This window comes from Lottia gigantea (genome assembly GCF_000327385.1).
Source record: "Lottia gigantea unplaced genomic scaffold LOTGIsca_100, whole genome shotgun sequence".
Lineage (NCBI taxonomy): Eukaryota > Metazoa > Mollusca > Gastropoda > Lottiidae > Lottia > Lottia gigantea.
The window spans coordinates 275030-326136 of NW_008706748.1; the positions used below are offsets into that span (position 1 = coordinate 275030).

At 33.7% G+C, this 51107-nt stretch overlaps 2 protein-coding genes across 2 annotated transcripts in view; one reads left to right on the forward strand and one right to left on the reverse strand.

Moving 5' to 3' along the window:
- Positions 1-10318, reverse strand: part of LOTGIDRAFT_135690 (hypothetical protein) — a gene marked incomplete at both ends in the record, with an annotated part of 17796 nt that extends 7478 nt beyond the window's left edge. The window contains 3 exons of the mRNA XM_009046338.1: positions 9035-9140; positions 9507-9676; positions 10159-10318. Coding sequence (XP_009044586.1) covers positions 9035-9140; positions 9507-9676; positions 10159-10318 — 436 coding nt within the window. The remainder of the gene's footprint in view (positions 1-9034; positions 9141-9506; positions 9677-10158) is intronic.
- Positions 10319-33328: 23010 nt separating this feature from the next.
- LOTGIDRAFT_198460 (hypothetical protein) lies at positions 33329-33680 on the forward strand (the record flags this gene model as incomplete). The annotated part of the gene is made up of 1 exon (XM_009046339.1): positions 33329-33680. A coding segment is annotated over exon 1 (291 nt), but the record flags the coding sequence as incomplete, so codon positions are not given.
- Between the last annotated feature and the right edge of the window lie 17427 nt (positions 33681-51107).

A 51107-nucleotide genomic window follows, 5' to 3' on the forward strand; every position in this document is an offset into this window, starting at 1 on the left:
ATGACATCATCAAACACTTAGTTTTTGTGGAATTGCAGGAGCCACAGACGTCTAATTGAAAATTGGAATGATGCAAATTGATGCTAACAGTGTTCTGATACACATAGAAAATTTATAAAATCTCGCTACAATCCCTTTAAGAAATGAAAAACATGTCCATTTGAACGAAAAACCTTCACGTGGAATCTAACTGAAATATAATTTGTAATGCTAGTTTTATATTAATTATTATCAAACAGTAATTCATGTCATTTTTAATGAAAGTTGTGAGGAATAATAAAATAAAGATATTATCAGGGACGTCTGGTATTTGTTAAATAACAATATGTGTGGAGGTATTCATCGATATCAATCATTGAAATGTAGCAGATGATTTTCAAAACAGAAATCGTAGACTCATCTTCACAATGTCAAGCTATATAGATCTTCATCTTCACAATGTCAAGCTATTACTAACTTCATCTTCACAATGTCAAGCTATTACAAACTTCATCTTCACAATGTCAAGCTATTACCAACTTCATCTTCACAATGTCAGGCTATTACAAACTTCATCTTCACAATGTCAAAGCTATTACAAACTACATCTTCATAATGTCAAGCTATTACAAACTACATATTCATAATGTCAAGCTATTACAAACTTCATCTTCACAATGTCAAGCTATTACAAACTAGATCTTCACAATGTCAAGCTATTACAACTTTCATCTTCACAATGTCAAGCTATTACTAACTACATCTTCACAATGTCAAGCTATTACCAACTTCATCTTCACAATGTCAAGCTATTACAAACTTCATCTTCACAATGTCAAGCTATTACCAACTTCATCTTTATAATGTCAAACATAGAATTGTAGCAGATGATTTTCAAAACAGAATCGTAGACTCATCCTCACAATGTCAAGCTATATAGATCTTCATCTTCACAATGTCAAGCTATTACAAACTACATCTTCACAATGTCAAGCTATTATTAACTTCGTCTTATACCTTGACACATCTTCATAATGTCAAGCTATTACAAACTATATCTTCATAATGTCAAGCTATTACAAACTTCATCTTCACAATGTCAAGCTATTACAAACTTTATTTTCACAATGTCAAGCTATTACTAACTTCATCTTTACAATGTCAAGTTATTACAAACTTCATCGTCACAATGTCAAGCTATTACAAACTTTATTTTCATAATGTCAAGCTATTACTAACTTCATCTAATACCTTGACTGCAATAGCCACCTTTCATGTATTACATTTTGCAAATGCAGTGATTTTGACAAGATCTTGATTGACTGAATTGTCTTGCGTGTATATATATTTTGAAAATTAGTTTATTCTATGTAAAATTTAAAACTTATAATTAGTAGACCAGTAATATAAATATAATAATTTAAAACATAGAACTATAATTGATACAATGTTACACATGAATAATATCAAGGTATTTATTCATTGTCAATGCAACCATTTTTTTTAAGAGTTTACTTTGAAATTTGCTGCAGAATTTACAAACTCTTGCACATATAACAACTTTTAGGGGATCTCTTAACCTACACAGCTTGTGACAAACAGGGCCCTCGGTTTATTGTCACACGAAGACTGGACACTTTCCATGTCAGTCCCTTCAAAGTGTACTACAGACGTGAGAAAACCATGTTTAAAAAAGGCATTATCTTGACCTACGCCAGCAAGCAACCTCGCTGAGCTAATCACTCTCCCCAAGGATTTAGACCAGTGATGTAAAAGGCTGTAAGGGCTCTATGTTATAAACAATAATAAATTTAATAACTCAAGTTTATGTTCTATCTAGGTAATAAAATCTATTCTATCTCCTTTCATATCAGTCAGAAACAAAAGGTCTCATTGATAATTTATAGCCAGTCCAGTCTAGCTTGTTAGAACTATATAATATACTGCTTGTTTTATCTGTATTTTATGGTTTTTATTGTGCTTATTCTTCCACATAGACTGACCAACAACAAAGTCACTGTTAGATAGATTGATTGAACAATGTCAAAAAATATTGTTGATAAGTTGATAAACCCAGTTGTAGAGTGACAAAAGGTGTTCTTGAGGAGTAAGCATGCCCTACCCACACTTTTTGAATACAATTTCTGTTAGGTATTCTTGTATTAAATTATAAATATATTCAAATTTATCTTCAAAGGTTCACAGATTTTACTTTAGATTTATTTTTTATTAAAAATTTTTATGATAAATTGCTCTACTTTATCCTTTAGGGACAGATGTGGCATTTCTGAGGGAAGATTTTAATCTGGAATATATGTAGATATCTTCAGAAATACTAAAACTGTCAGAAAATCGCATAATTCCTTGAAATTTAACTTTTTATTTATTTCGTTCATTTATTTCGTTATCTTCTCTCTGACATTTGGGGTATTCGAAAATTGAACGTCTTGTTGATATAGTCTCTGACATCAAGACATCTTCCGTCGCAGCTGTCTTAGACAAACTGGGACTGGATGATTGAGTCTACTGTATACACATGACATGATCAACAGATATTCAAAATAAAAGGACGACTCGTTCAAAGAACTTTCAAACATAGATTGTTAAGAATACACATGGATTTGAAGGCTCAAATTTCGAAGGTAAGCTGTGAACACTATTACTGATTACTTAAGTGGAACAATTCACGTTACTGAGACCAAGGTATGATTTATTCCTAGAATTGTCGCATTTGTCCCTTTAAAACTATTTTGTCAGCCATTTAAAGCCTTCTAGTCATTTATAATAATTACTCTAAAGTGACAATGTATCACACTGTCAATAGAGTTATAGTTTCTTTATTTACTCCAATATAATCATAGTTTAAAATGTGCTAACTGTAAATATAACTCGACACCTTCAGGGCATTGTGTATTTCATAAATTATTGCTTTTTATTGTCAGGTTTAAACAAATAAATCTGTCTTAGTTAAATAAAATGAAATGAATGGAGTTTAACATCCTTCTTTTCTGCACCTTATATAGAGCTAATGAAGATGGGCAACGCCATGCAGTGTACAAAATGACATCAAGATTTCCAACTGTCAAGCGATGTTTATCTTTGACATCCTGTAGCACACAGTGTCTGGGTTTAATTGGATAGACTGAATAATGACAATCTTACATGAAAATTAAATTTTGTTTTAACTTTTTTGCACTATGTGGGCCAGCGAATGTGGGCAACGCCATGCAGTGGACAATGAGGGAAATTTTGTCAGGACAGCAGTACTCTTTTTTTGATTTCCAACTGTCGAGGGATCTTTAACAACCTGTAGCACACAGGGCCTCAGTTTATTGTCCTATCCGAACAACTAGACGCTTTTTCCATGTCAGCCCCTCGTACCTACATCACTAACAGGGGGAGACAATTATATTATTGACTATGTGTCCTCTCTTCAAAGAGATAACGAGTCTTCTACAGTTTTTATACTTGTGTCCTTGGTGTGACTCTTCAAAATAGTTTTGCTGCATAGTTGGAAAAAAATGTATTTCATACATTTTGTGTTGTAAACAATATTTTCCTGTGATATTTCCAATGATTCCAATGATTTTCAGTCTTCAAGTTGATTTTTCAACAGAATACATTTAGGACTGTCACATTTTAAAATATTTAGCCCATTTCTGCCACAGAAATTACAATAGTAATAGTTGTTTGATATTTCACATGGTTTTAAGCATTTTAAGTTGAAATTTTGGATCAGGGTCGTTTAAAACATTTTACCTAATTCTGCCACTTGGTAAACAAACATAACAGTACTGGTTTGACTTGAGAAATCTAAATGTAGCTACAATTTAACAAGTTATAAACAATAGTTTAAACAATATATTAATCTTGATAGGTTACAACTGTTTCTAATAGACACCATATTGTTCACAACACCCTGTTCTAATTTCATAGTAAATATTTTACTACACTGGCTTTCTTAGGGACACAGTTATACATAAGGGTGAAGGGTGAGGCAGGGAAGGGGGAGGCAGGGAAGGTGAAGGCAGGGAAGGGATAGACAGGAAAGGGCAGACAGGGAAGGAGGAGCCAGGGAAGGGGCATGGGGAGAGTGCATTAATAATAATAGGTCACAAACAGATACACCATATTACCAACGACACACCATGTTTCAGGGACAAGGGGTATCTGTCAGACGATACAAAAAAGGGGGCCAAGGCCTTGAATTATCTATTAATATTGCAGATAGGTAAACGAATTTACCATAGGACATTAATTCTTTGTCCTAAAGATGGCATTTCTCATTGATGAACAAATTTTCATAGTACAGGTAGAGTCGCTAATAAAAAGAGCGGTCATAAGTTTTGAACTCAGCTGTGAATTGAATGTTCGGAACTCATGACCACTTTCATTATTCACCATCTTAATATTTTGGGGGAGAGAAACAGGGCGAGGTGACATTATTAGAGAGACAGGGAGACAGAAGGAGTGGTCAAAATAAATTAATTTTGACATGTCACAACTGTTTCTGATATACATCCAAATTGACAACATGACACTTTTACACAATTTCAGAGTCTAATTTGTACTACAATAACCTTTTTAGGTGCAGGATAAACTAAGATGCAGAGGAGGTGAGGTATATTCAACACTTAAAGGGACAGTCCACATGTTGATTGTAGGTCGAAAATTTTTTTGCTTGAATTTGTAGGAACTAAAAACACCAAAATCTAGAGAAATGTGCCTTTTCATGTATGTGAAAGTTTTAACTAAAAAGATCCAGCCATTAATTTTTAAACACCAAACTAATTAAAAGCATTATGTATGGTTTTTAAGTTTGTTACGATTTTGGAAGGTTTAAGAAACCTATACTGTACGGATTTGAGTAAAATAAACACCTAATTGTGGACAAATATGTCTCCAACGTATTCTAAAGGTTTCAACTCAATATTATAAAGCCAAACACCAAAACTAGGTCAAAATGCTTAATTAACAATTAGTACTATCAGTTTTTAATTTAACCTATCAAAAAAATTCAGTTTGATCAAGTAGATACATAAATAGCCTACCCATACTTCAGAAATATTTTCAGGTATAATTATGACATTTTTGATCACAAAAATTTTCTACAAAAAAAGCAGAAAACTCCTTTAAATAATTTTAATTCTGTAAGTTTAATGTCTAGTAATATTAGAGGTGTAGAGAAAATGCATCAAATCAGAACTATTTGGATTCATAGTGAAATTTGAACTGCAATAACCTTTTTGGGTGCGGAATAAATGAAAATAAAGAGGAGGGGTATATATTCTACACTTTTGTAAGATGGTAAGTCTAATAACATTAGAGGTGCAGAGAAAATGTGTCAAATCTGAACTATTTGAGTGTCATGGTGAAATTTGTGCTACACCATGTTTCTTAGGTGCCGAAGGAATGAAAATGCAGAGGAGCCTAAATAAATTAATGTTGATGAGATACATGGGTTTCTAATACAGCCATATTTTCAACACTACGCCCTGTTATAATTTCATAGTATATTTGTACTAAATATTATAATATTGGTCATTATAGCCTGGGTTACACTAGAACTCAACGAAGTATTCATGTCTCCCTTCAGGACGTGATAGAAGCATTCCCAGAACTGTTCCAAAACAATGGTGTAAAAGATCTGCTGTTCTCAATATATATCTGTTCAAAAGGAAGGACTGTATATTTAGTTTTTATCCGTTCAGTTGTTGGAACTGTTTTGAGAACATCATCAGAACATAATGTTTATAATGTAAACAGGGCTTAGCCATTATTCCTGATTTTATTAAGATTACAGTTGCTTCCCCTTTCAGAAACAATAGTTACAAATTCAGATTCCATGAAACAGTTATGGAGCCATCTTTCTTGTAAATACATTAATTATTTTTAAGCAGTCTTAATAGCAGACACTCTCCTTTTCAGAAACGATAGTTAAATTCTCTCAAACTGAACAAGTATAAATCATCTCTTCATTGTAAATAAACAAAATTTTTCAAACAATTTACAAATCAGACACTACCTTGAAAGATACATAGGAATAAATCCAGATTCCAACAAGCTGATCAAGTGTAAGCCATCTTTAATTTAAATACAGGTTTCTTTTCAACAATTTAACAACCCCAGATACAATACTTTCTAAACAATAGTTACAAAACCAGATTCAAACAAACAGAACAGGTATAGAACCATCTAGATCTATACTGTAAATAAATACAATTACTTCTCAAACAAATTCAAACCAGATAAAATGCTTTCTAAACAATCTGCAAGCAGAAACAGAAATGTGGGCAATTATTTCATTCGTTCTTCAAAGTTGACTAAAATTATAGTCAACACTCAGAGAAATGTTTCCATATTGTATTTGATTGATTTTGATTTATTACAATCTGTAAGATGGCTGGCAGGTCTGCTGCTACCAATGGCGGCACCAGCCTCCTGAGACTTGAGGTACAATTATGACAGAGTATCACGTCCTACTTTTCTTTGATTGGTCTTCATTTATAAAGACTATAGCTATAAATTACGTACGGCCAATTATTCAAGATATTGAATTTGGTTTTTGATGAAATGATGTGGGGTTTTCAGTACTCTTCTGCTCTAGTTAAAGCACATTAACTGCTTGATATTTAGGAATAGAAAGACATTATTGGGAAGGAGTGGTAAAATATAATATGATATTGACAGGTCACTATGATTCTAAAATACACCATATTGTTCACAACACCCTGTTCTGATTTCATAGCAAAACTTTTACTACACCGTCTTTCTTACGGACACAGTGATACAAAAAGGTGAAGGTGAAGGGGGAGGCAGGGAAGGGAAGGGGTAGACAGCGAAAGAGACAGGCAGGGGAAGACAGGGAAGGGGTAGACACAGTTATACAAAAAGGTGACGGGGGAGGCAGAGAAAGGGTAAACAGGGAATGGGTAGACAAGGAAAGAGACAGTCAGGAAACTGGTAGGCAGGAAAGGGTAGACAGGGAACGCGTAGAAAAGGAAAGAGACAGACAGGAAACGGCTAGGCAGGAAAGGGGTAGACAGGGAACGGGTAGAATAGGAAAGAGACAGACAGAAAACTGGTAGGCAGGAAAGGGTAGACAGGGAACGGGTAGAAAAGGAAAGAGACAGACAGGAAACGGCTAGGCAGGAAAGGGGTAGACAGGGAACGGGTAGAAAAGGAAAGAGACAGATAGGAAACGGCTAAGCAGGAAAGGGGTAGACAGGGAACAGGTAGAAAAGGAAAGAGACAGACAGGAAAGGGGTAGACAGGGAACGGGTAGACACAGTTATACAAAAAGGTGAAGGGGAGGCTAAATGCCTATTAAGGAGCTATTAAATTGAAATATGAGTTTCAACTAATATTATTTCCAGAATATCGACCATTTTATTAAAAATGTCAACTATTTATTTCATTTTGCTGATTAAGCATCTAATATTTAACGAAGTAGATAATGACAGGTGTTTGACCTAGTTTAATATACCGCAGGTAAATATATAATATATATATAATATCCCAGGTATAATATAAATATATTGATAGAAAATCAATCAAAAAGTTCAAACAGGTACGTTACGTTAAAACAACCCATCATAAACATGGCTTATTATAAAATTATCTTGATTTGTTGTTGAGGTCATAATTGCTGTCCACTGAACCAAATTTTGGTTTTTAATTTTGCTTGGACCAGCAGTAGCTCAACTACCAAAGCGACTGGTTGAACCAAGTCCATGGACCCCCACACACTGAAATATGCAGGAAAGCATAATTTAAAGGGACAGGTGTGCCATTTTAGGGGGTTAATTTGAACACTAGTACTGATTTGCTGAGCTAAAAAATTCACCTTTCTGAGACTAAAGTATGATTGGTCAAATAGAATAGAATCCTGTCCCTTTCAAAAAATATTTCCAGGGGGAGGGGTCCACTTATCTAGTTGAGCCACTAGCAACTAGAGTCAAATAATTGACTAAAAGGACCTCACATATCTATGGTTTCTTTCTACGGAAAATTAAACATGGTTATTTTACAAGGGAACGAGTGCACAGTATCAAATATCTCAAAAAGATAAAGACTTTGTAAAGAAAATATATAAATAATATCAAAATATCATCTTTATTCACAGAGACATGTTATTTTTTATCTAATTCTACAGTTGAGTTGTTTTACATTAATCTATCTTATAATTATAATATATATTATCACTACTAACTACCTTAAATTAACTATCTCAGCTAGATCTGATGTCAGTTATTATTCTCCGAGAGTATATAGAATATTAGGTAGTAGTATGTAAGAATTAGATCATATCAAGTCAATTTTAAGGTTAAGAAGTGGGCGGAGGGAGCAAAGCAACTTTAACTAAATATGATCTAAATTACTTAGATCCTAACACTAGCTGTCAGTCAAACTGTCATGTGGTTGAGAAATTCTTAACAATAAAGTGTGCCATTTAATAGATAATTTATCCAATGCTGATTGGATGAAAAGTGGGTTGGGTTCTATTCAAATATTAAGCATAAAATGGTCATGAATATGCAAAACAATGTATAAAGTACCACAATATTGTAGGTCAGCATCATACTTTTGTTTTCCTCCTTAAAATTTTCATATGAAACATTGAATCAGAAAAATGAATCATGATATGGCTTAACTGTTCTACAAAACTTACAAACACACTGCCTGCATACTATCTGTCCAGTTATATGTTAAATCATACACCTTCTCAATACCAAAAGAGTAAGTACGCTCTATCTACATTCAAACATCAACAATACCATTCAACATTCAAATCATTTTTAACTCTCTTTCAACTAACTTTGTGATGTATATCACTTGACAATGACATCGTAAAAAGTATACATGCTCTATCGTAACTTTCAGCATTCAGTTTCAGCATACACACAAATAAAACCTTTCAAACACAATCTAGTCTAGTCTTAAGCCTTTCTCTCCAATATGCATCCTAAATATGCATTCACACAACACGTCCAATCAAAAGTCATTCTCACTAATTGCAATGACACCAAGAAAGAGTAAGCATGCCCAGTCTTACCTGTATCCAAGCAGCCCCTAATATCCAGTACATCAATAATCTGTTCCATTCTAGCTAGTTTCTGTTTTACATCTATAGCATTCGGTAGACGCAACATGGCAGCAAACTGAAAAAAGAAATATAAAATGGGATAATGCTACATGGACAGTTTGAAAAATCTTTCTAGCAGATTATCAGCACCATTTTAATGATGACAGATGACTTATTCGAAGGGATTTTAAAGAGGTTTTCTGGCGTTTGTAAGTGTATGTGTATTTGAGACACTTCTAGCTTCTATTTGAACCATTATAATTTGAAGTCAATCGCTTAGGGTTTTGATTATTTCAGAAATTCTTGAAAAGAAATCAACATTACATGTGAGAGCTATGCAAGGTCCGATATAAACCAAACATACTTCAAGGAAAAAACTGTAGCTCAGGGATCTTAAAATTCTTGCCCCTCTTAAAGTTTAAACCCTGGACCTTCAACTTACCCTGAGTGTTTCTCTGAGGGTGACGTTTGGATAAAAAACTTCCTCCTTTAAAACATACGATAATTTACGCTTAATCTGTTTATTAAATGGTTGTCCATTGAGAGTTATTTCCCCTGTTTGATACAGGTTACGACCCATTAAGGCATTTAGTAACGTGGTCTTACCAGAACCTGAAAAACAAAAGAATTTGTATCTTTCTTGCAATTTAACTTGATTTTCGGCTCCTGAAGATAAAAAGCTGTGCTGTGCTAAATAACCTGTAAGGACCTTGGCTAGGGTTGATCTTTGGATTGGACAAATCCCCAAAAGACTATTAATAATAAATTAATAAATTTTGTATTTTTGGGTCAGTTTTGCAATATATTTCATTGGCATATGCATTTGAAATTGGAAGTTGATGCCAGTTAAATCTTCTTTTACACTCAGTTTGTCATGTTGATGAATTCATAATTATATTTCATCATCATGGTTGTGTAAATTTTAGAAAAAAAAACCACCAAGTTTATTATAGGTTATGACTCCTGAACAATAATACTGCCCGATATACCTGCAGTTATCAGTAAACAGCTTATTTTCCATAAACATTAATCATCAAATTTCTATAGTCCAAACTCTTAGAACCAACTCCTCAGGAAATAAAAAAGATCCTTACCCATGGGTCCCAGTACAGCGAGTAAATGTCCAGGTCGGGCCACCCCACTGACATTTTTTAACACTAACTTATTGTCTTTTTTAACGTTTACATTTCTCCATACTACCTCCATCCCGGAGCTGACTGGACTGTCCTTCGCTGGTTTATAAATAGCCGTCATCATTGAACACACAATCAGTTAACACACATCTGAAATTATAGAAAGTTTCCAGTTATTGAGTTAAAAATCTATGTCTCTGAAATTACTTGCCAGTGAACCATTTTCTTCTTAGTTCGGGGTCTGAGAAGATAGTCAGGTTTGTGTTGGTCACAGACAACTCTCTAATAACCAAGTTAGTATACATGGATGTACATACATCTTTGGGTACCCTATAAGCTTCAAAAATATTATGTTGCTTAGAAAAAATATTGACTCTTTTCACGATATTTATGGTGGAAGATTGGAAGAGGGGGTAGGCCTACTAGCTGCTTCAAAATGTGGCAAAAGATACAAAAAGTCAAGGCTCTGATAGTTCTAAAACTCATTTTCAAAAATTAACAATTGTAAAAACAGCAAAACTTGTTGAAAAAAACTTCCAAAAACTTGCAAAGTAATGTAAAAGTACAAAATATTCCCATAACATTGGACTATTCAGCTGAATTCAAGTCAAAAAGGGATCATTACTGACCTCTACCCCCTTTTCCTAAATAGATATATTAAATACAGTCTAAACCTCTATAGGTCTATAATAACCACTAGTTTGAATTAAATAATAGGGGTTTAAAGAGACAGAGCTACATATTCATCAGTATTGAAGACAGCCAGCTAGCTAGTCATAGAGAAGTTATTCCTACAAACATGGAGGCTATGAATTATCTAATGGGCTTGAGGTGTGAAGACTAAAGAGAAAAGAGGTATATTTTATCTCTCCTAATGCAATTCAAATTTAATCCTCAATTCCAAACTATGAAGTTAATTGGAGTAAACATGTATAAATTAGAGTTCATATAACTTGGATTTATATAACTTGAATTCATAAAGAGTTCATATAAATAAGAGTTCATATAACTTAGAGTTCATATAACTTGGAGTTCATATCACTTGGAGTTCACATAACTTGGAGTCCATATAACTTGGAGTTCATATAACTTGGAGTTCATATAACTTAGAGTCCATATAACTTGGAGTTCATATAACTTGGAGTTCATATAACTTGGAGTTCATATAACTTGGAGTTCACATAACTTGGAGTCCATATAACTTGGAGTTCATATAACTTGCAGTTCATATAACTTGGAGTTCATATAAATTAGAGTCCATATAACTTGGATTCATATAAATTAGAGTTCATATCAATTAGAGTTCATATAACTTGGAGTTCATATAACTTGGAGTTCATATAACTTGGAGTCCATATAACTTGGAGTTCATATAACTTGGAGTTCATATAACTTGGAGTTCACATAACTTGGAGTCCATATAAATTGGAGTTCATATAACTTGGAGTTCATATAAATTAGAGTCCATATAACTTGGATTCATATAAATTAGAGTTCATATCAATTAGAGTTCATATAACTTGGAGTTCATATAACTTGGAGTTCACATAACTTGGAGTTCACATAACTTGGAGTTCACATAACTTGGAGTTCATATAACTTTGAGTTCATATAACTTGGAGTTCAAGGTATATAACAGTATATGTTCAGATACTCAGGGTAATGAATTAATTTTGAGGGAGGGTGTGTCTCTTTAAAGTAAAAGACTAGCTACAAGTTAAGATACTTGTATATAAATATACATAATTTTACAACTGACCTATTTCTACCTGGTGTAACAATATAACTTGAGCTCATTCAATATTTAATATAGATTCAAGACTGAAATCAACCCCCTGAAAATGGTGAATCTGTCCCTTTAACAATATGACTTGAACTTATTCACAGTTTAATGTATATTCAAGACTGAAATCATCCCCCAAAAATTGGCCAATCTGTCCCTTTAACAATATGGTTTGAACCCATTGAAGAATTTAATGATTAACACACCATTCTAACCAAATATAATAATTTTTATGGGAAAATGTCCAGTGTATTTATTTACTTGTCATATGTTAGTAAAGATCAAATAATTTCTGTTATATTAAAATCATTAGCAATAAAAATTTATTATTCTTGACTTCAGGTAATAAAAAGAATCCAAATTTAATTTAGAAATTTAAGAAAATGCTGACAGTTGCAAAATCTGATTTAAAGGGAACCTAACAAATAATTGTATAGTTTTACAACAGGAAGACCATGAGTGAATAACTTTAGAAAGATAGCAACGTTATTTGGCCTTCTTTTGAATATTTCCACATACATGTGTACATTTCAGGTAAAACAAATCTTGACAAGACCTGTCATGAAAACTCTGGAGATTTTACAGCAGAGTCGCTTTTTCAAAACCACTGACAGGGAAACCAGATTGAGAAATCTTCCCAGAATATTAAAAGTCCTAAGTCACCAAAAATTCAGATAGGTAAAGGACCAAACACTGTTTGCAAGGTTTGCATGAGTCTAGAAGAGGTTTACTGGTACTGGAATCACTGGAATTAGAAGTATTCATTCATCAAATCTAGAAACACTAAGACTATATTCCGAATAAAAAAAGATAAGAAGTCGCACGTGAAGCAAATCATGATTACTCTTTTCAAAACAACCGATGGTACTTCTCTTTGGATTCAACTGCAATACAACTTTTACTCTCAATTTTGCCAATCTTTGGACGAGGTTTTGATCGATAGATTGTCTTGCTTGCTTTATATTTGTTAAAACTAAGCTAGTATATTAAATATTATAAAATATATTAAAATATAATGTAATACAATGTAATAAATAAATCATAAGTACCACCACCTGTTACTAGAAACTAGAAATTTATCAATAGTATGTTTTATCATATACTATATCCAATTACTCACTTCACTACCTCCTATAGTCATGGTGTTGAATCAGAGACAAAAATATTTCAAAACTTTACACATTGAAATATTATACTGAGCTATGTCCACATACATTACATTTATCTAAATAATATATACTTTATCCTATTAAAAAATTAAAGTAAAATATGCTTTATCACATAAGACCCTTCGCATTTAGTGACGTCATCAAACACTTAGTTTAGTGGAATCGAAGGAACCACAGACGTCTGATTTAAAATTGGTGCATATTGATACTTCCAATACAATAAAAAATTTAGAAAATCCCTTTACAAATCCCAAATTTAGTGCCTGCATGTTCATATTAATAAAGGTTGTAAGCTAACAGCAAGCCAACCTGCAGGAAGCGGCACCTAATTGCCTAGAAAATGATAATCCAATACTCTAGTGCAATTCTTTAAGGGTTTATATCTCTTATAACAGCATGTTGGCTGAGTATGATTCATTTTAAAATTTGATATATTCTACTAAAAAAATAATAGACTTTAACTGAAATAAAAATGTCCCCTAAGGCCACCACACACATTACATTTCATCTTGTTAATATAATATTTAAACTACCAAATACATATCAAACTTTATAGGATATATCTAGTGGTGTAGCCAGGATTGGGGAGGATTGGGGGTGGGGAGTTCGAGCAGAGTGGCTGCCTGTTTTTGATTTTAGAGGGTACTAGTCGTCACAGTAGTGACTGGAAAATTTCTTATCTAAGAAGGCAGAGAATGTCTCTAATGCTATTTTGGCAGTGAAAGTATAATAAATTTTTCATTTTATTCTGGCCCGAAGCAGGGGGCCATGGAACCATGCCCCTAAATACACCACTGTATATATCTGAATTCTTATAAGCAATGGACTCTTACCTTGCAAAATTTATGATGGCGTTACCTTGAGATTATTTTGATGGCGCTAATAATTTCCACAATATCAAACTATTTTATCCTCCCAAATTAACGTTAAGTTTTTATTCTTAACATTTGGCCCTGGCCGTCACCATGAGCCCATGAGGAGAAACAAACACCTGGCTAACATACAATCCTAGTTATAAAATAAATATTCTGAATAATATATTGATTCATGCTATTTTTAGAATATTCAGAATTCGCGAAGGTGAAACGACAACGTAGAATTAATATGAACAATGCAATTAATATACCAGAATACATCTGACTGTTTCAGTGTAGTCTAGATTAATTGGGGTGTCTGGTTTCAAACAAACATATGGCTGGATAACCTTAATCAAATTTTAGATCAACTAGACATATTAAACAAGACCTCAAATATATTGTTATTGCTTTGCAATCTTCAGACAACTGATCTATCTAGTTCTCAATACAACAATTGCAGAGTAATATAGAAATACCACTGTTAAAATAGTGCTCAATACATCCATTGTAGAGAGATATAGAAATACTACTGTTAAAATAGTGCTCAATACATCAATTGTAGAGTGATATAGAAATACTACTGTTAAAATAGTGCTCAATACATCAACTGTAGAGCCATGTAGAAATACCAGTGTTAAAATAGTGCTCAATACATCAACTGTAGAGCCATGTAGAAATACCAGTGTTAAAATAGTCCTCAATACATCAATTGTAGAGAGATATAGAAATACTACTGTTAAAATAGTGCTCAATACATCAATTGTAGAGAGATATAGAAATACCAGTGTTAAAATAGTCCTCAATACATCAATTGTAGAGAGATATAGAAATACTACTGTTAAAATAGTGCTCAATACATCAATTTTAGAGAGAAATAGAAATACCAGTGTTAAAATAGTCCTCAATACATCAATTGTAGAGAGATATAGAAATACCACTGTTAACATAGTGCTCAATACATCAATTGTAGAGAGATATAGAAATACCACTGTTAAAATAGTACTCAACACATCAATTGTAGAGAGAAATAGAAATACCAGTGTTAAAATAGTCCTCAATACATCAATTGTAGAGAGATATAGAAATACCAGTGTTAAAATAGTCCTCAATACATCAATTGTAGAGAGATATAGAAATACTACTGTTAAAATAGTGCTCAATACATCAATTTTAGAGAGAAATAGAAATACCAGGGTTAAAATAGTCCTCAATACATCAATTGTAGAGAGATATAGAAATACCACTGTTAAAATAGTGCTCAATACATCAATTGTAGAGAGAAATAGAAATACCAGTGTTAAAATAGTCCTCAATACAACAATTGTAGAGAGATATAGAAATACCACTGTTAAAATAGTACTCAATACATCAATTGTAGAGTGATATAGAAATACCACTTTTAAAATAGTGCTCAATACATCAATTGTAGAGAGAAATAGAAATACTACTGTTAAAATAGTGCTCAATACATCAATTTTAGAGAGAAATAGAAATACCAGTGTTAAAATAGTCCTCAATACATCAATTGTAGAGAGATATAGAAATACCACTGTTAAAATAGTGCTCAATACATCAATTGTAGAGTGATATAGAAATACCACTGTTAACATAGTTCTCAATACAACAATTGCAGAGTGATATAGAAATACCATTGTTAAAATAGTACTCAATACATCAATTGTAGAGAGAAATAGAAATACCAGTGTTAAAATAGTACTCAATACATCAATTGTAGAGAGAAATAGAAATACCAGTGTTAAAATAGTCCTCAATACATCAATTGTAGAGTGATATAGAAATACCAGTGTTAAAATAGTCCTCAATACATCAATTGTAGAGCGATATAGAAATACCACTGTTAAAATAGTGCTCAATACATCAACTGTAGAGCGATATAGAAATACCACTGTTAAAATAGTACTCAATACATCAATTGTAGAGCGATATAGAAATACCACTGTTAAAATAGTGCTCAATACATCAATTGTAGAGTGATATAGAAATACCACTGTTAAAATAGTGTTCAATACATCAATTGTAGAGAGGTATAGAAATACCACTGTTAAAATAGTCCTCAATACATCAATTATAGAGTAATATAGAAATACCACTGTTAAAATAGTGCTCAATACATCAATTGTAGAGAGATATAGAAATACCACTGTTAAAATAGTCCTCAATACATCAATTGTAGAGTGATATAGAAATACCACTGTTAAAATAGTACTCAATACATCAATTGTAGAGAGATATAGAAATACCATTGTTCTTCAAACAACTTGACTTTTTTGACAACTTGACTTTTTTGACTCACATTTGACCTCTGTAACTATAAATGACACATGGAAGAGAATCCGATGTCAATCCAAATCCACCTTCCTCATGAGAAATCTTTATCACCATTTTGTCAAAAAGCAATAGGCTATCATCCCCAGCCTCATCCCTTCTATTCTTGAGGGCCTACATATTTCCTGATTTAATATTTGTCTGAATTGCCATTTGTTGATAAAATTCCCTGAGGACTAACATCTAAACAATAACCATTATACGCCCCATAAAATTCTTTTCCATCCATATTAATAACACTTAGCTAGCTTTTATCTCTACTATTTCAATTTACCTGTTTTATCTTCTCCTTTTTCAGTGGTTTTAATAATTTCTGATGGCATTGTTAATGAATATTGAATCAATGTAAGTAATATACAGGTGCTGCTTACGTGTATAGATCATAATAATAAATGATCGATAGTCTACAGACTGTAAATTTAAAATAAAACCAATTTGGAAAAATCACAGCCATGCAGTCACACGAATCAACATAAAGTTCCTACGTGTAAATAACACACACGAACTTCATTTGCGGCCATTTTGAATTTTTTCGACTTAAAATGTCAAATTTCTTAAAAAGGCCTTACATTTCAGCACAGTATTCAAACCATATTTCAAGCCAATTCAAAATTCGACTTATTTAGTGTCTTGTGGGTTATTTCCATGTAAGAATGATACATAGTTTCGTAGACATGCAGTGTACAATGAGAGAATTCCGCCAGAAAAGTGGCAGGAGACTGTAGAACATGAAACCTCAGTTTATTGTCACATCTAGATTCTTTTCTCCGCCAACTAGTCGCTTTTTCCATAACAGTAACACCAATCTGAACTGAAATGGAGGTACGAATCATGTTGTAGTGCGAGGATTGAACCGTTAACCTTCAGAGAGCGAGCAAGTGTTTATCTCATTTAGCTACATAATTGAAAAATAGAAGGCTGTTGCCACTAGTTCCACTGGCCCTCTGCAACAAACCAAGGTGTGAAATGGTGGCCATTTTTGCCTGTATGTCTAAACTATGACATGTTCATATAATTTTGATAGTTCAAACAGCATAGGCTGTGTTTGTGTTTGTAACAAAATGGAATTAAATCTCAAACTTGGTAAGTTATGGATTCAAAATGATAATAAAATTTAAGCAATTAAATCATTAGTGATTGTCAGAGCTCGAATAAACATCATGAAAGCAATATCTCAAAAACTTTTATATTTTTATATTGGAATTAGTTCTCTAATGTAGGAAATCATTTTAAATATAGTCAAAGAGATGGAATCCTGTAAGTCAAAGAGATGAATGGAATCAAACCCGCAAGTCAAAGAGGTGGCACAGAATCAAGCCAGCAAGTCAAAGAGATGGAATGAAGCCAGCAAGTTAAAGAGATGGAATTAAGCCTGCAAGTCAAAGAGATGGCAAAGATTCATGCCGGCACGTCAAAGAGATGGAATCAAGCCTGAAAGTCACAGAGTTTAAATGTAGTCAATACTGCAAGTCACAGAGTTTAAATGGAATCAAGCCTGAAAGTCACAGAGTTTAAATGGAATCATGCCTGCAAGTCAAAGAGTTTAAATGGAATCATGCCTGCAAGTCAAAGAGTTTGAATGTAATCAAGCCTGAAAGTCAAAGATTGATAATGAAAGCAGACTAGCACTCTTTGTAATTAGAAATATGTTATATCACAGTGAATATGATGTTCTATTTATCTCTATACTGCTATATCATATGAATCATAATATATTGACAACAGAAATAATGTATTGTGCTTCAGATCCTATTATTCTATATGGTATTCAACTAATGAAATGAAACTGAGTTTTAGTTTAATACCAGACTGCTCTGCCATTTAATAAATCATTGAGTTCATGAAATGAAATTTAATAAATGAATGAAATTGGGTTCATGAAATGAAATTTAATAAATGAAATGAAATTGAGTAAAAGAAATGAAATTTAATAAATGAAATGAAATTTAATAAATGAAATGGAATTTAATAAATGAAATGAAATTTAATAAATGAAATGGAATTTAATAAATGAAATGAAATTTAATAAATGAAAGGAAATTGAGTACAAGAAATGAAATTTAATAAATGAAATGAAATTTAATAAATGAAATGATATTAAATAAATGAAATGAAATTGAGTTCATAAAATGAAATTTAATAAATGAAATGAAATTGAGTACAAGAAATGAAATTTAATAAATGAAATGAAATTGAGTTTATGAAATGAAATTCAATAAATGAAATGAAATTTAATAAATGAAATGAAATTTAATAAATGAAATGAAATTTAATAAATGAAATGAAATTTAATAAATGAAATGGAATTTAATAAATGAAATGAAATACAATAAATGAAATGAAATTTAATAAATGAAATGAAATTGAGTACAAGAAATGAAATTTAATAAATGAAATGAAATTGAGTTTATGAAATGAAATATAATAAATGAAATGAAATTTAATAAATGAAATGAAATTTAATAAATGAAATGAAATTTAATAAATGAAATGTAATTGAGTTCGAGTTTTATGTCATACTTCTCTGCAATTTTATAAATGAAATGAAATGAAATTGAGTGTTATAACGAACCGAATAAAATGGTCGAAAGGCACTTAAGTGTCTATAGATTTTCAATATTGCACTCCGGGCTTGGAGTAGAGATACCACGAGTGTGCGTAGCACATGAAGGCAAACTACGTGAAAGAAATTATGACTTGTTAACAGGTACACGGGAGAAAATATAACTTTTACATTTAATTGATTATGTATTTTGATGATCGATAATCGAGATTATAAATTCCTAGTGACGATTATCGATTATTATAAATATTTTACTCAGCCCTAGTCTATATATAGCTATATTTGATCATTTGGTTGTAATGTTTGAGAAGTCCACATACCCACTACTAATATTTATTTGATTACATCTAGTATTGTACTTTTCTCTTTATTGATTCAAACTAATTTCCATCTGCTCATAATTAAACCTACCAGACGCCAAAACTTCCTGTTTCTGTCAATTTTATGCTGAATTGATTGTGTTTTTACTACAGAAAACAGACATGACATGACCTGATATGGAGTTTGAAATGTCGTAGTATCAGGCAATTTCTGAGTTTATATGCTTTACAATCCAAAAATAACTAATTTTACTTTTTACCTTTTACAGCTGGTTTCCATTCACGGAGATAAATATTTATTCTAGTACTACGTAAATACCAAATACACATTTTCAAATGGAACCAGTTCTAAATCTGTTTTCAGAAAGTGGAAAATTCAGGAAGAATTTGTACTATACCTTGACTTCCATAGCCATCTTTCTTGTATCACGGAATGCAGTGATTTAATTGGATTGTATACTTGCAAATACAACCAATTATAGCCCTGGACAGAAAAACCATAAACAATAAGTCATAATGTTAACAGTCTATCTGTTGAGGGCTGTGGTTGGCTGTTTCCACTTGAATACAATCCAATCAAATGGCTGGAATCCATGATACAAGAAAGGTGGCTATAAGAGGAAGTTCTTTATAGCTTGACATTGTTAAGATGTAAAACTTCGGGAACTCAAGAACAATTGATTTTAATTGATGTGAGTTTTATAGCATAAATATTTGATAACTTACCAAGATGTTAAATAGCTCGCCATTATTTGTCAATAAAAACTCAATACACGACAAGAAACACTAAAAAAAAGTTTGTTCTCTTAAGAAAGTTGGACATGGCCCAAAATAATTGTAAATTGTGGTCCACTTTGTATCAAATACCAGTGTTCAGAGATAACAATAGCCACATACCTGACAAGTAGACCAGGTCGTGAAATTCTAGACCCAGGTTGAAATTTGACTGTCCACCATGTTTCCAAGTGTAAGTAAACAGTCCTACCCATGTTTTTATATAGAGAGTTTATACAGCTTTAGAATGAAAGTTTACATTTCGACTAATTCATTAACTTCTTGTTAAACATAGGATTTACTCACATGGTGGTCACTTTTCTTACTGATAAATGACTTGGCTTGGACAACTGGACACAATAATATGGATAACAATTACTTTTATAAATAACTTGCAACTTTTCATCGAGTTTAACCACAAAACATTCTAAAAGATGAACAATGAACCAAATGAAGATATTAAGATATTGATCCTTGTTGGTTCCACAAATGAAAGATGCTGCCAGCTGATCTCAATCCACAGAAACTCAATTCAAAAATAAAATGCAACGTCCTATTATTCTGCACCTCATTTGAGTATGAAGACGGGCAATGCCATGCAGTATGCAATGAGGGAAATTTTGCCAGGACAGCAGCATTAGTCTGCTCTTCTTTTTTATTTTCATCTTTTAAGATGGATCTCCTTATTTTTTAGTGTCAAATGAAGCAAACTTTTTGATTAATTGGTGTTTCTAATGAATTATCATGTATTCTTAATCATATCATTATGTTCTTATTGCATATAATTAACCAATCATAAATGTACATGTATGTACAGTCTGGATAAACAAAAAAGACTTTTTGATCTTTCTTGATCGATCACTCATTGAAATTCTGCTGGTAATTCTCTTCTAAGGTAGCTAATTATGAATATGTTAGACAAACTGGTATTTTTCCAAGCCATTAGAACACTTCTACATTCTATTCATATAAGTATTAGCATTTTCATTTTCATAAATGAAAATATGGCAACCCATCTTCAAAGAGTTCAGTCTGTAGCACAAAGGATCTCAGTTCATCAACCCATCCCTAGAATCAATGGCAAGTGAAGCCAGTACTTTCAGGTTTCGCTCTAAATTCAATTTAAGATACCATACCTCGAAACTCCAAACCACAAGCTTGAAACTGCCGTCTGTCCGTTGTTGTAACTACAAGTAAAATACTAGTGTATGTGCTGAAACACGATGTCATATGCCATCTGTTGTTTTAAACATTCCAATCAACCTCGCTAATTATACTATTTTACATACCAGAAACATGACACGGCATAGTTGATACATATCGCATGTCACTGGTAGCTCGGAGCAGACATATTGTAGAGCCACAGGTCGCCTTGTTATTGAGTTTTTGATAAAACTTGAGAGTCCATTCTAGCCAAAATGACATGACATATAGCTGATATATATCACTGGTAGCTCGGAGCAGACATATTGTAGAGCCACAGGTGCCTTGTTATAGAGTTTTTGGTAAAACTTGAGTGTCCATTCTTGTCATAATGACATGACATATAGCTTGCAGGAAGCAGACATATTGTATTGTAAAGCCAAAGGTAGCCAGAGTTTTTGATAAAACTGTGACAGTCCATTCTAGCCATAATGACATGATATAGTTGATATATATCACTGGTATCTCCGAGCAGACAAATTGTAAAGCCTAGACTATAGATCACATGTAGAAATGACATGATATAAGTTTTACTCTACACTGTTCTCAATTTAATTGGGCTAATGACAAAGGCAACAAGATGCAGTGTTCAATGACATGACTGGTAAATAAAGTTGAATCAACAGTCTAGAGCTCTAGTCAGACATGACTGGTAAATACAGTCAAATCAACAGTCTAGATCTCTAGTCAGACGTGGCTGGTAAAAACAGTCAAATCAACAATCTAGAACTCTAGTCAGACATGATACAGTCAAATCAACAGTTTGAGCTCCAGTCAGACATGACTGGTAAATATAGTCGTATCAACAGTCTAGAGTTCTAGTCAGACATGACGTCAAATCAACAATCTAGAACTCTAGTCAGACATGATACAGTCAAATCAACAGTTTGAGCTCTAGTCAGACATGACTGGTAAATATAGTCGTATCAACAGTCTAGAGTTCTAGTCAGACATGTCTTGTAAATACAGTCAAATTGATAGTCTAGAGCTCTAGTCAGACATGACTGGTAAATACAGTCAAATTGATAGTCTAGAGCTCTAGTCAGACATGACTGGTAAATACAGTCAAATCAACAGTTTGAGTTCTAGTCAGACATGACTGGTAAATACAATCAAATCAACAGTTTGAGCTCTAGTCAGACATGACTGGTAAATACAACTGAATCAACAGTCACAGCTCCAGTCAGACATGACTGGTAAATACAACTGAATCAACAGTCTAGAGCTCTAGTCAGACATGACTGGTAAATACAATCAAATCAACAGCATAGAGCTCTAGTTAGACATGACTGGTAAATACAACTGAATCAACAGTCACAGCTCCAGTCAGACATGACTGGTAAATACAACTGAATCAACAGTCTAGAGCTCTAGTCAGACATGACTGGTAAATACAGCCAAATCAACAGTCACAGCTCCAGTCAGACAATACTGGTAAATACAACTGAATCAACAGTCTAGAGCTCTAGTCAGACATGACTGGTAAATACAGCCAAATCAACAGTCACAGCTCCAGTCAGACATGACTGGTAAATACAGCCAAATCAACCGTCACAGCTCCAGTCAGACATGACTGGTAAATACAGCCAAATCAACAGTCACAGCTCCAGTCAGACATGACTGGTAAATACAGCCAAATCAACAGTCACAGCTCCAGTCAGACATGACTGGCAAATACAGCCAAATCAACAGACACAGCTCCAGTCAGACAATACTGGTAAATACAACTGAATCAACAGTCTAGAGCTCTAGTCAGACATGACTGGTATAAACAGATAAATCAACGGTCACAGCTCCAGTTAGACACGAGTGGCATAAAAAGCCAAATTTAATATCCATTGCAATGACCTGTATAGCCAAGGTACATCAATAGACCAAAACAAATAAGATGAAGGCAGTGGACCAAGATCATAAGGGCTGAAATCAACCAAGCATAAATTATAGAAGTCATTAAATACAGCTTATCTTAGATTATGACAATTGCTTCTTATTATTTATTTATCAATAAATATCTTTAACCTTACTTATTATTAACTGAAAATCCACATCACTTTTTCGGATTGGTGGTCTCATTCTTTCTGTTACCTTCTGCAAACCTCAGAAGTTTCCATAAAGCTGTTGAGATCATGTAACCATGGGACAATCTAGACATAGTCCATGTAAACTTGACTAATATTACAGTTATAAATATTCGAAATCACTCTACAATTGATTTATTTGTCATTACATGAATGTTGCAGAGCGCTAGTACACCTTTCTCTATGGACCGTTTCTATGTGGGTTTTACGATCATCATTTTTAAACTTTCTTTGAAAATATGGCACTGCACCCTGACACTGCTTGATTCCTTTTCATGAGCAAAGACCAAATGTAAGAATCATACATTCAAACATTTTCAAACCTAAAAACCTTTATTAGTTTAGTAATAGTTTTTCCAACTTTACTGGCTGACAACTAACAAAGGCAATATATATCTAGATAACACACTCTAATGGTCAAGTTTAAATTAGTTTGTCGGGTAGAATTTGTCCAGGTGAAAATAATGGATTAAATATGCTAATGAGATGGTCATTTTCTCCCGGTGTTAAAGTTGTTGTTGTTTGTTCCAGACTTCTCATTAATATTCATGAGCTCAATGATATCAATATTCATAAAGTGGTCAATAACCAATGAATTGCCCATGTATAGCATTTTATGTACAGAGCTGCCAATATTTTTCAATCATTTTGAGTCAAAAGACTCCCGATAAGAGTTAAAGAAGGCGGGCAACACCAAACGGTGTGCAAGGGGGTAAATTTGGCACTTGCCAACAGATTCAGCGCAAACCCAAAAAGTGCTTTGCAGATATCGAGTCTTGAGGGGAGACAATAGAAAAGTCAATCTGGGTGGTATTTCATGATGAAATGAGTATATCTACCGGTATGTAGGTATTTTCTTGACCTATTTTGCTGGACACTGGAAAGGGTACATATTATTAACAGTGATTTTTGGAGATCTATTCAAGTGTAAGAAAGTTATACAGTTATTCATCATGAAATGGTATGTGGGTATTTTCTTGACCAATACTGACAGGGTATTATTTACAGTGATAGAGATTTTTGGAGATCTACTGGATGGTAAGAAGTATATACTGTTATTCATCATCAAATAGTAATATCTAGATTGGAATGTAAAAACTAATAACTATTCTAATCACCTGCTGACCTGACTTAAACCATGAATAAATTATAATGTAGAATACATATATCAGTCAGTCAGTCAGATTTACAAGTCAGTCCGTGTTGATGTCCATCTTTACATCTGATCTAGTCGGGGAGTGTGGGGGGCAAGAGAGAAACAAGGAGAGGGTGCTTTGAATAAATTATAATATATGATATATTAACAGTCAGTTCCAGTTAATGTATCACATATACATGTGAATGTGATTTGAAAGAGGGGGGAGAAAGAAGGTATATAGGAGTGGATACAAAGAGGGGGATACATGGAGGGGATACAGGGGGGACACAGGAGGGGGAAGAATTTATAATACCAAATGGGATGTTTTGAATAAATTGTAATATTATATGATATATTAACAATCAGTTTGATTTAATGTTGATCCTCACCCCTGATATTTGGAGGGGGAAGAAACAGAATGGAGGGAAAAATAGCCTTAGAAATACATCTTAAAATCGTATGGAAGCCTGTTTAACAGGATCAGAGGACACTTATAGCTGTTATCAGGATCCATTACTCTATTTGATAGATATTTAGTCTTGTAAGATGAGTCCATGTAGATTTTTTTTTTAAAATGTGGTGAGGTGTTTTTGTATCAATTTAAACTCTAGAAATAATTGATATCTCACACCAACAATTTGAAGGTCTGAAAACAGATTCAGCCAATGACCTATGTCACCACTAAATGATAAACCTCCTTAACCTAATACCAGTTAATCCCTTAATCTCTATAACACCTTATAATACCTGTAAATTATTACTTATTAGGATATACTTATACCTTTAACTCTTAAACTATATCTTTAACTGGTGACTTCATAAGAGGGGTTCTTTGCTCTGAGCTTTTCCAGATTATCCCTAATGACTTAAAATTGTGTCGGTTTCAATAATCAGGAAAAGATGAATAATTCAAAGCAAGTCATACCCATATTCGAGAAACACCTTTTACACTGTGTTTTTGCCAATTCTGTATCTCTTATATAGAGTGTACATAAATATTTTATTATTTTAACTCCCCTAATTTAGTATATCTTTCAGAGAGTCTACATACCTATTAAAATATTATTTCAGTTAATCAATTAAACCTCCAGTTTACAGACTGTAAATACATAGCTAGTAACATTCTTTCAATTTGTGAATTCAGTGTATCATTTTGAGAGTCCTGTAGCTATATTATTGAAACATATTAGGATGCTACATATATATTAACATTATTAATATAAACTATACACCTTCAATGTGAAAGAAATTTAAACACTTTTTTCTGTAAACAAAGAACAATAGAGAAATGGGAGTTGCCAAGTTAAAAATTTGACAAATAAAATAATTTAGTGCATGGCTTCACATGGAGTATCTCAAAGTTATCAAAATACAGGCCGAAAGTTGATAAGGGTCAGGGATCAAGTGGCATTGTTCAGTGACAAATGATCTCAGTTTCTTTCAGGGTTACTAAATTCAACATTTCTAACATTCTTCTCAAGACTACAACCCACCCACATCAGGGTCACTTGGGCTGAGCTTTTGAAAGAAGAATGTGAACAGGATAGCTTTAACAATGGGCATGCACCAACTAAATTCGGATCACTGAGGGTGTAATTAAGGCTGAGCTGTCGAAAAGGGCATTCAAATTTTTTTCAAGGGTATATCCCACACTTGAGTTCAGTTTTTATGTCTTTCAAGGGCATGCACAAAATAAATCTGGGTCACATGGGCAGCGCTTTTAAAAGGGGCATATGTGCATATAATATTTATTTCATATATTTTCGTCAAGGGCCATGCACCAAACAAATCTGTTATCACTTAAGTCAAGCTGTTGAAAAGGGCATCCTAATTTCTTTCAATGGTTTATCCCACACTTGGCTGGAGTTTTTAAAGTGGAACATACACATGGTATTTAGTTTTCTATTTCTTTCAAAGGGCATACACCAAACAAATCTAGAAGATTAGGGCAGAGCTAATGAAAAAGACAATCTTGGTTTTGTAAGTACCTGCATGCAACACAAACTTTGATCACAGATAAGCTTGAGACAAGGGCATGCGCACATTGATTGATTTCTTTTGTTGTCAAGAGGCAAGGACTAACGACCTGCTAGGATAAAGATCTTCAAGAACCTTTGTTGTTATTCTTGCATAATATAGACCCCCAATTTCTTATTCAGTGATACAATCAGTCTTTGGCTTCCAAGTAAATTTCCTATCCTCAATCAAAAGGGAAGAAGGTCCCAAAAAATGATCCTCCAACTAGGAGTCAAGTGGAAGAACAAACCAACTTCTAGGGCTGGGTAAAATGATCGAAATAATTGATTTTCATCACTAGGAATTTATAATTTTGATTATCGATTATCAAATTTCATAATCGATTACATGTCAAAGTTAAATTTTCTCCACTGTACCCGTTAACAGATAGTAATTTCTTCTACATAGATTCCCTTCAGCACATAACATACCCAAGAATATACTTCTATGACGCAAAAATAACCCATGAATTTAGAATTTTGGCATGTTTTTAATGTAGTATTTACAGGGTTTCTCAATTGATTTTTTTGATTTATTAATTGATTATTGATCGGTAATCTGTCATCAATAATCAACCTCAATTTAGTAATCGATACCCAGCCCTATCAACCTCTATTTTGTCCTACTTTCATTTTTCTTGTAAAACCCTAATTAGTAACAAGTCACTAACAATAAGAAGTCTCCATGTCAAAGTAGATAAACGTAGACCTGCTTTATGACACCTGAGGCAATTAACCCTTTGATCTTCAACTAATTAAGACAGGTATCCATTAAATATGTAGATTAAAGGGTTAATTATTGAAACAAATCTTCTCACACACTTTTATAAACTACTTAAACCCTGTTAGTGGCAGCACTAGTGGGTAAAGTTTTGCCTTTCCTAGAAAAAATGCTTTGTACCCACACTTCTACCTCCATGCCATTTGTAACAAATTTGAAAATATGATTTTGAAAAATTTGTTGCTGGAAAATATGTGTCAGAATGCACCAAGTAACTTCTTTCTTTCAAAAATTTTCTTACAGCAGAACCATGTCAGACCTTCCATGAGAGACTTGCACCTATATGCTTTCAGAGACCTGTCAACTATTTAGATTATGAGCACATTTTTTTAATTCCCAAACCCAAGTGATGCTTACTCGGACAGCTAAAACCCCTCACCACAGAGTACCCACTGCACATATATATTGCGAAAATACAAAAAATTGCTGTTTAGTCAAAATATTGAAATTAACATTAATACACAGCATGGATATAAACTTTCAAAAGTAACATAATAACATTGAAATTAGCTGAACCATCAAAAACATACATTGAAATCTTAGAGCATGACCAAAGATAACATGGGTCACCACTTTCTAAAATAAATAAATACAATCACACGTATTGGGACACCTGTACTTGCAAACCTTGCTCCAAAACTTTTGTGCAAGTTCGCATTCAAATATCATGCAAATACTTTTCTGATACGACAAAAAAACAATTTAAAAAGTTCAAAAATTGAACATATTGTAGTTCCCATAGATTCGTTAGAAAGAATGCACAAACTTGTTTCGGCACACCTGAAACTTCAAAGAAGCCGCCGACAGGTAAAAACAATTGAAAAAGTTCTGTCAACTTACCAAATGAAGACTATGAAAATTTATCCATATGTCACTGTGTTTCTATAGCTGAAAACATCCATATACATGCATTATTGGCAATATAATAAAAATACCGTTATTCAGCAGGGCGTTATGTGAGTGATATACCACAGTAAACTAGTGAATATCGACTAGAAATAACGGCTTTTATGTCTCCACGATGGCTGGATAACGGGACAATAGCCGCGATTGTCAAACAGAGCCAGTTTAGTTGAAAATGAAATAAATACAGTTTGACGTCCTACTGCTCTGAACCTCTGCAGGGGCAACGCCAGGCAGTGTGCAATTTTCGATTTTCAACTGTCTAGGGATCTTTAACGGTGCACAACCTGTAGCATACGAGGCCTCGGTTATTTGAATGTAGACTAAACTATGGTGGAATCACTGTAAGCCTATGGAACGTCTCACTGCTCACGACACCGTTTCACAAAAACCTTTGATATATGGAACTAAAAATGGGAGTTGGTTTCCAGTTCAACCTACAGCATATCTGGCATTCAGTGGCGTTTCATTTTGGGCTGAAGGGGTCCAGCTCCCCACGCTAACATTTCATATCATTTTACACAAGGAAAGAATCTCCACGAACCCTCTGGACAATTCTCTGCCCCGTACTAGCCCCATCTCCCCCCTCCCATCTACTAATTCATACAAACATCACTGTCATCACAATCAGGAGCGTAGCCCGCTTTAAAAAATATTGGAATCACATTTTATCAATGTGTATAAATTTAACATAAAACTTTTACTTCATTAGTAATAAGAAATTAATACATTTACAATTGTTAATAAATTTATACAAAATCAACATCGATCTTAACCGCGGCCATAAAAAGTCCAAATTGTGCAAGGTCAAATCCCGTGTTAGAGTTCCGTCTTAGTGTTAACACTGGTGTTAGTACCGAATTTGGACACTTACACTGTAGTTGGATATTAACATGGAGTGTGTAACACCAGCTTACTATAGGTTTGATTTCTTGGAGGTTAAATATCACATAAAACCGATCTGTATGGATTTTTAGCCTTAATTAAAATTTCTAAAATATATTTGATGATTTTATATGGTATATTAAAGCTTTATTTGAACGTATTTATTATTTCTTAACGCGGTTTATTTCAAGACTTGACCTCATACTGGTGTTCCGTTTTAGCCCTGATATAAAAATTATCAACATGGTGTTAAGCATCGTATTAAAACGATTTCTCCTTCGTGTTAGTGTTAATATCGAAGATGCGATTTCAGGGGTTACCTGAACACATTATTTGCGGGTGAAAATGACATAATTATGTAATTTCTTTTGGCAATCGGTTTTATTTTACAGTTTGACATTCGGTACTCAAATTCTAATCGATTCCCGTCTGAAATAAGCCTAAAAATGGATTTAGAAATTTTGCGCTAACACTAATCCTAGGCCAGTGCTTTCATTGAGACTCGTCTCAATACACCCTAACACTAATCTCTAGGGTATTAACACGAGCATGAGTTCAAGTTTTTTTTATACCGGTTGCTCAAGCTATTGCTGTACAAAATAGAGGCGACAGTGCGGAAGCGATTGAACGTCATATCCGGATGATTCAACATGAATTAGATGAGTTATCGGCTGAGTATCATGATTTTAGAGATGGAGACCCAGCAAGCATCAACGCTTTCAATCCCGGACCAACGTTCCTCTCGTACGTCAGTCCTACCCGCTCGTAGCCGCTCGTTCGTATAGAGTTCCCTACCAGTAGGGTAAAACTAACCTGTCTCACGACGGTCTAAACCTAGCTCATGTTCCCTGTTGGTGGGTGAACAAAAATTGGCGAATTCAAAAGCAACGTCGCTAAGAACGCTTGGCTGCCACAAGCCAGTTATCCCTGTGGTAACTTTTCTGACACCTCTTGCGAGAAGCAGTAAAAATAGAGTTCTCCCATCGTCGCCTTAAGGTCGACACAAAAGGATCGATAGGCCTTGCTTTCACACGGATCCCTCCTACTGAAAAGCATCCAGCTTTTCGCTCTACCAAGGGTTTCTCTCCCATTCTAAGCAGTTAAAAAGAATTCATAACTGACTTCGCTCTAGCGAAGAACCGGTTCCCACAAAACACCCCGCCAGCCTAAACCGCCCTAAGCTCAGGGGACTCTAAGCACCTTGCGCTCACGCAATCCATTTTTTCCATATCGTTTATTTGATCTTAACAGAAAAAGTGATCTACTGAAAGCGTTGCGATGAAAAGCGGGTTTTTGCCTCATAGAAAAAGACCCTTATTACGATCCTGGAGAAGTGGTGAAAGACATACAAAGAGCTGTTACTAAGACAGGCTATTAAAAGAACTGATCAATGTTGCGCCTATTAGCGCAAAACATCTTGAACATCGCAATAAATAAAAAACGAAGCAACAGAACTATCAAATACAATTCCCAAAACGAAGACCATGAAATATAAAAATGAAATGAAATGAATGGAGTTTTACGTCCTACTTTTCTGCACCATGTGAGCTAATGAAGACGGACAACACCGCGCAGTGTGCAATGAGGGAAATTTTGCCAGAACAGCTGCATTAGCCCGCTCTTTTTCAATTACCAGCTGTCAGGGGATCTTTAACTTGCACAGCCTGTAGCACACGGGGCCTCGGTTTATTGTCCCATCCCAACGACTAGACGCTTTTTCCCCTTACCTTCATCACTGACAGGGGGAAACCAGGTTGAAAAATCCAAAAGTATTATCCAGACTTAACTGTGAACCTAAATTGTTATCCTTGTAAAATATATGCATTTTTTCTCTTTTTTCTAGAATGACAATGACAGAGTCAGGTGTCCGTGGAAAGAGTGTGCGCTTTCTGCAGGGCGCATTACCAAAATAATATCTAACAATCACTAAATAAATAAGGGTTGTTTGTCAAATTCAAGAAGATGTTTAGCCTATCTGAAAAAAACTTCACAATGTCAAGCTCTTACGACCTTAGTACTTTTACCTTGACCGCAGCGATTTGATTGGATTGTACGCCTGCAAATACAGCCAATCAAAGTTCTCCACAGAAAGGCTGTAACCATTGTGTTTTTATAATTTACGGGCCGTCTGTTGGGATTCTGATAGACTGTATTCACTGGCATACAATCCATCAAACCGCTGCAGTCCGTGGTACAAGAATAGTTCGTATGTTATAACTTGGCTTGAAAGAACGTGTTTTAGTGCAAATGTGGGCTGTAGTAACAAAAAAATGAAGTTGCCTCCCTTGGATCATACAACCACTTTTTTTTATAATACAGGCCACAATAACGTTATGATTATCTCCCTTTACCCACAAAACGAGAGATGTCAAAATGTTCTTCCAATATTGGAAGTACCTGAAGTGAAGTCATCTTCACCTTGCCCTATTTATTTGACACTGAAGGCCTCACAAGTCGGTGTATAAAATGCAATTGTTTTTTTTTTGGTGTTTTTTTTAGATAAGATGTCTCCCACAATGAATAAAAGCGTAAAGTATGAAACAATGGAAACAATTTTACACGGAATGTTTTACACATATTTTTTATTTCATAATTTAAACATCAAATCAAATCCTTCAGCGACCTAAATCTTTGTTATTTTTGGTGCTATACGTACCAATTGGACGATGCACGACTTACATCTCTTGACATAACAGGCCCCTTTTCTCGTCATACGCTCTTATAGGTTACAAATTTTCAAAACATAATCTATGATTGATATTGCTGTCAAGACAAATACTCCTTACCTTCTTTGGGCTATCGACATTAGTATTTGAATCGTTCAATTTGTGATCGTGTATAATATTATGAACGTTTGGAAAGGCCAATGACTTGAAGTTGAGCAATACGACTTTTCAAAATTCAAAAACTGTTTGCACCTCACTTCATCAAATACGCCTTACGGAAATTAAGAATGTCACCTCAAGAATGTTTTATACCTAATTAAGCTTGTTCTTAATCCATTGCCCAGACAATAAGTACATACATATTAATAACAGCCTTGTATTCATGACGTTATCTGGTCAAGGCCCGGGCAATAAGTACACGAATGTTAATTAACGGCCTTGTATCCATGATGTTATATCATATAGATCTAGGCCCGGGCAATAAGTACATGCATGTTTATAACGGCCTCGTATCCATGATTTTATAATATCATATTGACATTGGCTTGAGCAATAAGAACCCGAATGTTAATAACGACCTCGTATCCATGACGTTATAATATTATATAGATCTAGGCCCGGGCAATATGTACATGCATGTTAATAACGGCCTCGTATCCATGACGTTATAATATCATATTGACCTAGGCATGAGCAATAAGTACACGAATGTTAATAGCGGCCTTGAATCCATGACGTTATAATATCATATTGACCTTGGCCCGGGCAATAAGTACATGGGTGTAAATAACGACCATGAATCCATCAACTGCTACTGATAGCTGAAAGTGGGTTCTATCAGCTGGTACATTAAACATATGAAGCCTAGCATGTGTTTTTGTAGTTGTGCAGCGGAACCGCGTATGCCAGATATATCAATGGACATGCTACTGATAGCTGAGGGTGGGTTCTATCAGCTGGTACATTAAACATATGAAGCCTAGCATGTGTTTTTGTAGTTGTGCAGCGGAACCGGGTATGCCAGATATATCAATGGACATGCTACTGATATCTGAGAGTGGGTTCTATTAGCTGGTAGTTACACATTGGTGGACTTCATATCTTTTAAGTGATGCACATAAAACCCTCTGAGTGTCTTCTACAGCGTAGAAGATAAAACCAAATACCACATTTTTGGTTATTTGGGTAATAAATTAAAGTCTTTTCCCTATAATTACATTTATAGACTTGACTCATGCAGTTTATTTCGTCTTTTGTACGATTGAATGGACACGTAGCATAACGACATTTCGTCGGTTGTTTTAAAACCAGTTTGACTGTTTATTTATATATATGTATTGGCCAATTTATGAGCAAAATGGGGCGTGTACCTCAGGCAAAAATATGTAAAGCTATTGTCATCGGCCTTATCAATTACCAATTTAGATCTATAAGTCATTTGACGTGAGAGACACGAAAACAATGATATCTTGTTAACAAATTTCCACCCCAGTCGTTTCAGTCATCTTATTATCAAATATTACAGCAAAACTTTCATCTCGGGGGTTAAAAATGACAAGTTAAGATGAAGCCTGAAGATATGACAGGTGATTGGTTGAGAGCGATCACGTGACGTGTGTCTACTAGACGCCATATTACAGTGTATATTCTATTGACTGTAGTGAAGTAACGTTCAGGTGTTTTTTACACTAGAATTTTCTAAACGACAACAATGTCTAACGGTGTGGATTCCGAACTTCGTCCAAGATTGTGCCATATCTTAAAATGGCCTGATTTTCAAGGTTATGGTTTTAATTTACATGCCGAGAAAGGTAAAGCGGGACAATTTATAGGTAAAGTGGACGAAGATTCACCTGCCAGTTCAGCCGGCCTAAAAAGTGGCGATCGTATCGTGGAGGTCAATGGCGTAAATATCGGTAATGAAAATCATCAGCAGGTTGTCAAAAGAGTTAAACAGGGAGGCGACCAAACTAAACTTTTGGTCGTGGATGACGAGACCGATCAACATTATAAAAATGAGAAAAAAGTCGTGAGAGGAGATTTACCTGAAGTTTTACACTTGAGAACAGAATTAAGAACTGGCCAAGAAGGTAAATATTTTAAGCTTTTTAACAGGATCCTAATCTCGTCTTTATATTTTTACTCTTAACACAAACAATGAAGTTTAACTTCACCTGACTTGGCACAACACTGTCTGCTGAAGTTCTGTGTAACTTTGACACCTAACACAAACAAAAAGTTAATTTGGCTTAACAATCCCATTCAGCCTGTATATTAGCAAATGTATCAAATATAACTCACAATCTCAATTAGCCAACATTCACTTGACTTTGTTCAACAATCCTACTATACAATTTTGATACCTGAGGCAAAAACATCATTTCTTTTAAAACAAGTCTGTATCTCCTGTGACTTGCTTCATCAACCACAAGTCAGATCTTATTTTGACAGCTATCATTAAACACCACACCTCAAGAACTTGGCATATTAAGTGACCAATCTTCTTACAGAAATTAAGTTTTGAAAAATTTTGATGAATAGAGACTTGATTTTGCACCAGAAATATACATGCACTTAGTGTATTGATCAATAACTTAAAAAAAGTAGAGACTCTCTTTAAATTGCCTGGGAAGATAATATAATACTGACTAATAATGGTCAGTGAGCTGTGGTATATCATCAATAATGCCTAGTTGACATGGCCCACCCAATAAAGTAGGGTGTATCAGCAATAATGCCTAGTTAACTGTGGTATGTCAATAATTGCCAAGTAAACTGTGGTATGTCATCAATAATATCCTGCTGATTGTAGTAATTATCAATAATGCTAAGTTAATTGTGGTATATCATTAATAATGCCCAGTTAACTGTGGTATATCAACAATGCCCAGTTAACTGTGGTATATCAATAATGCCCAGTAAAATGTGGTGTATTACCAATAATGCCTAGTTAACTGTGGTGTATTACCAATAATGCCTAGTTAACTGTAGTGTATTACCAATAATGCTTAGTTAACTGCCATGTATTACCAATAATGCCCAACTAACTGGTGTGTATTAGCAATAATGCCCAGTTAACTGATGTGTATTACCAATGATGCCCAGTTAGCTGTGGTGTATTACCAGAATTGTCTATTAGAATGTGGATCATCAATAACACTTATATTATTTCCTTCTCTGACTACCATAATGGAGACAAATGCCTCAGTTGTGTATTGATGAGAGTGCTGTGAATATTGTTAGCTAATTGGAGTTTTATCACCAATAATGCCCAATGGAAAGGTAATAACTTGATAGCTGTCATTGTCATACAGGTAATCAGATAACTAGGGTATATGAGTAATAACATTCAATATCTTGTGCATTTATCTTTCAAATAATGCTCAGTTGACTGTATTGTCAATTGATTATCATATAGGCCTATATATATATATAAGTTATATACTTGAATGCCCAGAGGTTCCTTTTACTGACACTGGAAAGTTGATTGTCTTTTTGAGCATCTAATATCTGTGTGCATTTATCAACAGTAATGCCCAATTGACTATGGTTTATCAACAATAATGCCCAGTTGACTATGGTTTATCAACAATAATACCCAGTTGATTATGGTTTATCAACAATAATGCCCAGTTGACTATGGTTTATCAACAATAATGCCCAGTTGACTATGGTTTATCAACAATAATGCCCAGTTGACTATGGTTTATCAACAATAATGCCCAGTTGACTGTAGTATCAATTGATCATATGTGTTGTATACTTCAGTTACATGCACCATAGGGTATTGATACTGAATCCTTTTTACTGCCATTGGATAGGTTATTGCCTTTAGTCATTAGTGTATGAATATCCATTATCTTTGTTGCATTTATTTTTCAAATACATTGTTATACCCAATCGAATGCATTATCTAAAATCTATTCAGTTTTCATATTCATTATAAGGATATTGATTGTGAGACACTGTAAAGGTGACTGGCTTTAAGAAGTGTATCTTTTCATAAGGCCTAGTTGATTGCATTATCTGAAAGCTTTTCAACTCACATAATATATACCATAATAAGTATGTCATTTGTAGTTTACAATAAATTATTTTCACTGTTAAAATAGATCTCAATACATCAACTGTAGAGTGATATAGAAATACTTTTCTACTGTGGAGTTTATGTATTTATAATGAGTAGATACATAGTTCAAGTCCCTTTTATTGAGAAACTGCATTTTTTGGTAGGCTTTAGTTCGTATACAAGCATCCGATATCTTTATGCATTTATCTTTGATAATTCCTAGTTGCAAGCTTGAAAGCTTTTCAATAATCCTTTTTCAAATTTATTCCATTATATAATGGCTTATTGATGTGTGTTATGTACTTTGGTGTTTGTGCATTTATATCACAATTACTTGTAGGATATTGATTCAAAAACTTTTTGAATGACCTAGTTCATTATCTGCTCAGAAAGGTATTTTGGTTTAATAAATCCAGTAGAGAGTAAAAATCAGGAACCATTTGAGAACTGAGTAAAAATTTATTAAAAAGGCTCTTTCAGATAAAAATGATAAATAAATCTAGGAACTTCTCCTTGAAAGAACTTAAAATCATTTTGTTACAGTTATCTGGTTGGTCAATCCTGGAAATTGATGTTAAATGATTGAACTATTCTTCTGTATTTCTCAAATTCTGTATTTGATCTCAGTTTAATAATCTAGAATAAAGCCCCATTGAATCAGTCCTCACATAGCTGTAGCATGTGGGTGATACATGTATACTAAAAAGTTTGACCTCATAAAAACTATGATGATAAGTAGTGGGTGTATCTTTCATGACAAGTCTAAACATTGTTAGTTCAGTTCAGTTGTCTTATCAGCTCAGGAGGGGCTGACACATTTATTTCATTCTAGGCAGGGGCTGACACATTAATTTCATTCTAGAGAGGGGCTGACACAGTTCTAGGGTGGGGTTTATCAGTTGTTGGGTGGATGACTGACTGACATGGTGGGCGTATATTTGTCACATGCTCTGAGTAAGAACTGGTCATACTTTCTATCCTTTGCTTTTTTTTTATTGCATCAAGTGTTTATGTTTTTATTTTTGGAGTACACATATTGTTTGTACTGTAATCGAGACTTATTTAAGGGAAAATGAATGAAGATGTGTCAGAAATAGGGAACATGTATTGTGAGTTTCCACAATTTTTGGGTCCTTGACCGTTGCTTTCTGTTTCTTTAACCCACAATATTTAGGGGCGAGGAATGACAATGTAATTATTTGGGCATGTATTGTGACATAACCTCACCCACATTGTTATGAGTCAGTTGTCACTGACTGAAATACAACTTGCAATGTGTTGTTCATCATTTTATAGGTTTGGTAGGATATTGCCACAAGGTCAAATATAAACTTATGGGTTCACCTTTTTTCATTGAGTTCACCTACCTTCTTCAGAGGCTTGAATTGTAATTTTTGTGAGGGATTGATAATTTGGAAAAAATTACGAATTAACAATTTACGTCTCCAGATATAGGCCTTTGAATACAAATATGATGTCCACAAATAAAAAAATTGATTTTGAAATGTAAATACAAAATATTTTCACTGTGATGATGGCTTAGTTATTAGGGGTAAGAGGCAGAACAGGGTGCAACACATCAATTTAGAATGACATAATTACACAATACCTAGGCCAGTGCTTCTATTGGGATTGTTAAATCTCAATTTCACTGTAACAAAATATAAATAAACTTAATTTGGAGCTAATTTGCCGTTAATTTCAAACTTTCAATCCATGAACAGAATAGAATGTAATTTAACAGGCTTGAATACATTAGTCAGTCCTGTTTTATAGTTTAACTTTATGATCTCCAAAACAGGAGAATTTTTAGGTCAAAGGTCAAATATTTCTTATCTAGGTCAAATATGAAGACACCTTCATGTTTTAATCAGTACGATTTATAAAGCTTTAGAGAAATTTTTTTATGAGTATTGGACTAGGGGCAATAGTGTAAAATTTTATCGAGCATTTTGATAAAGAGATGGTTTACTGAGTTTGACTATATTTTAATAATAGGGGTTTATGGTTGAAAAAAGTTTTTGTATTCAACCTATGTTTAACTTCTTTTATAACCTTGGGATAGGAAGGGGATTTTTTTCAGGGTTTCTTCCTGGTCTCCCAATTTAAACCATAAAAAAGCATAATGAGACTTTTTAAAACATGTTTCACTCTTTCATGTCTTTCCCAACCCTCAAGTTCTCTACCTAGTTCTCTCAGGTAACTGTCAATCTGATTATACCTTGCTAATGAATGAATGAATGAATACTCCGATGTTTTTCTGTAATAAAAGTATGATCACTTTATGATGACATTGTAAATTGTAGAAACTTTTAAAAAAAAAAAATTTATATGGGTAATATTTTCATAAAATCGTATTCCACACCCCTAATGTTTTCACCTGATGATGACAATGTAAATTGTTGAAACATTGTGCACAATAAAACTAAAGAGTGATATACAATACAAACTGATGATGACAATGTAAATTGTAGAAACTTGTAAAAAATAATCCAAGGTAATAAACAGTTGATTACAGGGTAAATTGTTGAAACCTTTTATACAATAAACTCAGAAGTAATATATCATGTAAACTGTGTTCGATTATTTTATTAACAGAATATGCCCTTCTTATGTACCGGTGTCCATAAATATTAAACTGGGACACTGTGATAAATATAGAGCTAAAAGTATAAGGTGAATAATTAGCATATTTTTTGCTGAGTTGTTGAATTATTTAAGTTTACGGATCAATATACACATTATTAATACTTGAATATTTAACATTTATAAGTAATATGATCGTTTCGTTTATAAAATCTTGAAAGATGATGATAGCTTGAATTTATAATGAAATAGATGTCTTATTCATACAAATTTTAATTTTGTAAGCCTTTTTTTATTATGTTTCTTCTATTTTAGTATTAAAAAGTGTTTTAAAGGGATTGCAAAGAGGTTTTCTACATTTTGTATGTGTATCGGGAACACTTATAGCATCAATTTGTAAAATTTCAATTTTCAGCCAGACATCTGTGGTTCCTGCAATTCCACTAAAACTTAGTGTTTGACGTACATAGTCTATACGCGACTTTAGTCTGCCTTGAACCTGATTGTTAAAGTACATAACCCAGTACATAAAGCCAGGTTTACGTCCGAGGAGGGGGTGTGGGGGGAAATATCTGAGATTGCCCGAATTTCTAACCTAGTTATGAGTTTTTTTACCTGAAAATCTTGCTTTCGGAATTGCTAGTGGGGACCTAACACTGACCTAACCAGTAAAATGATATATAATTATAAGGTTAATGACTATAGCAGCTGTCACTATAGTTATAAACAACAACAACATCAATATTCCAACATGGTCCAACTTCTGGTCATTTTAATCCTAAATTCTATTAATATCAATCGATCATTTTTTTTTTTGTCAACTCAATAATAAATTCCTTGTAAAGAAAGTTGATGTTACTCTCCTAAGTCTTCTCAAGACGTTTTTATTTAAGAAAGCTTTTAATTTATAGTTTGTTTTATTCCTTATATTTATACATATTTTTACGTTTATTCATTAATATTTTTATACTTATTTGCCAATTTTACCAATATGTTGATACTTTATGAATTGTATTGTACAGCGCATCTGAGCACATATTGTTGGTTGGTAGATGACAAGTTAACGTTCGCTTCCAGCGGATGCTGATATCGCAAACTAGGTAGTTGTTGGTAGATGACAAGTTAACGTTCGCTTCCAGTGGATACTGATATCGCAAACTAAGTAGTTGTTGGTAGATGACAGGTTAACGTTCGCTTCCAGTGGATGCTGATATCGCAAACTAGGTAGTTGTTGGTAGTCGTAGTAGTTGGTAGTTGGATTGGATCAAATTGGATGATTCCAGTTAGATCTGGTCGGGTCGAATGACATGGCGGTGAAACTCGGCCCTGGATATATTGTGAAAGATGGCGCTCTATAAGTGTCTTAATAATAATAATAATAATAAAAAAATTTCCTCATTGCACACTGCAATTTTATCAATTTTTTGTACTTTATTATAATCAAGAGAATTTTCTTTCAATATTATTGCCTTCTTTACATGAGGTTATTGGTCTATGCACCAATATGTCCCACGTTGTCCACTGCAAGGCAAGACCAATCTTCATACCTAGACATTGTTTTTTGACGTACGGCATCTTTCCTTAAAAATGGAATTTGGTGTGATGAAGACCAGATTTCTGTGAGGTTTGTTGTTTAAAATTAAATAAATCGCAAATTTATCTTCATTTTGTACTTTAATTAGGTTTTACCTTAAGTTAATTGGTTATATTTTTGTAGTTGACATTTTTGTACTGAGAGCATTGTAGTGTAATAAAGTTGACTGTTGATTTGTCACCTCTATTTATTATTTATTGTTTATGACAAGTTAATATTAATGTGAAAATGGAAGTAGATATGAACAGTTTCGAGGGGGTGACATCATCAAACTCTTAGTTTTAGTCGAATTGCCACAAATGGTGCAAATTGATGCTATCATTGTCCTCGATATACATACAAAATTTACAAAAAATCTTTACAACACCTTTAAGATGCTACTGTTCTATACCCTTTTAGGTTGAAAGAAAGTGAGATGGAGCTTTATATCCTACTGGTCTGTATCTTCTTGGGTTATAAAAAGAGAAATTGAGATTTTTTGTACAACTTTCTTTCTTCGTCCAATAAAATGAAATAGATTTTTCTACTCTTAATTCTTTTCCAACTGTTCTGCACCTTATCAAGACAGTTATTTTCATTCTCTAGTAGTAATCTACATTATTGACAAGTTTGGGTACTTAGATTGTTTAATAAAATTAGTCTTCTACTGGTTTAGATGTTTTAACATTTAGCTTGGTGACCTATAAAATAAGTTTTTAAAAATATGTCTGGTTATTTTAGGATGTATAAGTGCTTGGGTGGCTGTGATAATAATTTGATATCCTTATTGAGTTTAAAATATCTAAAGTTACTCTTTTAAAATTATGATAAATTATACTATACTATACCACAGGATATAGTCATCTAAATATTTACTTTACCAGCTGATAGAGCTCAATTTCTGCTTTCTGTATAGTCATCTAAATATTTACTTTACCAGCTGATAGAGCTCAATTTCAGCTATCTGTATAGTCATCTAAATATTTACTTTACCAGCTGATAGAGCTCAATTTCAGCTATCTGTATAGTCATCTTAATATTTACTTTACCAGCTGATAGAGCTCAATTACAGCTATCTGTGTAGTTATCTAAATATTTACTTTACCAGCTGATAGATCTCAATTTCCGCTTTCTGTATAGTCATCTAAATATTTACTTTACCAGCTGATAGATCTCAATTTCTGCTTTATGTATAGTCATCTAAATATTTACTTTACCAGCTGATAGAGCTCCATTTCAGCTATCTGTGTAGTTATCTAAATATTTACTTTACCAGTTGATAGAGCTCAATATCAGCTATCTGTATAGTTGTTGAAATATTTACTTTACCAGTTGGTAGAGCTTAATTTCAGCTATCTGTGTAGTCATCTAAATATTTACTTTACCAGCTGATAGAGTTCAATTTCAGCTATCTGTGTAGTCATCTAAATATTTACTTTACCAGCTGATAGAGCTCTTTTTCAGATATCTATATAGTCATCTAAATATTTACTTTACCAGCTGATAGAGCTCAATTTCAGCTATCTGTATAGTCATCTAAATATTTACTTTACCAGCTGATAGAGCTCAATTTCAGCTATCTGTATAGCCATCTTAATATTTACTTTACCAGCTGATAGAGCTCAATTACAGCTGTCTGTATAGTCATCTAAATATTTACTTTACCAGCTGATAGAGCTCAATTTCAGCTATCTGTATAGTCATCTTAATATTTACTTTACCAGCTGATAGAGCTCAAATACAGCTGTCTGTATAGTCATCTAAATATTTACTTTACCAGCTGATAGAGCTCAATTTCAGCTATCTGTATAGTCATCTTAATATTTACTTTACCAGCTGATAAATTTCCGCTTTCTGTATAGTCATCTAAATATTTACTTTACCAGCTGATAGAGCTCAATTTCAGCTATCTGTATAGCTATCTTAATATTTACTTTACCAGTTGGTAGAACTCAATTTCAGCTATCTGTATAGTCATCTAAATATTTACTTTACCAGCTGATAGAGCTCAATTTCAGCTATCTGTATAGTCATCTAAATATTTAGCTGATAAATTTCCGCTTTCTGTATGGTTGTCTAAATATTTACTTTACCAGCTGATAAATTTCCGCTTTCTGTATAGTTGTCTAAATATTTACTTTACCAGCTGATAAATTTCCGCTTTCTGTATAGTTGTCTAAATATTTACTTTACCAGCTGATAAATTTCCGCTTTCTGTATAGTTGTCTAAATATTTACTTTACCAGCTGATAAATTTCCGCTTTCTGTATAGTTGTCTTAATATTTACTTTACCAGCTGATAAATTTCCGCTTTCTGTATGGTTGTCTAAATATTTACTTTACCAGCTGATAGAGCTCAATTTCAGCTATCTGTATAGTCATCTTAATATTTACTTTACCAGCTGATAGAGCTCAATTTCAGCTATCTGTATAGTCATCTAAATATTTACTTTACCAGCTGATAAATTTCCGCTTTCTGTATGGTTGTCTAAATATTTACTTTACCAGCTGATAAATTTCCGCTTTCTGTATGGTTGTCTAAATATTTACTTTACCAGCTGATAGAGCTCAATTTCAGCTATCTGTATAGTCATCTAAATATTTACTTTACCAGCTGATAGAGCTCAATTTCAGCTATCTGTATAGTCATCTTAATATTTACTTTACCAGCTGATAAATTTCCGCTTTCTGTATGGTTGTCTAAATATTTACTTTACCAGCTGATAAATTTCCGCTTTCTGTATGGTTGTCTAAATATTTACTTTACCAGCTGATAGAGTTCAATTTCAGCCATCTGTATAGTCATCTTAATATTTACTTTACCAGCTGATAGAGCTCAATTTCAGCTATCTGTATAGTCATCTTAATATTTACTTTACCAGCTGATAGAGCTCAATTTCAGCTGTCTATATAGTCATCTTAATATTTACTTTACCAGCTGATAAATTTCCACTTTCTGTATGGTTGTCTAAATAGTTGCTTTACCAATTCAATTTCAGCTATCTGTGGCATATCTCAGAATTGAAAAAGTATACTGGTTATTCCACTATCCAACAAATCCAAATTTTTATAAGCACTATTTAATAAGCTTAATCTTTTCATAATTACGTTTTCTACCTTTTTCACAGAAAATGTCATAGAGGTCAAGTCTCTCAAGAATCTAAATATCACAGATAATTAACAGAAAGTTAGTATCTTTCTAATAGAAGCTCTAAGTGTCCCAGATATACATATAAAGGTGAAAAAACATCTTATGAATTTAATCTCTTTTAAGTTTTATTTTTATGGTTGACTGTACGCTATGTCATCGATTCATGCCATTGTATTTTATAATAAAACTGGTTGTATAACTGTGCATTAAACCTTTACACATAGAAATTGTAAATTGTACAGACATAACTTGGTTGTTGATTTACCAGTCATGTCTGACTAGATCTTTAAGCTATTGATTGGCCTGTAAGATCTCAAGACTGAGAATTTTGCTATTTGTTCAATGGAGCTATAGACTATTGATTTGGCAGTATTTACCAGTCATGTCTGTCTACAGCTCTAGACTATTGATTTGGCAGTATTTATCAGTCATGTCTGTCTACAGCTCTAGACTATCACTTTGACTGTATTTACCAGTCATGTCTGAATAGAGCTCTAGACTATTAATTTGGCTGTATTTACCAGTCATGTCTGACTAGAGCTCTAGACTATTGATTTGGTTGTATTTACCAGTCATGTCTGACTACAGCTCTAGACTATTAATTTGGCTGTATTTACCAGTCATGTCTGACAAGAGTTCAGTTCAGTATCTAGCCCATTATCAGCTGGTCATTTTCAAGCTCCATTCAGACATGAGTGGCAAGTGAGTAATATCAGCCTCAAGCTAGAGTTATATTTAAGAGCTAGACCTATGTACTTTAAAATTATTGGAGTTAGGCTATAAAGACAGCCACCTGTCAATATTTTCTGGTTTATGGCCCTTGATATCTCAATATTTAGATAGATAAAGACTAGGTAGCCTAGAGACATATATACCCAGTTAACCCTTCATTGTGGACAGCTCAGTGGATTTGCATTTAAGATTGCATTCGCTCTATCCGTGATGCATATTCTTGTCAAACTAGTTGATAAAAACTGCAGACACATTAAGAGATAGCAAATCCTAAATATATTTAAATCATTATTTTGCCTCTAGCAAACCTGCTTTTCACATTTTGCATTAAAATTCCCAGTGGTTTAGCCAGGATATCATTAACAGGGGTCCTTCTGAGAGCCAGTGACGGCACCCACTGTTAGGCATGTTATGCGGGCAAAAATCTCATATCTAGGTTAGAAATTCGGGCAACCTCGGGATGAAGATGTGTCTGTAGGAAAGAAGGATTCTGTGTTCTGATATTGTATCAGGTATGAATAGAACAATTTAGTAGCTATTTTATTCAGTTCTGTAACAATCAGTCTTCTAGTTGAAGGAGTCAGTAATCATCTTAAAGAAATTAACGTTGGAATGTTGTGCAATGACCTGTTAAAGATGTCAGGTATGATATATAGATGACAGATACATCAATATTAGTCAGATAATGTCCAATACAGCCTCGGGGTCATACATACTGTAACACCCTTCAAATTCAGATGACTTGATGACAAGATTTTTTGACGGGTAACATTTCGTGTATTTTACTGCAAAAGGGAAGAGTGCCTGCTTCAAAAGTGAGTTTTATCTATAACATTAAGCATAGGAGAATTTTAAATGGTTTTCACTTTGTGTTACATTTGGTGACGTGATTTTTTGTGTATTGGATAAGGAAAGGCAACTAGTATTTCCAGTTTTAAAAGTAGGTAAGGTGATAGCAATTTCCAAAATGCACTACATGGTCATATAAGAAGATCTTCACTGTTTGACAATTTGATGACAATACTTTTTGATGCATTCTGTGGATTGGATTCAAGCTCTAATAATAGGAATGGTGATATGCACTTTCTTAGTCCTATAATTTTTAACACGAGGCTCTGAAAAAGAGCGTATCCTTCTGACTGATCAAATAAGTTTTGTAAAAAATTTTAAACTGGAAGACAGAGGCTTCATTTTCTGTCAATTTTGTCACCGTGTTTAATTCTGTCAAATGATAATTTTTACACGCATTAAAGACAATCTTAGATTATCTTTGCACTACGTTTTCTTTGCTTTCCTATTATCAATGTTATTCTACGAGGCATTTCAATTTATCAACCTATGAAACTGTCAATCACCTTAACTGTTATAATCTCTAACCCAAAAAACTTCGTCAGCTTGTGTCAACAATAAACATGTTGTTTGAGATTAATTGTAATCTTCGGCCTGCGTAGATATCGTGATGTCATGATGAAATATTTGGCTTTGTGTTTACTCAACGTCTGCTACAAGATTTTATAGAATAAAAACAGTCCGATCAATTTATCATAGAAGAAAGATGTTTATCTTCGGTTTATTTGGCTGAAAATTTAGAGAGAACATACTATACCTTATTTCTGTAATTTGGCTGTTTCAATCTGGTATTTATATAAATGAAATGGATGGAGTTTTACATCCTACTTTTCTCTACCTCAAGCTGCAGGCACACAAGCGTCTTGGTAGGAGATTTGTGTCATTATCATGTCACCGACAGGATTTATAATATCAAACAAGTTTGATACTTGTCTTCAAAACTCAAGACAAGACTCTAATCTGCGACTAAAGTCTCCGACCAAGACCGCTCGTCGTGTGCCTGCACCTTTATGAGCTAATGACGGTGGAATTGATACAGAGTTGACATACCCATTACAAATTCAGCATAATTTATGTGAACTCTCTGAAAGGTAGAGCTCAATGGACTCTCAGCAAAGGCAAACCCAATAGCTCTAATAATTAACTATGTGAACCCTCTGTATCATGCAGATTTGCCAAAATAGAATATCAATACACATATCTGATACCTGTGGTCAATATAGGCCAGTGAGCCTGGTGTTACCTTTCACACCCTAGATACTAATTGTAAGTGACTCCATTGGTAATTCAAACATTAAATAGTTCAACAGCATGTAGCAATAAATATTCATATTTTGATTTAAATAAACCCAGCAGAAATAAAGGCAAATTGGACCAAAATATTCACAAAAATCTTATGCACGTCCAAAAATAATAATGTTATGATATTCTGTAAATAATCTTGTCCTTAACATCTATATAGTTCAACGTCTTGTATTGATAAATATTCAAATGAAATAAAACTCGATATGACATAATATTCAGATTGATTTTATACTATAACTATTTCTTCTAAAAGTTACCCTGGTGTAAGCTTTCACCCCCTAAAGACTAATGGTATGCCACTCCATTTGATAATACAAACATTATGTAGTATAACAGCATGTAGCTATAAATATTCATATGAAATACGGCTCGTTATGACCTAATTAATTGATTTAAATGAACAAATAAGGTTGATAAGAGTGAGTTATGTCATTATAACGGCCCAGTATTGATTTCACATTAATCTACGTTCTGTTTTGTTAGTAAATGTGTCTAAGAAACGTGACATGATATATTTGTTTAGTAAAAGCTAATGTATTAAAGAATTAAAATAAGTTTAGTTTCTCATTTCTTTCTGTTTGGTTTGATTGTGAAATGTACAATTGACTTGTATTAAAAGTCTTACTATTAAAGCCCTATATTTTGTTATGTGTATATGGGACACTGATTGCTTCAATTTGCACCATTCCAACTTATATTCAGATGTTAGTGGTTCCTGCAATTCCAAGAACATCAATGTTTGATGATGTCACTTATTGCAAAATATGCTTGTATCATATGAGGCCCTCTGTGATAAGTGAAGTCTAAATGTTTTAAACGTGTGTTTTGGTGGCAAGGTGGCAAATCTATCTTACACTATACTGTCTTGATGTGTGATTTTCCTTATTTACTTTATTTTTCAACTCGTGTGGTTTGTCAGTCGTAGAGTCATGTTTACAATTCTGTTTGTTTACAAATTAAGAAGTTGATGTTAAAATAGAAAAAAAAGTTGGAGATTTAATGTTTGATATTAACTGGTGTCTTTTCTTTCATTTTGATCAGTGGGGTTTAAAATGGAGTTGGCTGGAAGGTTTAGTCTATGCTTAGCCCCCACCCCCCAACCCAATCCCCCCCCACCCCACTTTTAAATTTCTTATCATTTTACATAGGAAAAGAATGACCTTCAAGATGGCCCAACCAACTCAGTGGCTCTACACTGAGCGTCTTTATAACAGAGCCATCACAGTTCTCTTAATCTATTTAAGATCAGTTGTGTGGATGCCAGTAGGCTGATTGCCAAAACATCTTGGTAAAGCCCTTATTGCACACTGCATGGCATTGTCTGTCTTTATTAACCCATATGGTAAGAACAGTACCAAGTTATTTTTGCTTCTGAACATGTTGTTACTCAAAGATAACTTGAGCCGATGCAAATCAGGCTTTTGATATCAAATTATTATGGTAAAGCCCTCATTACACAGTGCAAGGCATTGCTCATCTCTATTAGTCCAATGGGGGATACATTACATTATTATTTTCTTTATTTTAAACAAGGTTGTTCTGTTGCAAATCAGGCTTATTTTTCTCATATCATCTTATGGCATAGTCCTTTGGCACAGTACCTTTGGATATTTTTGACACTAAACAAGTTGTTTCTCAAAGTTAGGTTTTTTGGCTAAGAATATTAATAAAAAGCCCTCAATGCACGCTGCATTTGTCAAGACTTTTAGATTTCTTTGCTGCGAGAAAGGTTTCATAGATAGGTTGTACCAATCAAATCAGGCTTCTGACTAATATTACTGAATATTACTGCATGGCATTGCTATCCTTATTAGCCCAATTGGTCATATCTCTGGATGTTTTTTGCAACTGAACAAGTCGTTTCTTGTGAATTAGCAAGTTGGTGAGAATTGTTGAATATTGGTTTATTAGTCCAATTGTATAGACAGTACCTTGGATGTTTTTTGCTACTAAACAAGTCACTCTAGTGAATTATCAAGGATATAATTGGTGAGAATTGTTGAAAATGAGGTGAAAAACAGATGATAATAATATATTGTCAAGATGAATTAAGAATTATCCAATAAGTGTCAACAAGCCGTGAATATCACTTTGATTGTGTCATCTTATATCTTATAGAGCCTGGGAAAATAACCCACGATTACAAATTCCTGAATTAATCCTAAATTTGATATAAGACCATTTCGCAGAAGAGCAGGATGTAAAACTCCATTCATTTCATTTTAAAAATAGTCAATATAAAATAGGAAGAAAGGAATACAAGTTGAATGATGATCTGACAATCTCAGTCATCAAATGGCATCAGAGTTTAATGGGTGAGCAGGACCTTTTAATATAAAACAAAAGGAAAATTAATACGGAAAAAGAGACTAGTTATTTTGTGGACTCAAAGAATAAAGACCACTGCTCTTAATTAACCCGATCTAGTGTAGAAAAGTAGAACATAAGTTTGAATCGTCTCCTAGTAAACATAAATAACTTAGATTGACAATAATGATTATATAATAAATACAATCTATAAAGTATAGGAAGTAATAGATATTGTCATGTAGTTATTCTTACATGAGTTTTATATACAAGAACCATTGGCTGACAATAACCTTCCAAAATAAAGGGGAATTTTCTATTTTGTTTACATTGAAACCAAATGGGAAGAGTTTTTATGAATAATTAAATGAAATGAAATGAATGTAGTTTTATGTCTTACTTTTCTGTACCATATGGGTTAATGAAAACGGGCAACGCCATGCATGCAATGAGGGAAATTTTTCCAGGACAGCGGCATAAGCCTGCTCTTTTTCGACTTCCAGCTGTCGAGGAATCTTTAACATGCACAGCCTCTAGCACACAGGGCATCGGTTTATTGTCCCATCCGAACAATTAGATTTTCTCCATGTCAGCCCTTTTTTGAATCAATAAGGGATGCATAATTGTCAAGGTGTGGGCCTGAATGGCTTTATTATCTCATGTACAATGTAAGTAGGGAAATATTGTCAGGTAGCCTCATATCAACACCTACCCGATGTCCCCTCCCCTCTCTTTCCTCCTCTCCTATCTCTCACCACTGATAGAATAGGTGTGAAAATTTAAACAACCATGTATTAAGCTTTCTAAACCACTTGTGAAGAACCTGCCATGCAAGAGTAATGATAGTAGATAGAGGCCATTAATATACTATTCATGTATTAAGTAGATTTACTGATAGTATATCTATATACTGAACAGGTTTAATGTGATCTTATTTGGGTCATTATTCTAGACTACCTGCACTAAATAGTTTTAATTCAACTCTATTTAAATTCGTGTTGAAGCCACATGGTTTAAGCCACATGGTTTAAATGTTGATTAGGCCTTGTCCCTGTCTTTGCAAAATTTTACTCTGTGCACACTGCATGGTGTTGTTCATCTCTACAATTCAAGTGGGATCCTATTGGGTCCTGTCTTTATTACACTAAATAGATTTAACCACGTTTAGGTTCATATTGAAAACAACTTGGTTTGAACTTAACTTGGTTATGCTGTGGTCCTTGCAAAATTTTACTCTGTTCATACTGCATGGAGTTGCCTGTCTTCATTAGCCCTTTTTTCTTGTGTTACAGAAATTTTTGAGTACAGCAATTTGATTGGATTGTAGGTTATTGAATACAGCCAATCAGAGGTATCAACAGAAAGTCTGTAAAAACTAAGCCATAATGTTTACAGTCTTTCTGTCAAGAGCTCTGATTAGCTGTATTCTCTAGTGTACACTGGCGTGCATTCTGTGATAAAAGAAAGGTGGCTATTGTAGTCAAGGTATAAGACAAAGTTGGTAATAGCTTGACATTGTGAAGATGGAAATTAATGTACAGCAAGGACATATTTAGACGAACATAAAATAATTTTATGGCTTTAATAGCCTTGAGGTATTAGATGTTCCGCTTCGTAAATAGTCTGAATTGTTTTGCTTATTTATCATTTATAAGAATAATGTCAGTCATAGTTTTTGGGAAGGCTATGGGTACAGTCAAGCAAAGAAACATATGCACATCAGAGTTGATTTTTGCTGGATTATCTGTATCCAATTAAAGCTTTGTCGACCGGAATTATGAGTAAATATGACTAAATCAAATCACGAGACTCACACGCTGTCTAAGAATAAAACCCACGACAACCAAAAACCTGAGAACTTCAGTTTCAACAATGTATTATTTCTTGCATATTATTATGATGAAAGAAAATTCAGGTAATTTGATTGACACCCAAATATACAGTATATCGAACCAGGAGCGTAAACTAAGGGAGGGGGAGAGAGGGGGGGGGGGGGGCCAAAATTTGTATCGCCCCCTGCAGAATTCTGAAATCAGTCTCTCGGCCACCCCCCTTGGCATATTGGGCTGGTTACGGGCCTGTATCGAACATGTATGACAGAGTTTGAAAATGGCTGAATTTGGTCTGGGGGACAGGAAAAGTCGATGAATTTGTTTGTGCCATTGACACAATAAAATTTCTGTCCACCAACATTTGTTGACTTTTTAACAGACGACATTTCACTCATGGCAGCCATGTTGAATTAGGGTGTGGCTTGTTGACATGGTTTCAATAAAAGCTGAATGACAACATGGAAAGATGTAAACATTTCGTGATTTTAGTAATCTGCAGAAATTTCATGAAAACAAAACATCCAGATAGTCTATGAGCATTCTGACTGACTGACCAACCATGATCTCACTCAATTTCTTCTGTGAATTGTGTTGGCCCAATTAAGTCATCATCAACAACAATTTAAACACTATTATCAGTGAGCTTGATATGGTTATCAGTTAATAGCCAGAATTCCTCATGAGTATTATAGAACAGTATATTTGATTGGTTGAATAACCTAGAACTCATGTTTCATGACAATTACCGCAGATCATGAATGGCATGTGTAGATAGCATCAAGAAATTTAACATGTAGATCCACATTTGTATCAAATGTTTTTTCATTTAGAATAATTGAAAAAGCAATGATGACTTGTTGTATTAGGTTCTCCATTTGAGCATGACTGGTAGACTAGATATTCTTCACACATGACTGGCAAATACCAATTAATTGATAACTATTCACTCTAATAAGCCGTAACTGGCAAATAAAACACAGCCATCTGGTTACATGCGAGTACAGGGATAGCAGAGAGATATAGGG